This window comes from Vigna umbellata, chromosome 6 (genome assembly GCF_029865625.1).
Source record: "Vigna umbellata cultivar VRB3 chromosome 6, Vumbellata_1.0, whole genome shotgun sequence".
Classification (NCBI taxonomy): domain Eukaryota; kingdom Viridiplantae; phylum Streptophyta; class Magnoliopsida; order Fabales; family Fabaceae; genus Vigna; species Vigna umbellata.
The window spans coordinates 18772230-18844318 of NC_142170.1; the positions used below are offsets into that span (position 1 = coordinate 18772230).

The 72089-nt window shown below is 38.5% G+C and overlaps 2 protein-coding genes and 1 long non-coding RNA gene across 4 annotated transcripts; 1 reads left to right on the forward strand and 2 right to left on the reverse strand.

Annotated features, from left to right (window-relative positions):
- Nucleotides 1-34258: 34258 nt before the first annotated feature.
- On the reverse strand, nucleotides 34259-34693 carry LOC148196888 (uncharacterized). Its single transcript, XM_088093535.1, has one exon. The coding sequence runs from the start codon at nucleotides 34691-34693 to the stop codon at nucleotides 34259-34261; it is 435 nt and encodes a 144-aa protein (XP_087949661.1).
- A 5553-nt stretch (nucleotides 34694-40246) lies between these two features.
- On the reverse strand, nucleotides 40247-44819 carry LOC124834947 ((-)-germacrene D synthase-like). The gene is made up of 7 exons (XM_088093004.1): nucleotides 44582-44819; nucleotides 44172-44457; nucleotides 42490-42865; nucleotides 42164-42379; nucleotides 41955-42093; nucleotides 41253-41492; nucleotides 40247-40765 (listed from the first exon to the last, which is right to left on the reverse strand). The coding sequence occupies exons 1-7, from the start codon at nucleotides 44726-44728 to the stop codon at nucleotides 40472-40474; spliced, it is 1698 nt and encodes a 565-aa protein (XP_087949130.1). The 5' UTR covers nucleotides 44729-44819; the 3' UTR covers nucleotides 40247-40471.
- Nucleotides 44820-48771: 3952 nt separating this feature from the next.
- Nucleotides 48772-50169, forward strand: LOC148196889 (uncharacterized). 2 transcript variants are annotated; one of them, XR_015780459.1, is made up of 4 exons: nucleotides 48772-49040; nucleotides 49387-49530; nucleotides 49862-49908; nucleotides 49992-50169. It is a non-coding gene; the product is annotated as an uncharacterized LOC148196889 (long non-coding RNA). The 2 variants fall into 2 exon arrangements; XR_015780457.1 differs by having other exon boundaries at nucleotides 49862-50169.
- Nucleotides 50170-72089: the final 21920 nt, after the last annotated feature.

Here is a 72089-nt window from a genome sequence, read left to right on the forward strand (position 1 = left end):
ACCCTTACTAAGTCAGGGTACCAATCACCCTTCATCTGGACAAGTGTAGAAAGACCTTGAGTTTCAATCCATTCTTGGAAGTGAAATCCCTCCTTTTTAAATAAGTCGAGGTTCAGATATTTGTGAGGAACAATATGCTTAAACTTCGTCCACCTCAAAAACTCTAGACGAGTCTCCTCATCACTGATCCACCCGAAGAGATCAGCATTTCTTGCAACCACAACAACCTTTCCTCTGTCTGTTGAAGGATGTGATGAAGAAGCCATTTGAATTTGGATACCAGATAATTTTCCCCAGTATTAGGGTTTACCAATATAGAAACAACTTAATGTACATAAGATTTTCAAATTCAGTGTATATAAGGGTGCACAACGTCATGCGTTCAACGTCAAATAAAATAACAGGCAACGTAAAATAAATTCAGTGAAAAAGTAAAAAAATCTCTGGTGCTTCTGACGAAAAAAACGTCAAAGATCTACAAAGCTTGGATGTTAAAGTGAGAGTTTAAAAGGAAAAAGAAAAAGTAATAAAAAATGGAGTGAATTTTGGCTTTTGGATGAAGATTAAAACGTCATATACCAGCTAAATTTGACATAACATTTTGTTCACACAATTAATGGTCCCAACCACTCCAATGCCCTTCACGTCGATAAATAAGTAGACCCTTTGAAAACCTATCCTACATAACTTCGGTAATCAAATTCATGTTAACTTTTTTCAACTGTTTCAGTTCTTTTCCTTCACTAAACAAAGACATTTCTTTGTTAACCATGAAAGAATGGGGGAAAACATAGAAAAAGTTAACACTAATGAATTTCAAGTAGACCCTTTCAAAACCTATCCTAAATTACTTCCGCAACCAAATTCAAGTTATCTTTCTCCCTTGTTTTTTTTTTTACTTCTTGGTTTTGGTTGTAATGTCTTCCATCATCTTTGGTCTTCATTTTAGATTAAGTGTTTTGTAAGAGGAGATTTCCTTTTGAAATCCTCTAAGTTATAGGATGTCGGTGATCCAAAATAGTAGACGTCAATACCCAGGCCTTTGCGTCCTAGCACCCCATATTCAACGTCAACTTCATAAATTTAAATTGCGTGGGAGTTGTTTCCACAATAGGAAATCAAATAGCTCTGAAATCTAATGGTAGAAGACAACTCCAAGACAATTTAAAAAAAATATTCATATATTGTTGAATGATGAAGTTGAACATCTTCTTTATATAATTATTTTAGATCGTAAAATTGTTTCACCATTAAACATGTTGTGAACCATTATTCTTTTTCCTAAGCGTTTCCCTTTCAGTAAGATAACTTAATCATTTTTGTACTATAAAAAGCATTTTGTTGACTTGAATTTCAAAGGCCACCTTCATATGAACTACAACCTGAATGCGGCACTTTGAAATTCAAGTTAGCAGATTGCAATTTGAGGAACAGAAATGCTTCAAAATCTAAGGAAAAGAAAACACAAAGGATATAAAAACCATGAGTCCTAATATGTTCAACATAGAAACAAGATGGCATGGATTACACGAAATTTAAGCTATATTTATAGATTAAATGACGACGTCAAGGAGTCGGACGTGAAAAACATTGTTGGAAACATGATCCCACTACTCCACCATAGAGTCGAACATGCTATTGAATGATTAAAAGTTAAAAAAAAATATTAAAAATTAGATGATCCGCTGACGAATATTAAATCATTATAAAAATAGTACATCGTGTAATTATGACTAGAAACTGCCACATCGTATGCACGTCGAAGCCCCGCATAACAAGACGTTCAAACATCATTGACCAAAAAAGTAAAAACATCTCTTTGGATTCGATATTATCTCCTTACTGACGAACACATTCTACGATAAATAATGATATATGACGTCATTGATCACAAATATTTGACCCAATATCCAGACCATTGCATAGTTTGCATTCTATACTCAACGTCAATTGTATAAATTTAATTTATATTTTAGTTGTTTCCACCATAAGAACATATTGACATCCCGCCCCCAACAAAAGACGTTAATAATATCATTGGAAAATGCACACCATTAATGTCCCACTGCTCCACTGAGTCGGACGTGCCACTGAATGATTAAAAATTAAAAAGAAAGAAATACTAAAAATTAGATGAGTCGCGTAGCAAAATTACATCATTTTAAAAGCATTACACAGGATTAATACCCTGCACGTCGAACCCCCGCACAATTCGACGTTCAAACATCACTGAAAAAGTAAAAGATCTCTTTGGATTCTTAAGACTCCTTGATGACTAAACGTAGACATTACTCTGATGAATAATGATATAGGACGTCCTCGATCACAATACGCTCAAACATTATTCACTGAAAAAGTAAAAAATCTCTTTGAATTCTTAAGAACTCCTTGCTGACTAAACGTAGATATTTCTATGATAAATAATGATATAGGATGTCATCGAGAACAAATATTTGACATTAACTTTTTGAACGTCGAAGCCCCTCCGAATTTGACGTTCAATCGTCATTAATTGAATAAGTAAAAAATCTCTTTGGATTCTTCTGAACTCCTTGCTGACTAAACGTAGACATGTCATTCGACGTTAATTTAAAAAATGATTCATACATAGTTAAATGTTCAAGTTGAACATCTTCTTTATATAATTATTTTAGATCATAAAATTGTTTCAGCATCAAACATATTGTGAACCATATTTCTTTTTCCCAAGCAGTTTCCTTTCAGTAGGATAACTTAATAATTTATTTACTGTAAAAAGCATTTTGTTCACTTGAATATCAAAGGCCACCTTCATATGAATTGAGATATGAATGAGGCACTTTGACATTCAACCGAGCAATTTGCAATTTAAAGAACAAACATGTTTAGATATCTAAGGAAAAGAAAATGCACAGGAGATAAAAAACATGAATCCTAATATGTCAAATACGGAAACAGGATGTGAACAATGAATAAACTCCAAGTCTTTGCATCCTGGGTACTCAACATTCGACGTCAACTGTGTAAATTGATTCCAAATTAAAATTGCCCATAAGTTGCATCCTCTCTTAGAAAAAAGATAGCTCTGAAATCTAATAGAGGAATGTAACTGATGGACAATTTAAAAAAGAATCATACAATTTTAAATGATGAAGTTGAACAACATTTTTTTCTAATTATTTTAGATATCAAAATTGTTTCAGCATCAAACATATTGTGAATCATATGTCTTTTTCCTAAGAACTTCCCTTTCAGTAAGATATGTAACCATTTCTGTACTACAACAACATTTTGTTAAGTTGAACTTGAAAGGGCTCCTTCATATGAAATGATGATGAACGAACCACTTTCAAGTTCAAGTTATCAAATTACAATATAAAGAACAAAAATGCTTAGATATCTAAGGAAAAGAAAATGAAAAGGAGAAAAATACATGAATCCTAATATGTTGAATACCGAAACAGGAGGCAAGGATTATGTGAAATGCAAGCTATATTTATAGATGAGTGGACGACGTACATCGTCTAATTATGATTAGTAACTGCCACACTGCACTTTCTTATATGAACGTCGAAGCCCCTCCGAATTCGACGTTCACACATCATTCAGTAAACAATGAATAAATTTCGTTGGATTCATTTAAACAAATACAATTTTATTCTCTTTAAATTTCACCAACAAAAGGGCGGGACGCTGATTAAAAAAACCTCGAATATTGGTAACGTTGCAATTCTAATGGGGGAGGTTATCTTAAAATGTAAATATTATATTGAAATATAATGGTAATGGGAGTTCATGAGCAGTTCTATAAAGGAAAAAGAAAAGTAGGAGGGGGAGGATGAAAAAGAAAACGTCAAATATCCATAACCGTGACGTCTTTTCCTAACTCTTTGTCTTCTGGATGACAATTATGACGTCATTACACTCTATAATTCGACGTCTCCTCACACTTATCAAATTAAGAAGTCGATATTGTGAAAGACGTTCCTAGAATTCTATTCAAAAATGGCTTCTCCATCGTCATCATCAAGAGGAAAAGAGAAGGTTGCTCGGGTTACAAGAAACGCAATCTCATCTGGATGGATAAATGATCGAGACACACGAATAAAGTTTTTATACTGGTCACATATAAAAAATGTAGTTCCTCGCAAGTATTTGGACATGCAATTGTTCAAGAACGAAGGGTTCCTTTTTCAAGAATGGATTGCGTATCAAGGGCTTACTGATTTTGTGTAGATGAAAGGACATTGCTATCCAGATTTGGTAAAGGTTTTCTACACAAACCTAAGGGTTGTAAATGGGGTCATTCACTCAAGGGTCAAAGGTGTTAACATTACTATTGACGATAATGTTTGGTCACATATTGGTGGACTGAAAGCTGAAGGTTTGGATTCTCATGTCCGTGATTCTGAGTCAAACAAATTTTTAACAAAGAGAGCCATATATATAAACTGCTTAAGATATCCAGGAAGGTACAGGGAGGATAAGCAGTACCTACATGATGGCTTAAACAAGGAGGTGAAAATGATTGCTTATGTACTGACTTTCGTACTGTTGCCTGGAAGATTGAACGAGGACAAAATGTCAACAGAAGATGTATTTCTATTGAATGCTATCAAGACTATAATCCCAACCAACTGGATTGCGGTACTCAAGCACCACATGATTGCTGTAGGAGATGATTATGCACGCAAATTGCCATATGGAGTATTTATCAGGAAGGTGCTAGAAGAATTGTTTGCAAAAGATCAGAAGAAATTGGTATACCAAGTCTGTCATCTATTGGGCTGAAAAAGACTGTGAATGGATGGTTCTTCTTTGATGAGGAAACTGTTGGAAGTCCACCTACTCTTGATCAAGATCATACTGAAGATTCTGATGATGAAGATTCAATGGAATCTTCTTGATAATTAATTTAGAGCCTACTTTTCTATGTTTTTTGTTTTTAATTTTGTAATCAAGGATAGTAAGCCAACTATGGTTTCTGTATTTCTTTCGGTTTTAGATTTAAATGAAATGAATATTTTAGTTTAGTAAACGATCTTTGAATTGTGAATGTTGATTGTGATGTATACGGACTAACCCTCAATCTAGTTGAGAAAGAAGATTATGCTGTTCTGATATTGATCAAAAACTGATGACTGGTTTAAAGTGGAAATTTCAGTACACTACTTATTTGAATCAATTAAGGAAGAAGTAAAAAGAAAAAATTCCATGTCTGATTTTAAAGAAGAAAGAATCTTTAGGAAAAACGTCGAAGCCCTATCTTAGAAGACGTTCTATTAATGTGAAGTTAAGTGGTCACCATAATGCTCCCACTATACTGCAATTCCCTTCACGTTTATCGCATATAATGGATGTTAACAATGAATAAACTTCAGGTCTTTGCATCAGAGGTACTCAACATTCGACGTCAACTATGTAAATAGATTCCAAATTTAATTTGTCCTTAAGTTGTCTCCTTCGTTAGAAAAAGATAGCTCTGAAATCTAACAGAGGAGTGCAACTTATGGACAGTTTAAAAAAGAATCATACAATTTTAAATGATGAAGATGAACAACATTTTTATACAATTATTTTAGATCTCAAAATTATTTCAACATTAAACATATTGTGAACCATATTTCTTTTTCCTAAGCGATTCCCTTTCAGTAAGACATGAATGAAATTTAAAGAACACACATGTTTCGAAATCTAAGGAAAGGAAAACGCCAAGGAGATAAAAAACATGAATCCTAATATGTTCAATACCAAAACAGGAGGCAGGGATTATGTGAAGTGCAAGCTATATTTATAGATGAACGGACGTACATCGTGTAATTATGATCAGTAACTGCCACACTGCACTTTCTTTTATGAACATCGAAGCCCCGCCGAATTCGACGTTCACACATCATTTAGTAAAAACTGAATGAATTTCGTTGTATTTATTTAAAAACAAATTGACGTCACGCTCCCCAGAAATTGTATACTTTTGAATCACCCGCGAAGAAGGGGATATTTGGAGGGCTCGAAGTTAAAAAGTTTGATGTGCCCCTCTATATTCATATAATTCCACTCTCAAAATTTCTAAGTTAATATAATCGATCCTACATAATAAAGAATCGATTGAAAGCGTTATAAATTAAGAAATGCAAATGAGTTTTTATAATGATTATTTACGGTCATATTAATGACAACGGCTTGATATTGATCACATGTTTGTTAAAATACTAAAAAACGAAGAAATAATGTATGAGAGGGGTCAAATTTTTTTTTCTAATAATGTTAATCATAGTATTTTTTAATATCATGATCATTTATACTAATAACTATTTATAATTATTAAATTATTCGAAATAATTTATTTCAATGTGGCCAATAAAAGTTCTTCTAATTTCGTTTGATCTTTGATCGTCGTCGATTTTTTAAATTCGAGTCTTTCATAAACGCTTATGTGGTAGTCGTGATCGGTCCGTTTCAAATATACAGATCCATCTCTTTCATTTCCTGACCCATCCATCTCGACTTTTTTATATTTTTTCTCGAGGTTCGTAAGACCAACATGGAAACACCACAATATATATAGGTATAAATGTTTAAGGCAACCTAATAAACCGTAAAATAAATATTTGCCACAAAGATGTTAATCTTTGACAAGAATCAGAGTTGAAGACCAAGAACCAAAAGAATCCTCCCTCAACATTGCAAATGCATATTTATGACTTCCAAAATGTCTACATATGTATTTGGTGTCCCTAATGTACAAATATAGGTATAAATTTTTAAGGCACCTAAAAAACCCTAAGAGAAAGATTCGCCACAAAGATGTTAATCTTTAATAAGAAAAATACAATTTATTTTATTTCCTATACTAATTATTATTCAGGAGATAGTCCTATATCCTACCTTTGGCTCGGGTCAGCCCATCCGTACCTTTGGCTCAGGGCGACCCCGTTTCGACCTTCAACTTATGTTAGTTTGTCTGGACCTTAAGTCTTACTCTCCGAACATTCATTTTGGGTCAAAGTCTCCACCGTCAAACTTAAGCTGCCTTAATCTTTGACCAAACCCTTTCTGTCTTAATTTTTGGTCTATATGTGTCGGACTATTCTCCATATATGCTTTCTCTTCTCGATCTTTGACTTGGTGTGATGCATCTCTATTGTTAACATGCCTAAATATTGTTTTTCTAAATGTGCTATCTCAATTTGTGTCCACGATATTCTATCTTAACCTTTAGTTTCACACTCAGCTTAATTTTTTCTTAAACTTAAAGTATTATAATTTAAAAATCAATCAAAGTCTTTTAGTATAATCATACCTTTCTTTATAGCCGAAAACATTCATTTCAATTTACTTTTTATAATATAAAAATATTTATTATGATTTTAATCATTGTGATTTATACAACTAAAACACAACTCTCATAAAATATTATTATTATTATTTTCCATATGAAATAAAATTAATATTTTAAAGAATCAAAATTTTATTCTCTTTAAATTTCACCGACAAATCGTTCACATATTTTATAATATGTAAGTATTATAAGATAAATTTAAACAAATTTATATAATATAAAATTAAAAATAATTGTAAATCTTATCTTAAAATATAAAGGTAATAATGGGTTACGGGAGGTTTATAAAGGAAAAAAATCATAGAAAAGGACGGGAGGCTGAAGAAGAAAACATCGAATATCCGTAACGTTGCATTTCTAATGGGAGCTTATCTTAAAATGTAAAGCTTATATTAAAATATAATGGTACTGGGAGGTTATATTATGAGAGGTTGTAAAAAGGTAAAAAGAGGCGCGAGGAATGAAGAGGAAAACGTCGTATATCTGCATAATAGGACGTAGCCTTTGTCTTTTGTGAAACTCTTTGTCTTCTGGCTGACCATTAGTATGTCAAAGCCTAGTAAAATTCGACGTAACCATTGGATATTTTAAGCTTTGAAGTTGAGAAGTTAAAAACTACTACATTGTGAAAGAGGTTCCAAGAATTCTATCCAGACATGCATTCTTCATCATCTAGAAGAAAAGAGAAGGTTGCCCGGGTTACAAGAAACACAAACCCATCTGGATGGATAAGTGATGAAGAGATTCGAGGAAAGTTTTTATACTGGAGAGTTATAAAATATGTAGTTCCCCACAAATATCTGGCCCTGCAATTGTGCAAGAAAGAAGGGTTCCTTTTTCAAGAATGGATTGCATATCAATGGCTTACTGATTTTGTGAAGATGAAAGGAGATTGCTATCCAGATTTGGTTGAGGTTTTCTACACAAACCTGAGGGTTGTAAATGGGGTCATTCACTCAAGGGTCAAAGGTGTTAACATTACTATTGACGATATGGTTTGGTTAGAGATTGGTGGACTGAAAGCTGAAGGTTTGGATTCTCATGTTCATGATTCTGAGTCAAACAGATGGCTAACAAAGAGAGTTATCTATATAAAGTGCTTAAGATACCCAGGAAGGTACAGGGTGGATAAGCAGTACCTACATGATGGGTTAAACAAGGAGGAGAAAATGATTGCTTATGTCCTGACTTGGCTACTGTTGCCTGGAAGATATGTCCAGGATAGAATGTCAACAAAAGATGTATTTATGTTGAATGCTATCAAGACTAGAATCTGAACCAACTGGGTTGCGGTACTCAAAGACCACATGATCGCTGCAGGAGATCAATATGAACACCAATTCCACATGGTGTATTTATCAGCCAGGTGCTGATACTCCAAGGAGTAGATGTATCTCAAGAAGTCAGACTTGTGTGCAACAAGTCACAAGAAATTGGTATACTAAGTCTATTTTCTATTGGGCTGGAAAGGACTATGAATGGATGGTTCTTCAAAGATGAGCTAACTGTTGGAAGTACACCTACTCCTGCTGCAGATCATACTGCCTTCATTCCACAAACTGATTTTGAGAAATATGTTGTTGATCAATTTAGGAAGAAGTCTGAAAGGAATGAGAGAGTTGAAGATACTCTTTTGAGATGGGAGAAGAAGGGAAACAAGAATTGCATTTGGCTTTGAAATTGAAGATTTTGATGATGAGTCAACTGATGAAGATTGAATGGAATATTCTTCGTAAGAATAGGGGACTACTTTTCTATGTCCATTTTATTTTTTATATTTTGTAATCGTGCCATTGAGTGACCTCTGGTTTTAGGTACTACTTCGGTGTTATTTTAAAATGAAATGAAGATTTATTTTAGTAAACGATATGTGAATTGTGAATGAAGATTGCATTGTATGTGGACTAACCCTCAATCTAGTTGAGAAGAGAAGACTATGCAGTTATGATATTGATCAAAAACTGATCACTGGTTTAAAAGTGTAAATTTCATTACTCTGCTAACTTGAATCGATTAAGGAAGAAGAAAAAAAAATTTATGTCTGATTTTTAAGAAAAAAATGTCAAATCCCCATCGAATACGCCGTTCTATTAAGCACACAATTAATGCTGCCAAGTACTTCAATTCCCTTCACGTCCCAACCCAGTAGCCTACGACGTTCTATTGCAAGGCAAAAAAGAAAAAAGATTCGGAAGTATGGCACAAAACGTCCATTCAAACAAAACTAACATTGTATTAATGCTCACTTTTTAAAACAATAAACTAAAAAGAATTAATAGGGTAGAAACTTTAAATTTTGGCTTCCAGTACTACGTCCAAGCCCCTAGAAATTCGACGTAACCTTTGCAAATTATAGGAAAAAATTTAATAAAAAGACATGCTGTTTTAAGATAAAACGTCGACTGGTTTGGGAATTCGACGTTGTTTTTTAAACATAACGTCAAACTTTTTTGTCTTCGACGTCAAATTGTACTAGAGAATGTAAAAACAAAACACAATTTCATTGTTTGTTCGTGCTTCCATTTCTGCTTGAACTTTCTTCTTGGTGGACGACTGCAATAAAGAAAGAAGGTCCTTCTAAGTCATTTATGTATTTGTAATGTCATTTGGTTCTCATTTCTAAGGTTGACGGATTGTTTTTCGTTTATCTTTAGGCTGTTTTTTGTACTGGGACAGCGAAGTTCATCATCTTCTCAAGTGACACCATTTGAAGTATGTTTTTTTTTCTTAAAATACTCTTACGTATCATGTATGTGCTCGTGTTTGTGTTGTGTTTTTGGATTCTGGACGTATGATATCTATATGTATAATGATACTATGATAGTTTTTTTTCCTTTAACGTATGATATTTGTGTAAGTTCGTTGTCAGCGAACTTCCTCATCTTCTCCAATGACACTATTTCAAGTTTCAATTTTTTTTCCTTCAATATCTCTTACGTATGATATATGTGTTTGTGTTTGTCGATTCTGGATGAAAGATATATGTATAACGATAGATATATTGTGTTAGTGTACGTATACTATCATAGTTTATTTTTTTTCCTTCAACGTATGATAGGTATTTATTTTTGTTTCTCTATGTAAGTTAGTTTTTTTTTTCCGTGGATTCTTTTTGTTTGGTTTAGTAGTATGGATCGAAGCTGGATTCATAAGCATCATATTAGTGAAGAGTATGACAGAGGGGTTTTTGAGTTCATACAATATGTTAAAGAACACACAAAACCAGTCAACAGGGCATATTTTTGCCCTTGTGTTCGTTGTCTCAATCAAGTATATGAAGACTTGGACAACATCCATGATCATCTGTTCATCTATGGAATAATGAGAAGTTATACAGTTTGGACTTGGCATGGGGAAGTATTATATAACCCAACAACTTTAAAAGGTTCAGATTATGTGGACGAATGGATGGTGATCATTTAGACGAAATGGTACGTGACGTTGGCGAAGAAAATTTTGGAAGAGCTCATTTATACGATAGTCTTAAGAACAATTCAGAGCAAGAGTTGTATCCAGGATGCATCAATTTTACAAGGTTATCGGTTACTTTGAAATTGTTTTGTTTGAAAGTAAGAAACGGATGAACTGATAAAAGTTTCATGAAATTCTTAGAGTTGCTGAAGGAGATGCTACCAGGAAATAATATGTTACCTAGATCAAAAGTGTTGCTCAAACCTACCTGGTCCTCCAATCCTTCATTAGTCTCCTCAGGTGCAAGAGTAGGGACTTCTGAAGGTGGGAAAGTAGGTGGCGCAGTAGTAAGCTCATGACTTTGCTCCCCATCTCCTATGTGGATGACACTAACATCATCAGGAATCTTAACAATCTGAAATGGTAATTCCTCTAAATCTTGAGACTGTTCCTGATTAAGTTGAGTGGCCATCTGCCCTATCTCATCAGTCAAACTCTGAACGGATGCTCTAGTCTCTTGCATGAACTCAATGTTTTGCATGGCCATCTGCCTTAGTAACTCCTCCAATGTAGGCTCAGAAGTATAAGGCTGAGGAGCTATTTTGGCAGGAGCATCATGTTGCTGACTCTGATATTGCTGGACTGGTGGAGGCATAAAAGCATTTTGATATGGTGCTTCCTGATATTTCTGTGGAGCATCATACCATCCCAAACTAGTATCATTCCATCCAAAATCGTTGTTGTAACCATAGTGCACAGGGGCGAATTTGCTCAGAAATTGATGCTCAAGCTCTTCTCATCTGGTAACGGATCCTGGAGGAGGACAATCTTTCCAATCCTTTGCTGCTCCTTCTAGTGAGTGCGAAAATGCCCTTAAGAAAACGTGATTATCCGGGACATTTAGAGGTTTCATTAAAGAGAAAATTCGATAGAACCTCTTCAAATGTTCATGTGGGCATTCATCTGCAAAACCATGAAACTTGGGCAGCAAATTTATCAGTCCAGTGTTGAGAACGCAATGAACATCATCCCCAGTACGTGGAACCGGCTCGCGAGGAGCACTCTCAGAAGTTGGAGGATGAGCCATATTGTTCTCAGAATAAAAATCAACAGAATATGAATTATAATTAGAGTAACATACAGAAAAAGAATCATAGTCAGAGGCATTGGCAGAAGAATCAGTATTTACAAAATCAAAATAGGTAGACATGGAAAAAGAAAAAATAGAAAGAAAATGCTAAAAATTACGAAACAAATAAAACACGACACAATTAAACATGTGAAACGCGTACACAAAACAGAACATCATAACACAAGACACAACACAAACTATCACAAGAAAAACCTAAGACCGAACCGTTGGTCCCCGGCAACGGCGCCAAAATTTGATGCGGCTGTCGTGGCTCATAAAATTTGATGTGCATTAAAGAATGCAGTATAGTGCTAGGAAGAGACTCCTAGGTCGCCTCTCAAGGACCAAAATGTGGTTCAAGTAATGGGTCGAACACTTTGTGGGGGGGTTTGTGAAGATTTTGTGAATGCAAGTGAACTAAATTAAAACACGAACATAAACACAGATGTGAACACAAGATTAAAATAGTTGGTCACTTAAGCTAACATCATCACTAAAATATCACAACCAAGAAAAATAGAGAACATTAGAATGAAAAGTGCTTTAACCAAATTAAAAGTGCAACATTGAGCTAAACAATTGAATGCAAACCGAGAATGGAGGCCAATTGAAATAAATGCGTAAAGAACAATTAAAAGTAAGTGCATGAAGAAGTAAAAAATATGAATGCATTTCTTAAATTAAAATACCACGTTTCTAAAGAAAAACAAACCGAGAAGAATGGAGGTGAGTTGTTGCACCATCTTTCTTTTAAGCTCCGTTCCTATTCTAAGAAACAAAAGGAATTGAAAACATTGCTGCTGAAAATAAAATAAACCAAGAGCTCCCTTCCTAAATAAATCACGCGTGCTGCACCTCCAAAACAAATCAACCTTTTCTCCTCTCTGCTTATAGTCCGTCGCATGGGTGTGAGCACTCCAAAGCTCTAAATGAATGCACCGTGTTCTGGAAATAAATAAATAAAAAAAAAGAGTTGCTTCCTAAGACGTCACATGTGCCTGCTGCTACCCATGAATCAAAACTGAAAAATGAAGTTACTTCCCTAGGTGGTGGGTGCTCTAAGCTCTCAATGCGCTACATTTTTTAAAGTAAAAAAAATTGCTTCATAGGTGGCGGCTGGAGCCTTCTCTCATCCAGGCCGAGACACTTCCCCCCCCACACGCGCTTTCATTCCCTCCAAGAGGAAAACCCTCCAATTCCACATGTGCTGCTGGAACGCTTCTCATGGGTCGTGTGCTGCCAATTGTTGGACGCGTGCAACCCTCCCTTGTGCACCTCTCTTCTAGTGTTGGGCCGCGTGTGCACCTGTCCAAGCATACATTCAGCTCTAGCCAAGGGGTGTTGCTCCCTCCACCACCACAAAAGCTCCCTGCACCTCCCCAAATTTCCCCAAAATTTTTTTAATTACAAAAGTACCCATTTTTACTTTAATCATATTTATTTACCTTTTTCTAAAATTCTAAATCTCTGATTCATTTTCACAGTCTCACCCCCCCCTCTCATTTTTCCAAACCCGTTTGTCTGCACTGATCAATCAAATCCACTCATCAATGCTTTACAAGATTAGTTTGGAAAAATAAAAATGCAAAAAACACATTAGCAAGAAGATCCACTTTTCTTAAATGGATTTCAACGTCCGTAAACGGATGTTGACATTCGTTTGTACTTCAACGAATGTTGATATCCATTTAAAAATGCATATTCACATTTTTTCAATCCACATCCGTTTAAATATTATTAAAGGGTAAAAAAGAGATGGGGAGGTGGAGGGAGCACTTTGTAGTGGTGGAGGGAGTAACACCCCCAGCCGAGACACCACTTGCTACCAACGTGGGCACTTTCAGATATCACTCTTCCTACACACTCTCAAGTACTCTCCAAAGAGTTCTCTTCACTTTTCCCTTCTTCCCCGTTCACAAAACCTCTCTTCCACTCACTTTTGCACCAAGTTTTTATCCAAGTTTTGGGTTTGGTGAGAGCATTATTGTTGGGGGCTGATTTCTTCACATTCTTAGAGCATTTTTCACTCATCTAGCATCTTCACCCAAGTAAGTACTAGAATTTTACATTCTAGGGTTTTTGAACACATGAATTGACATGAACATGGTTGTCTAAACATGATTCTTTAAGGATTTTGATTTTTATGCATGATTAGATGAATTAATTGTTGTTTGAACCGATTAAAATGCTTGATTTAGGTTTGGAACTAGGAAGATTGTATGTGGGTGGAGATGAGAACAAGTTTTAGGCACTTTTAAAGAATCCACAGAATTGCCGCTCAATAGAAATTTCCCCTGAGCGCGATTCCTACAGAGTGGTTTTTAAGCTTGTTTTGGTTGTTGGCTTGATGCACAGGTTGCGTTGAGGGGTTCTGTTTGCCCTTAGCGGTGATAGGTATGGTTTTAGGGTGTTGTTTGTGGTTTACTAGTGCTTAACAATGTGTCTTATGGTTTTGTGAATTGTGTTTGATGTAGGGATGGCCTCCTCATCGGGCAAGAGGATCAAGACTTTGGGATCAAAAAGGAAGGATAAGGAACCATACCGCTCTTACTCCAACAAGTTCCTTTCCTGCAAGCATGAGCATATATTCAATGTTGTCCAAGATAGGAGATTATTAATGGATAGAAAGGATGGACTGATACCTAATTTTGCTCTAATATTTGGAGAGAAATTGGAGAACACGAATTGGGGGAGGCTAGCCACTTACCCTGCACTAGCTAACATAGTAGTGGTGAAACAATTCTACATCAACGCAAGGAGGTTGGGTGACCATCCTACTGAGGATTATTTGAGCTATGTTAGAGGACACACCATTCGGTATGACCCTGATTCCATTCATAGAGTTTTAAATACTGAATGGGCTGGTGAACAATATCAGTTTTCTCTAAATATGGAAGAAGGAGCGGACTTTGGTGATGTGGACAGTGTGCTGTGTGTCTGGTGGACACTTTCAGAGAAACAGGAATGGTGCAGTTGTGAACATCAGGAGAGCTGATCTAACTCCTCTAGCAAAGTATTGGATGGCATTTTATCATGCCAACATCCAGTCGTGCTCACATGTCTCGGATATTACTGTCAGCAGGGCGCTTCTTTTGTATTGTGTGCTCAGAGGGATGAGCATTAACATTGTCCAAGTCATAGCCAATGAGATACAGGTGTGTGCCAACACTATGAACAACAAAGCACCCTTGGGGCATCCCTCTTTGATTACACACCTATGTGAGCTAGCTGGGGTGAATATCTCTACACCACCATTTGAGAGGCCTACGAAAGCTATTGATGAGTCCTATTACAAACAGTATTGTGGAGGTGATGAGGCAACTCAACCAGTACTAGCACGCCGTCCTTGTAGAGGGAGAGGACCACCATAGGGCCAAGCATCTACATAGCCTCATGGGGCTGAGCCATTTCAGATGAGGGACATGTATATGTTTCTTATAGATGCTAGGATGTAATCCATTCACAGAGGGCAGGTGGCCACAGCTGAGATGATTATTGGGATGTATGATACACCCCCAGCACATAGGTGGACCATGGATGAGTTTGATAATGTGGTGGTGTGGCTAGAGGAGCAAGCCTAGGGTAGTGGAGTTGGAGCAGTTAGAGCTTCAGCTATGGATGATGATGATGATGATGAGGATGAGTTTGAAGATGTTGAAGATGATGGAGAGGAGGAAGATTCAGATGATAGCATGGGTTGATGAGGAGTTGAGATAGCATTTACTGATGGATGCTATCATCCCTAAAGCAGGGTTTTTTATCTTTTGTTTTGCACTGTTGAACTTATTTACTTAAGTTATTAGAATAAGTTGGTATGTACTTAGTTTGAAACTTTATCTGCTATGATGGTTTACCTGTGATTAATGCATGTGAGTAGTGCTTGATGATGCTTGGATATTGATTGATGTTGAGATTGTGCACTATATGCTGATATACAGGTGGTTGTTCACAATCTTTGTGAACAAATGCATGATGTTGTGATGGAAACTTATCCATGCTTGAATGACCTGACCTTGCAGACAGAGCTTCAAAAAAAAAACCGAGAACAATATTGGTGCAGTGGATGAAAAACAGCAGTGTGGATGCAGCGGAAATTGAGTGAGATTGATTGATGATTGGTGTATTTGAGTGGAATGAGTATGTGTGGGAACCTCACAGCTCAGAAGGCCTTCCTATAATGGAAGGAAGCTAGAGGAAAGGGAAGAGAAAGTAGAGAGAATAAATGACTCAAGAGCAATAGGGCTGGCAGTGAATTTCAGCAGTAATTTACTAAGCTCAAAAGTGAATCAATACAAGGAAAAGGCCCTCTTATTTATAGGTGAAGAGGAGCCTAATTTCTAATTCTAATTCCCTCCTAAATTCAGATGATTCAGATTTATTTTGATCAAGCAAAGTCCATGCCTCTTTCCAGCTCATCCAGCAAGGTGTGTGCTTCCTTCCACATCCGCCAATTCACGTGGAAAATGCTGGTGCATGCCGTAAGCACCTCCTTTACTTTTTTTTTTGGCTCCTTTGCTTGGTTCTTCTTGGATGGCTCAATCATAGTCTCCATGATTTATTAATTCCTACAAAACAAAATATAAGTGCTTTAGTTAAGAGAAGAAGGATTTTTATAAGTAACCTTCCATAGAAGTAAAATGTTAGATGATCCTTCTTCTTCTTGAATCTTCCTAGCCATTGCTCTAGTAAGAGGTCCAATGTGATTTCTTGATGATTTTCCATCAGACCCTCCCTCTTGAAAAAGATCTGTCCTCAGATCTGCTTCATCCTATTGATCATCTCCTGTGAAAGGAATTAAATCGCAGATGTTAAAAGTAGGACTGACACCATAACTTTCAGGAAGGTCTAATATGTATGCATTATCATTTATCTTTTTGACCACCTTGAATGGACCATCTCCTCTTGGACTAAGTTTGGATTTCCTTTGAGAGGGAAATCTTTCCTTTCTCAAATGAAGCCAAACTAGGTCTCCTTTTTCAAAAACTATTTTCTTTCTCCCTTTGTTGTTGTATTCTGCATATTTTTGAGTTTGTTTTTCAATTTGGATTTTAACTTTCTCATGTAACTTCTTGATAAACTCCGCTTTAGAAGCACCTTCTTTATGAAGAAAAGAAGATGATTCTGGAAGAGGTAGTAAATCAAGAGGTGTGATAGGGTTAAAACCATAAACAACCTCAAAAGGAGAAAGATTAGTAGTCTTGTGGACTACTCTATTATAAGCAAATTCAATATGAGGTAGATGTTCATCCCAAGATTTGTTATTTCCTCTTAATATTACCCTTAATAATGTAGATAAAGATCTATTTACTACTTCAGTTTGCCCATCAGTTTGTGGGTGACATGTAGTAGAAAATAGAAGTTTAGTTCCAAGCTTTTCCCATAAAGTTTTCCAAAAATGGCTTAGAAACTTCACATCTCTATCAGACACTATAGTTTTGGGTAAGCCATGCAATCTCACTATTTCTTTAAAGAAGAGTCTAGAGATATAGCTAGCATCATCTACTTTGTGGCAGGGTATAAAATGAGCCATTTTACTAAAACGATCTACTACCACAAATATAGAATCATACCCCCTTTGAGTTCTTGGCAATCCTAAGACAAAGTCCATGCTTATGTCCTCCCAAGGGGTATTAGCTATAGGAAGAGGTGTATAGAGTCCATGAGGCATAATTTTGGACTTAGCTTGTAAACAAGCTATACATTTAGAACAATGCCTTTGAACATCTATTCTCATGTGTGGCCAATAAAATTTACTTTTCAAAATTTTTAGAGTTTTATCAACTCCATGATGGCCCATGAGTCCTCCTCCATGACTCTCTTTGATAAGAAGTTTTCTAATGGATCCTTGGGGTATACAAAGTTTTCCTTTATTAAAAAGATACCCCTCAGAAAGATAGAATCCATCAAAAGGCTTCTTAAGACATGATGAATAAGTGGATGCAAATGTTTCATCATTTTCATATAACTCTTTTATGTCATCAAATCCTAATATTTGGGATCCTAGGGTTACTAATAATGCATGTCTTCTAGATAAAGCATCCGCAACAACATTAGTACTCCCCTTTTTGTGTTTGATGACATAGGGAAATTGCTCAAGATATTCCACCCACTTTGCATGTCTTTTGTTTAGCTTTGCTTGCCCTTTAATGTACTTGAGAGATTCATTGTCAGTGTGTATGATGAATTCTTTATTTACCAAGTAATGCTCCCAAGTTTTTAAAGCTCTAATGAGGGCATACAACTCTTTGTCATAGGTAGGATAGTTTAAGGTAGGCCCCCTAAGTTTTTCACTAAAGTAAGCTACGGGATGTCCTCCTTGTATTAAAACAGCTCCTATTCCTACCCCAGATGCATCACATTCTAGTTCAAAGGCTTTGGAAAAATCAGGCAAAACTAGAATAGGTGCATGTGTTAACTTGTGTTTCAAAGTCTCAAAAGACAACTCTTGCTTATCACCCCAAATAAAAGGCATATCTTTCTTGACTAGCTCATTTAAAGGAGCAGCTATGGTGGAGAAATCTTTCACAAATCTCCTGTAAAAACTTGCTAACCCATGAAAACTTCTCACCTCTCCTACATTTTTAGGGGTTGGCCATTCTTGTATAGCCTTGATCTTCTCTGGATCAACATGTACACCTTCTTTTCCCACTTTGAATCCAAGGAAAATCACACTTTCTTGACAAAAAGTACATTTGTCAAAGTTGGCAAAGAGATGATGTTCTCTAAGAAGAAGCAAGACTTTTCTGACATGGTTAAGATGTTCCTGAAGACCTTGACTATAGATTAAGATATCATCAAAGTAGACCATTACAAATCTGCCTATGCATTCCCTAAGCACATGATTCATTAATCTCATGAATGTACTTGGAGCATTGGTCAAGCCAAAGGGCATGACTAACCATTCATACAATCCAAACTTGGTCTTGAAAGTAGTTTTCCATTCATCTCCTTCATGAATTCTTATTTGATGGTATCCACTTTTAAGATCAATTTTGGTGAAGAGATTTGCTCCATGTAATTCATCCAACATGTCATCTAGCCTAGGAATGGGATGCCTATACTTGACAGTTATGTTGTTGATGGCCCTACAATCTGTACACATTCTCCAAGACCCATCCTTTTTAGGGACCAACAACACAGGCACAACACAGGGACTTAAACTCTTTTGGATCCACCCTTTGTTCAACAAGTCATTAACTTGTTTCTCTATTTCTTTTGTTTCCATAGGGTTGGTTCTATAGGCTGGCCTATTGGGTAGGCTTGCCCCAGGCACCAAATCTATTTGATGTTCTATTCCCCTCAAAGGTGGTAATCCACTTGGTACCTCTTTGGGAAATATATCATCAAATTCCTTTAAAAGTTTTTGCAACCCCTTTGGTAGAGAACCAAGTTCATGAGTGATTGAAACAAATGCCTCTTTGCAATAAAGAAGGAAATGAGGTTGTCCAAGAAAAAGATTTTTGGAAATATTCAAGGTTTGAGGTTGGACAACTTCATGGGCTGAGGCATGGGTTACCAAATTCTTTCTTTCTTTCTTATTTTCTTTTTTCTTTTCTCCATCCAACTTCTTCTTAAGAATTATTTGGTCCTCTCTTACTTGTAAAGGTGTAAGAGGACACAAAATAATTTTCTTTCCCTTGTGTTGAATGGTGATTTTGTTGGTGACTCCATCATGTAAAGCTTGTTTATCATATTGCCAAGGTCTTCCAAGTAATATGTGCCCAGCTTCCATTGGTACTATATCACAAACAATTTGATCTTCATATTTGCCAATGGAAATAGGTACACTTACTTGTTCTTTAACTACTATTCCATCATCCTCTTTGATCCATTGAAGTTTGTAAGGTTTAGGATGAGGAGTAGTTGTTAAGCCAAGCTTCTCTACCATTCTAGAACTACAACAGTTGCAACAAGAGCCACTATCCACTATCATTGAACATGTCTTTTCTAAAACTTTGCATCTTGTGTGGAATAGGTTCTCTCTTTGTGACTGTTCTAATTCTACATGTTTACTTTCCAGGAGTCTCCTTACCATAAGTAAGTCACCATCACAAGGTAAAGCTTCTTCTTCTTTAGAAGTGGATGTCTCAGACTCACTATATGAAGAACCCTCACTTTCACTCTCATGCTCAAGGATGTAAGTTGACTTTCTATTGCGGCACTATGATGCATAGTGCCCTTTTTCCCCACATCTAAAGCACTTAGTCTCCTTACTCTTATGATCTCTTGAAGGTTCTTTGACTTTTTCTTTTCCTCTCTCTCTCTCTGTCTTCATATCTTGGCTTGGTTTGACTACCCTCCCTCTTATACTCTTTCTTAAGGTAAGAACTATGAGGGTAATCTTTCTTGGTGGAGCTTTTCCTCTTTAGTTGTTGCTCAACCCTCACACAAAGTTGGACTAACTCATTGAGATCATTGTAGGGTATAAGTTCAACCCTATCTCTTATGTCATAGTTAAGTCCACTTTGAAACCTAGCTATTGTTATCCTAGGTTCTTCTCTTATCCCAGCTCTCAACATGAGTAACTCCATTTTTTGTCTATATTCCTCAACACTTATGTTCCTTTGTTGGAGTTTATGGAGTTTATCCATTATCTCCCTATCATAGTAGGCTGGTACATGCCTCCTCCTCAAGGCAGCTCTCATTTCATTCCAATACCTAATGGAAGGTAAGTGTCTTAGCCTATGGTCCTTGACTAAGGTTGTCCACCAAATTAAGGCATAACCTTGAAAGCTTAGAGAAGCCATGGTGACTCTCCTTTCATCATCTATTTGGTGGCACTCAAACAATTGCTCAACTTTCATTTCCCACTCTAGGTATTCTTCTACATCATCTTTTCCATGGAAGGAAGGAAGATCAATCTTAGGCTCTCTTGGGTAATGCTCTCTAACTCTATGTTGTCTTCTAGGAGTCATTTGGTAGTGGTCATCATTGTGATAACTACTATTTTGCTCAATTTCACTTGGAGAAGATGATGATTCTTCTCTTCTCCTATGGGAAGACCTCTCTTTCTTTTTATCTTGATTAATCAAAAGTTGACTAATCATATCTTTGAGCTCACTAATCTCTTTATCCCTTTGTTCAAATCTTTGCTCAAATTCTTCCCTTAAAGACATTTCACTATTGGGTTTCAAACTTCCTTGCACACTTGATTGACTCATTCTTGTCAAAGGAAAGTTTTTCAAAAGGTTTTCAAAATGTTTGACAAGTAATGAATGAAAAAGATTTTCACAAACTTTCTTTGTTTTTGGTGAAAATTTTCTAAGAGATTCTAGAAGTAAAAGATGTTTCTAAGTAGCTCCCAGGAAGAAGAGGTGAGTCACAAATGGACAAGCTTAGAAACCAAGTTCTTCCTTAGCCAGAGTTTCCTTAGAATGTTCTTTTACTTTAGTTTCTAAGTAGAAATTCTTCAAATTCTTTTTAAATGTTATGAACCTACAAACCAAAGAAAGGTTTACTATATGCTATGCTATCCTAAATACCACGGAGACCTAAACACAAAAGGATTACTCAAGACATTTAAGGAAAGCAATACAGATGCAAGAATGTAAATGCTAGACGGCCCTAAGTGAAAGTGCAAGTGACACTTTGAGCCCCTTGACACACTTCCACACTAAAGAAAACGAAATTGGACTATTACAATGTTCAATTGTGAACTTGGAATTGCTTCAAGAGCATTTTCCCAAGTCACTTAACTCAAAACAGCAAAAATAAACTGAAATACACTTTTCAAACATCAAATTTTGTGATATAGACTTGAAATGAGGCCAGGAATTTAATGAAAACTTTGTCTTCTTGCTGCTGCACAAAGCTAATTGAATTGGAGATGCAAGTTGCTGCTGTAACAGAGTTTACAGCTTGCTGGACAGTGATGTTTAGCTGCTGTTGAGTCTTCCTTCTTGCTCCACTTTCAATGCTCAAACCACTTCCTAGGAGGCTACCAAAGTAGGAGAAGGATTCTGGTACTGGATGCCCCAAACAGCTTGCGCATACACTCCAAAACTCAGCAAAATCACACCAATCAGTTTAAAAATCTGCACCAAACTATGCTGCTGTTTGCACCAAACTATGCTGCTGTTTTGAGACTTAGGATGCCAAAAAAATAGACACAACAATTTGGAACAGCACACCAATGAAAGGTACACAAAAGGAACTTATCAAGGCACTAGAATGGATGAAGAAAACAAGAAAAAAAACACAAGCACAGTTCAAAAATTCTTCCAATACAAACTGTTTGATAATTTCAAAAGTGTTTGATAAAATGCCTCACTGACTTTCAGCTTTGTTTTTCAAGACTTGTAATTTGGATTGGTTGGTTCTAACAGCTTTTTAACACTTGATTCTTCTTCTTTTGATCATGTATTTTCTTTTTTAAACATTGAACCAGCTTTTTCACAATCCAACAATGTAATTTAAACCAGAATTACCAAAACAGTTGCTGGAAAAAAATCAAAATCTGCACAAAAAAATGAACTAAAAATGGTGGTTTTGGAACCCAAAATGAGTAGCAGTGTTTCAGCAGCTTGGATGAATGTTTAAGCAACTTTTATTCATGATATTAAACATGTTTAAACTCTTAAACAGCTGAATTAATGCTTACTACTCAAATTCACTGGTCCACTTCCAATTTTAACTCAAAATTGATGGTTTCAAATGCAAATTTGCATATAAGTCATGTTTTGACCAAATGAACAGTACTAGCAACTTTGAACCATCAATTGAAACTTGCTCAAGCTATAAAACAGCAAGGAAATAGCATATTTTCGAAAATCCCTACTGCTGTACTACTTATGCAGTAAATGGCACCAAAATAACCAACCACTTTTAATTTTTCATGGATTCAAAACTGGACAGCAAAGGAAATGACTCTAAGAAGTGTAAAAACATAGATCTAAGTTAGATTTAATGTGCTTAGCATCACCAAACTCAGATTAGACAATTCAAGGAAACTTAGCACGGTGAAAAGCTTAGATTAAAACTGCAGCAGTGGAATGCTATTAATTGTGAGCAACCAAGTTATGCAAATTGCATTTCATTGCTTGTAATGATCTGCTACACTTTTAGCATCATTCAATATCATCAACCAAATTTGTATGAAGCACTAGAATTAAAAAAAAATCAACTGGAAAACAGATTCATGATTTAAAAACAGAATTGAAATTCTGCAGCAGAGTTCAACACAGATTTGAAATCAAAATGGATTTCTAGTGCTTTAGCTTGTATCACCAAGGCTAGAACAAATTCTCATTGCCTTTATTGGTTGATATATAGTTTATCTAGCACTTGAACTCAAGCAAAACGAATTAAACCAGCAGAAAAGAATACCAAAGCAGTGACAGAATTTAAAACTGCAATATTCACTTGCACATGACCAAGACAACACTGAAATTGAAAATTAAAGCTGGAAATGACTCAAACAAATAAAATTCACCGTTTAAAATGAAAGATGAACATAAGACACTGTAAGAACACAGAATTAAAGGCTGGAACAGAATTACAGAAGCAGAATTAAAAGAACAAAAACTGAAACAGAAACAGAAAACAGAAACAGAGATGAAATTCAGCAGAATTAAATTGCAGAATGAGAAGAAATGCTTAGCTCCTTGGTGCGTGGAGAACCTAAGCTCTGGATACCACTTGATGGAAACTTATCCATGCTTGAATGACCTGACCTTGCAGACAGAGCTTCAAAAAAAAAACCGAGAACAGTATTGGTGCAGTGGATGAAAAACAGCAGTGTGGATGCAGCGGAAATTGAGTGAGATTGATTGATGATTGGTGTATTTGAGTGGAATGAGTATGTGTGGGAACCTCACAGCTCAGAAGGCCTTCCTACAATGGAAGGAAGCTAGAGGAAAGGGAAGAGAAAGTAGAGAGAATAAATGACTCAAGAGCAATAGGGGTAGCAGTGAATTTCAGCAGCAATTTACTAAGCTCAAAAGTGAATCAATACAAGGAAAAGACCCTCTTATTTATAGGTGAAGAGGAGCCTAATTTCTAATTCTAATTCCCTCCTAAATTCAGATGATTCAGATTTATTTTGATCAAGCAAAGTCCATGCCTCTTTCCAGCTCATCCAGCAAGGTGTGTGCTTCCTTCCACATCAGCCAATTCACGTGGAAAATGCTGATGCATGCCGTAAGCACCTCCTTTGCTTTTTTTTTGGCTCCTTTGCTTGGTTCTTCTTGGATGGCTCAATCATAGTCTCCAAGATTTATTAATTCCTACAAAACAAAATATAAGTGCTTTAGTTAAGAGAAGAAGGATTTTTATAAGTAACCTTCCATAGAAGTAAAATGTTAGATGATCCTTCTTCTTCTTGAATCTTCCTAGCCATTGCTCTAGTAAGAGGTCCAATGTGATTTCTTGATGATTTTCCATCATGTTGTGATTGTGATTAAGATTCTAAGTAGGATGTGTATGTGGAATGATTGAATGAGCCTATATGTGAGGTTTTGAACTCCAGAGTTTTTATGAGTGAATGTTATTACACTGAAAGCATGAATGACTTTGCCCAAATTTTTATGATTAAATCACTTACTTGTATGTATCATATGATCAAGACCATTTGTTGGTAACCCTTCATTATCCAAATGCATGATGTTAGCCCAATAAAAGAGAGCATAATGTGTTCTATCCCTTGAACCCTTAGCTTTGAATATGATAGAAAACCCTTTTTAAAAAGCTTTACCTTGAGTTGAGTTGAAGATATCTTGTGGTATTGATAAATGTTCAAGTTTGAGGTTGTTGGGAAGTCTATAAAGGGAATATAAAAAGCATTGAGCTAAGCATATGGAAAGCAAAATAAAAAGGAAAGAAAAGAAAGAAAAAGAGAAAGGCTCAATGCAAAAGAAAGTTGGGAAGAAGGAAGAATGGTTGTGTTTAGATTATTCACTTAACTCAAGGATTTTGTGATCCAAAAAAAACAATTTTCTTGTTAGCCCAGCCACATTATAAGCCATAGAACAGTCCTTGTGATGATACTTGCTTTTGAATGTGTTTGATTGTGATTAAATGAAAGGCAAAGTTGATTATGTAACATTGTGATAGTAGAGTGAAGGAGTGACCTCTTATACACTTGTGTGTTTGAGTGAAACACTTTATCTAGTGAGGAAAGATTCCTTGAGCACATAATTACATCTATGCTTAGTTGATTGATCATTCACGAGAATAGCATTTGTTGGATATTATGTGATCATGTGAACACTAAAGCATGTGTGCATCTTGACTGAATTCTTTGTGTTGAGCTCATTTAAGTAATTACTTGTCTTGAAAGAAGGAGTTTTGAATGTGGTGAACCATTGTATGGATTGGTGGAAGATTGGGTTACATCTTGTTTGCTTGAGGACAAGCAGAGTTCTAAGTTTGGGTTTGTGATAAAAGTTGAAAAATTGCTATTTTAATACTTAATTTTGACCTTAAAGACAACCTTTATGACTTAGAAATTAGCTTGAAATCATGTTTTTACTTAAGTTTTGGAAATAAGAGAGTTGAATAGGTTTTATGCTTGGTTTTTCTTATTTTTGCAGGTTTTAAGATGAATTGAATGAAAGAAGTGAAGTACCCAGGAGTTGGACTCAAAAAAGGAAGAAAAAGTGCACAAAAGAAGGCCGCAAGTACCGCTCAGCACCACTTTTACCACTGATCGCCAAGCTGCTCCAAATCCGCTCCAGATCGCCAAGCCCAAATCACCAAGCCCAAATCTCCAAGCCGCTCCAGATTGCGAGCCCTCCGTTGTCGCCACCGCGGTGCTTGTCGTCAAACTCCTCACCGTGAGTCTCCGCTACCCTCTCACCCCTTAATGGAATGTCACCACCGCCCTAGATCGACAATCTTCCTCTAGCCGTTGAAACCCTCTATGATTTGAAACCCTAAGGGAGCTTCCTAGTTCGTTGCAGAAGGTGTCCATCTACTCTTGTTCATTTGCTTCTTCTTCATATCTTAATCAATAAAGATGAAGTTTAACCGTGTTAGATCTGTGAAATTTTGCAGATTTTGACATTGTTCTTGGGTTGTGCAAATGAAAAAGATTAGATAAATGAAGCGAAGCCTGACTTGCACATGTGTATAGGAAGCAGTTTTCTGGCAACCCGAGGCAATAGGGCTTTTTAATAAAGTTGTCAGACAAAAAGTCTGATTAGGGCATAGGTATAGGTCTCGGGTCCTCTTCTAACCGAGGCAATATCATCGTTCTGTCTCGGGTCAAGGTGTAATTGAGGTATATAGCCTTTTACGCTTCGGGTTTTGCGTAACCGAAGCATATATGGTACGTTAGATTCCACTTTTTTTACTAGTGTTTGACCCCTTTTAATCGAAAATATTTACTTCAATTGTTATATCTTGAAAAAAAAAAGCATTTTCATTGTCCAAAGTGATGTTTAATATTTCTAAAGGGAAATTATATTGACATAAATTTTCTTTTTTAACAAATCTTTTTTCATTGACCAGCTTGTCGAACAATCCAAAATGAATATGCAAGCAACATGGAGTTTCAAGGCGACCGTTACACAAAATGTTGATCACTAATTATTTCAGTATAAATGTTGAGACCGAGATATGAACCTCTTGAGTCGTCTCCACTTTTTCTATCGTGTCTTTATCTTCGTTTCCTTTGCTTTATCCACCAACTTCAGGGAGAATGGGAGGGTACCTGCAAAGGCACTCCGACGCTCAAGTCAGAAAAAGGGGAATTGTAGAACTCTCTCAGTTCAATAATAGTAGTAGAAAATCATAAATCTCGCTCAGGGAAAACGTACCTTTTTTCCACCCCGCTTTTCATATTTAAAACAGTAAAAATGAACTGTTTACCTGAAAATCCAGTCAGTTATAGAAGTTGACCACTTGGAAATTGTAACTGTTAGTTCGTGCTTAATATCGGACAGTTAACTCCGTGATGCGCAGCGTTATAAGCGGATACACTCAAACCGTTCTCTCGAGATTAAGATGTCAGTTTAAGATGTCAATTTTGAATGAATTTGACTGACCGCCCCTTTTAGTTCGATCAATGGACGATCGTTAGATAACGATCGCTTACGAGCAATAGTCGATCGTAAGATAACGATCGCTTATGATGGTTGACGTCAAGGGTGGCGGAGGCCAGCCTAGCATGTTCCTAAACGGTCGCTCCTTTTATGAAGTGGACGATCGTTTAAGGACGACTGCATGCTGTCGATTGGTTCAGGTAACTTACCATACATAATGCCCCCGAGTCCGAGTAGACGAGCACTGTTGGGTTCTGTGAGTTTACTGTAGGACGATAATTGTACCGTTACGGGAGAAGCGCTATGCACCGTTTTGGTGTCAGTTTTTAGGGTTTCCCGCCTCTGGGGAAGTGAAAAGTCATGAAATCAAAGTCGTTAGATTGAAGTGATCCTACAGTGTAGAGCGGTCTGGCTCCCTGGCTTCTTTAAGACGAAAGAGAATGAGAGGAGTCTTCCATTCTTGGTTCAAAAATGAAAAGTAGATTGCGCCGGTGACTGTTCCCCTGTGGGTGGTGTTAGTGGAATCTGCTTTCCTTCATAATCAACGTTGTTGCCATACCAATCTGTCAGGTAAATTTTAATCCTTCCTCCGTATTAGTGTGGTTACTGCCAATAATGGAAGAAAAGGGGCAGAGCGCCGGTATTGATATACCGGGGCCGTCGTCAACGGCGGAATGCCCTGATGTCACCACTGTGCCTTGTGGTGAGAACGCGTTTTTTTATGGAAACGTGTGCAGTGAAGGCCCAGAAGAGCGTGTAACGTTTTCGGCTAGGGGTGGCGATTACAACTGGGCGGCGCGTGAAGTTAACGAATTTAGTAGTCTGTATAGGAGTAGGACAGTGTTAGCAGATTGGGTAGGAAATAGTTGTATTTTGAGAACCTTAGGGTATAAATCGTGTGTGAAGCTAGTGGCTTGTCGGGAGGATGAGAGAGTGTTCCACGGGAGGGAGAATAGTTCCAATGACTTCTTTTATTGTTACACTTCACCGTTCTATGATCTGTATCTGAGATTGCCCTTCACAACTTTCCAAATGGATGTGTTGAGGACCTTAAATGTCGTGCCCAGTCAATTGCATTCCAACGGTTGGGGGTACATGCAGGCGTTTGCAGTGCTATGTCGGGCCTTGGCGATTAGGCCGACTATGGCATTGTTTTTGTACTTTTTTAGGTGTCGACCGATTGCGAAGAAGGATTGGGTGTCGTTGATTTCCGAGCCGGGTAATGCTCTTTTAGAGCTTTATTTGCAGTCATATAGGGGTTTTAAAGATAAATTCTTTAAAGTGTCGATCCCCGATTCTGGGCGGAGGCACTTTTTTGATGGAGAGGGAAATCCCAAATTCCCATTGTACTGGACGCAGGATCCTCTAAGGTTCACCTCGTGGGCCGACGATAAAATGACGATCGAAGAGTTAGAAGCTCTGAATGTGTTTGACGGCTTTGCCCCGCCCCTTTTCTTCTCGTCGGCTCATAAACTGCCTAGAACACAATGACGCCGATTCGAGGGTATTTGGTATGTTTCTTTTCTTGTTATTTTTGTCTGTTGCCTTGTTGTTGTTGACTGTGCTGGAGTGACTTTTGTTTTGCAGAGATAATGGGAAGAAAAGGAAATGTCCGAAACTGGTTTCAATCCATCGACACCGAGAAGGCGGAAGATGATCGTCCAGGGTCTGCGTCTAAACCTGCGCAAGTCCAACCAACTGGTCCGGTCGTGTTATCGGTTTCGACTGATGAAGCAGCGGTCGCTGAAGAGCAGCCATTGGTGTGAAAAAGGAGAGGTAAAACGGTCGACGCAAGTGGAGCTATGTCGAAGAAGAGGAAGGAGACTGCTGATGAGGTAGAGCGTCCCCTCCCTAATGGTGTATGGGATCCCTCTTTCACCCTGAGTCATAAGGTCGAGTTTAATCTTGATAACTCGGAGAAGAGGGTGGTGGAAAACATGACCGAGCAACAAATGGCCGATGCCATGTTGGAAATGTCGAGTCGGACACAAATGCTAGCTTGGCACATTGCATATGCCTCTGATAGAGGTATGTTGCAGGTTGAGCTGGAGAAGGCGCGCACTCAGCTGAAGGAACTTACTGAGGCTCACGCCCTCTCCGATCTGAAGTAGAAAAGGTCAGAGCAATTACTGAAAAAGGCTGAAGTGCTGTTGACTGATGCCCGAACCGCCGGCCTGGCTTTTAAAAAGGAGCGCGATCAAGTGTCGTGCGAGCTGGAACAAGCAAAGAAGATGGTGGCAGCGTTGACCAAGGACAGGAATGACTTGTGGGCGGAGAAGGTCAAGGATAAGGATATAATGGAGGAAATAAAGGAAGCGATAGTGGTTGAACATACCTGGGGCTTTCAAAAGGCGTTGAGGCAGGTCGCGCATTTGCTTGAGGTGCCGACCGAGGGGGTGGTGTTCGACGTTCGGAAGGACGTGTATGAGGGGCAACTGGAGCCTCTATGTGAAATTCCGGAAGATGTCTTTCTAGAAGCCGAAGAGGATATAGATGAAGAGGTGGTCGTTGCTGGCGAGCCTAATGAGGTGATCGCCGTGGATGAACTGGCTGTGGACACGGTTGGAGACGCTACTGGCGGATCGCCTAACATTGTAATAGATTAGGAATTGGAACATGTATATGCTGTTGGACATATGTGTTGACTTGACTTTATGTATTTCAGACTTTATATTTGTATTTGTGTTGTATGATGGACATCGTTTTCTTGTGTTGTCGTGAGATAGGCGTTGATAGAGTTTATCAATGATCGTATAGGTCGAATGCGCTGGGTGTTCGAGGGTGAACATCTACCAGGGGAGTAATATCCCAAACTTAATTGGGTGTTCGAGAGAGAACATTTACTAGAGGGAGTGTATCCTAAATGTGACTGGGTGTTCTAGAGAGAACATCTACCAGAATGTAACTTGATTTTAACCAGGTGCTCGAGGGTGACCGCGTAACATGTAGAATATAGTTCGAAGGATGTAACCCTAGGACTTGACATGTGAGAAATAATAAATGAAATAATAACATAAATGTAATGTATCATTTATTTGGATTTGAGACGAACAACGTGCTATGAATATAAGTGAAGCATCAACTGAAATAATATTTGAGGTGAGTAGCGTTCCACGTGTTGGGGACAGGTTGTCCGTTGAGGAGTTGGAGGCGGTATGCCCCATTCGTCAGGCCCTCGACGATGCGGAATGGTCCCTCCCAGTTGGCTGCTAACTTGTCGTGTGCTCGGTTCTTCCTTGCTTCGCCCCGTTTCCGCCACACTAGATCACTGTTTTTGAACGCTCGGGGTTTGACCTTAGTGCTGTAACGGCAGGAGAGCATTCTCTTCTAAGGTTCTGCACGAATGGTGGCGACCTCTCGACGCTCAGGAAGGGTGTCGAGATTCATCCGTAACTGTTCCTCGTTAAGTGTCATATTGGTGATGTTTCGTCTTAGCGAGGGCTCGCCGACTTCGACCGGGAGCATGGCATCAGTGCCATAAGTTAAGTTGAATGGAGTGTCCCCGGTGGATCCGTGTGAAGTGCATCTATACGCCCATAAGACTTTGGGTAGTTCTTCTACCCACAAACCTTTGGCTTCGCCGTGTCGCTTCCTCAATTCAGTGAGCACGGCTTTGTTGGCGGCCTCGGCTTGTCCGTTCGTTTGTGGATGTTCCACCGAGATGGTGACGTGTTTAATGCCCAAACTGTGGAGGAATTCCTCCAATTTTCGTTCAACGAACTGGCGACCGTTGTCGGTGATGATTTTTTTGTGGTAGTCCAAACCGACAGATCAGACGCCAGATGAACTTCTGTACTCGTTGGGCGCTGATAACTGACAGCGGTTCGGCCTCTATCCATTTGGTGAAATAGTCGACCGCCACTAGGAGGAATTTGTTTTGTGCTTTGGCGAGGGGTAACGGTCCGAGTATGTCGAGTCCCCATTGAGCGAACGGCCATGGAGAGATGATGCCATGTAAATCTTCGGGAGGTACGCGGATATCATAGTCGTGGGCCTGGCAGGAGATACATTTTTTAACGAACGCCTCGCAATCTTGATCGATCGTTGGCCAGTAATATCCTGCGCGAAGTATGCGCGCTCTGAGTGTACGCTTACTTGAATGAAATCCGTAGATCCCGGTGTGAAGTTCGTGCAAGACGTAGTCAGCTTCTTCCCCTGATATGCATTTCAACAAAGGGGTGCTATGGCCGCGTCGATATAGGTCTTCACCTATGTACAGAAAACGCGCGATGCGTTTTGAATCACTCGGGGTAATTTTTTCTCCTTGTTCCTGTTTCACCATCAAATCCCTAATTTTTTGCCTCCAATCTGTTGCTGGTGATGGCACATCGGTGGCGAAAGTCTCCACGACGGGATGATCGAGCGTCATTTTGATGATTGACGACAGCTGCGCTCGCTCCTTGGAGTGAGTTAATTTGGATAGGAGGTCTGCTCTCGTGTTATGCTCCCGGGGTACGTGGATAATGTTAACCTCTACGAAATCTTGGAGGAGAGTGCTGGCTTTATGAAAGTAGCGCAGCAATTGATTATCTTTCACCTGGTACGTCCCGTTCATATGCCCGACCACCAACTGTGAATCCATCCGACACTCTAGACGAGCGATCGTGAGTTCCTTGGCCAAGGCTAGACCGACAATCAACACTTCATATTCGGCTTGGTTGTTGTTGGCTGGAAATCTGAATGTGATGGTCTGCTCCACAACTAGACCATTTGGTCCTTCCAGAACAATACCAACTCCTCCCCCTTTTGTCCGAGGATCCGTCCACGTTGAGGAGACACTTTGGTGTCGAATCGTCAAGTATGGGTGTAAGCTCGGCTGATAAATCTGCCAAGTGTTGACCCTTAATGGAGCCTCGAGGATCGTAACGGAGTCCAAATTCTGAGAGTTCTACTGACCAGGAAACCATTCGTCCTGCTAAGTCGGGTTTGCGGAGAATCTTGGCGATTGGGTGATTAGTACGGACGACCACCTGATGACTTTGAAAGTACGGCCGCAATCGACGCGAGGCTGTGAGCAAGGCCAGTGCTACCTTCTCAATTTGAGAGTATCGTTCCTCCGCTCCCTGCAACGTACGGCTGACAAAATATGTTAGCTTAAGGGAAGGGGTCTCCTGCACCAAAGCAGCACTGACGGCGTGATGAGATGCTACGATGTATAATTGCAGGTCGGATCGAGCGATCGGTCTCGCCATGATCGGGGGACTGGTCAGAATGTGTTTGACAGCGTTGAAGGCTGTTTCAATTTCATCGTCCCAGTGTTGGATTATGCCCTTCTTCATGTTTTTGAGGATGGGCCTGATGTGTTCAGCTAGCTTTAGAATGAAGTGGGATAAGGCTGTGATCCTGCCGACCAAACGTTGGACCTCCTTCAGGGTTTGAGGGCTTTTCATGTCGAGTATGGCTTTGCATTTGTCGGGGTTAGCCTCGATGCCTCTGCTCGTTAGCATGAACCCCAAGAACTTTCCAGCTGGTACTCCAAAGGTACACTTGGAAGGGTTGAGTCGCATGTTGCACCTCCTGACCTGGAGGAACACTTCTGCCAGATCTTTTAGATGTTGTTCCATAGACTGGCTTTGGATAACCATATCGTAGACGTAGACATCCATGCATTGTCCGATTTGATGATGAAAGATTTTATCCATGAGGCGCTGATATGTGGCACCTGCATTCTTCAGGCAGAACGGCATTACTTCGTAACAGTAATTAGCACGTTCGGTAATAAAAACTGTTTTGCTTTGATCTGGCTCGTACATGGGAATTTGGTTGTATCCCGAGTACGCATCAAGAAAATTGAGTACGACATGGCCGAAAGCTCTATCCACCAACCGATCGATGCTAGGTAAAGGGTATGAATCTTTAGGGCATGCCTTGTTGAGGTCGGTGAAGTCCACACACATTCGCCATTGACCGTTAGACTTCTTAACCATGACCATGTTCGACAACCACGTGGTATAGGTTATCTCTCTGATGAACTGGGCGCTCATCAGCTTCGTGACTTCAGCTAGGATGGCATTACGTTTGTCCTCCCCGAAGCGTCGTTTCTTTTGCACAACCGGGAGTGCTTCCCTGAAGATCGACAGCTTATGGGCCATGACGCCGGGGTGGATCCCCGGCATATCGGCGGCCGTCCATGCGAACAGGTCAGCGTTGGAGCCTAATATACGGGTCAGATCCTGTTCATCGTGCACAGCGAGGTTCCCACCGATGTTCGTGGTTTTGGACGTATCCACTCCAAGCGGGAAAGGTTTGACATCTCCTTGAGGGTTCGTGGTTCGGGGATCCAAATCGATCGCTGCTGTTTCAGCTCCTCTCGCCCTTCGAGCGGGCAAAAATGGTGTGACTTTGAGTCCTGCGACATAACATTGCCGAGCCGTTCGTTGATCGGCCCTGACGGTACAGATGGTGCCGTGCTCGGTGGGGAATTTCATAGTCAGGTGAGGGGTGGATACAATGGCTCCAAACGCGTTCAAACACGGTCGTCCTATTAAGGCATTGTATGAGGTATTGGCCTCTACCAATTGGAATCGTACTCTAAGCTTTGGGCGTCCCGGCATGTTCCGAGGCGAGTTCGTAGGTCGAGGTACCCCCGTGTGTCGACTCTTTCCCCCGAGAAGCCCACAATTTGTTCATTGAATGGGGCGATGATGTCCTCGGATAGATCCATCTTTTTGAAGGTGGACCAGTATAAGATGTTAACCGAACTGCCCTGATCGACGAGGACCTTGCTGACATCATACCGAGCTATTTCGACCATGACGACCATTGGGTCATCATGATCGGGGTCGGGCGCGTGGAAATCTGCATCGGTGAATGTGATATCGGGTATAGATCGAGGCTTCCGATCCACTATGTTTACTGACTGCAATTGTCTCAAATGTCGCTTCCTGGCGGAAGCTGATGTTCCTTCCCCGGTAAAACCACCAGATACAGTGTTGATTCTGCCCCAGACCGACCTCTCTCTCTCTCTGAACGCCGGGGTTTGCTGCGGGATCGCCTTCGGCGTCGGTCGTCTCGGGGAGGTGACCGTTCTGGACTTTGTCGGGAGGATTCCTTTCGGTGCGGAGTTGTCGCTCTGGTAGACGCCCTCTCCTTGACATAGTTTTGGAGGTAACCTGCTCGGACGAGTCTTTCCAACTCGTCTTTCACCATGTTACACTCTTCTCTATCGTGATCGTGGTTCATATGAAGGCGACATGCCTTACTATTGTCTGCATTTTTCGGAGTGGCTTTTCGTCGAATAGTAAGGAGTTCAGCGTGCAAGGCTTCTTCAAGCACCCTTGTCCGAGGTGCGTTGAGTGCTGTGTAGCGATCGTATTTAGATGTCCATCCGGACTCTTTCTAGGGTGGTCGATCTGTTTTATAGTCATTGGCTGACCGTTTTGGAGTTTTCTTAGCCTCTTGGTTTGGGCTATCCTATTGTTGTTTTTTCCTGGAATTTCTGAGGTCTTCGATTAGGATGAATTTCGCTATTGTGGATTGGAGTTCCTCCATAGACGTTGGCGGGTCAGCATACAACTGTTCCGCGAAATACCCCGGCCTTAAACACGAAGGTAGATTGCTAATAATGAAGGTATGGTTTATGTCCTTCACACGTCGGGCCGTCTCATTGTACCGTTGCATGAAAGCCTTTAGGGTTTCATCCTTCCCCTGTTTAGTATTTACGAGTTCAGCAGGAGTCATCTCCGGTCTTCTGTTGGTAGCGTACTGTTTTCGGAATAAAGTCTCAATTGTGGCGAAGCAATCTACTGAATTTGGAGGAAGAGTGTGGAACCATTCAAGTGCTTCGTCCTTAAGGAATAATGAGAAAGCCCTGCAAATGACAGGATCATTGTCCGTATAGAATGCCATGGCGTCTATAAAATTGTGGAGATGATTGTCGGGATCAACGGAGCCATCATAGCGTTCTAACGTTGGGGGGGCTTTTCCGGCATATGAGCTTGCATGATGGCCTCCGTGAATGGAAGCAAGTTGGTGAGACGCACAGAAGTGGGACCCTTCCTTGCCCCGCCAAAAGGTTCGGACGGTCCTCCATGGTGGCTCCCTTTATTATCATCTGTCAATTGGATGCGGACACTTCCGGTGGCGGACGTTGCGCCCTCAGTGCCGCCAGCTCCTCAGTTTGTTTGCGTTGAATTTCCTATTGCTCCTTTATAGTTTGTGCTTGCGCCTCGATCTGTGCCTGCAGTTGCTTAATCAAATCGCGAGTGTTAAAGTCTTCCATAGCTCCGGTGGTCGTCTTTGGGATATCAAACCTCGGCCCCGCGGTGGGCGCCAAAATATTGCAGTATAATTGTTGAGACCGAAATATGAACCTCTTGAGTCGTCTCCACTCCTTCTATCGTGTCTTTATCTTCGTTTCCTTTGCTTTATCCACCAACTTCATGGAGAATGGGAGGGTACCTGCAAAGGCACTCCGACGCTCAAGTCAGAAAAAGGGGAATTGTAGAACTCTCTCAGTTCAATAATAGTAGTAGAAAATCATAAATCTTGCTTAGGAAAACGTACCTTTTTTCCACCCCACTTTTCATATTTAAAACAGTAAAAATGAACTGTTTACCTGAAAATCCGGTCAATTATAAAAGTTGACCACTTGGAAATTGTAACCGTTAGTTCGTGCTTAATATCGGGCAGTTAACTCCGTGATGTGCGGCGTTATAAGCGGATACACTCAAACCGTTCTCTCGAGATTAAGATGTCAATTTAAAATGTCAATTTTGACTGAAATTGACTGATCGTCCGTTTTAGTTCGATCAATGGACGATCGTTAGATAACGATCGCTTACGAGCAATAGTCGATCGTAAGATAACGATCGCTTATGATGGTTGACGTCAAGGGTGGCAGAGGCTAGCCTATAGAGAAACGAAAATGTTTATTGATGATTATGTTATATTTCATAATTTATAGAAGCCCTATTTATCCACAGCAGTGAATAAAAACTAATTCCTATAAATCAAGAAACAATAAAACTGACAGAGAGAAATATTAGGTGGATAATAACTAGGACCTATAAATCAGGAAACAATAAACTATAGAGAGAAATATTAGGAACTGTATTTTATTTTATTGATTACAATCAGGAACAGACAGCAACGACGTGAGTACTCCAATACGCCCCCGCAAGATGGTGGAGGCACAGACAACACCAATCTTGGCCATGAGGTAGTTATGACGCGAGGGAGATAATGGTTTTGTGAGGAGATCCGCTAGTTGATGGCTGGATGGTAGGTGAAGAACATGAAGTTTCTTGGCAGCAACAAGTTCACGAATGAAATGGTAGGCAATGGCTAAGTGTTTCATGCGAGAGTGAAAAACATGATTAGCACATAGATAGGTGGCTCCAATATTATCAAAGTATATCGTTGGTTGCTTTGGAAGAGAGCAATGAAGTTCCATGAGTAGTTGCTGCAACCAAAGTAATTCATCAGCTGTAGTACCAATGGTGCGATATTCGGCCTCAGTGGAGGATTTGGCAACGGAAGACTGCTTCTTACACGACCAAGAGATGGCATTGGAGCCGTAATAGATGATGTAGGAAGCCGTGGAACGACGATCAACACTATCACCTGCCCAATCAGCATCACAGAAAGCAGTTAAATGAAGGTTGGAGTCACGCCGAAGTTGAAGACCATGGTCAATAGTGCCTTTGAGGTACCGAAGAATTCTTTTGACAGCTTGCATATGAATTTCAGTTGGAGCAGCCATATATTGAGAGAGCTTATTAACACTGAAGGAAACATCGGGACGTGTCAACGACAAATATTGTAAGGACCCAACAATCCGGTGATACTCGGAAACATTGCAGGTGGAAGCATCAGAGTCGGCAGAGAGATCACAGGAAGAACTCATGGGTGTTGTAACAGGTTTAGCATCAGTCATGGCAGTGGATTGAAGAAGTTCACGAATGTAGTGGTGCTGGGTTAGAAAAAGACCCGTCGATGTCGGAAGAATCTCAACCCCAAGAAAATTATGCGGAGTACCGAGATCTTTTAAAGTAAACTTAGCAGCCAAATCACGTTGAAATGTAGATAGGAACACCATATTGTTGCCGGTAAGCAGTAAGTCGTCAACATAGACAAGGAAATAGGCAACCGTGTCAGGCCGACGATAAACAAATAAGGAAGTGTCAGTCCTGGAATTAGTGAAGCCATAACTAAGCAGGAAATTACGAAGGGCATTGTACCAGGCTCGCGGGGCTTGTTTGAGGCCATAAATAGATTTATGAAGCTTGCACACGTAATTAGGGAATTGAGGATGCACAAAACCAGGAGGCTGAGACATGTACAGATCCTCGGAGATGGTACCGTGAAGAAAGGCATTATTGACATCCATTTGGCGTAAAGACCAGCCACGGGACAAGGCAATACACAACACCAGTTTTATTGTTTGTGGCTTCACCACAGGACTGAAGGTATCCGAATAATCAAGACCGGGTTGCTGGTGGAACCCTTTTGCAACTAATCGAGCTTTATACCGGGCAATGGACCCATCAGTGTTGCGTTTTAGGCGAAAAACCCATTTATTTCCAACCACATCGAAACATGGTTCACGGGGTACCAAATACCAAGTACCATTAGCAAGTAGGGCATTAAATTCTTCAGACATGGCAGATTTCCATTCTTGGTATTTAAGTGCCTGAGTTACACAGGAGGGTTCAATAGGATCTGGAAGAGGAAATTTAGAAGCAAGATGAACCTGTTTGTGCTTGTAGATGCCGTTCTTGGAGCGTGTGACCATGGGATGTGAAGGGAACGGGGGAGCAACGGTCGACGCTTCCATTCCAGCAGGCGGAACCAAGGAACCCGTGGACAAGTCAGGTGAGGATGAAGCTGTAGTGGGGTTTAGTGTGGGCACGGTTTCAGTGGGGAGGAGAATGAAGGGGGGAGAAGGTGATGGGGGCCTGGTGGGCTCATGCAGTGCATGAATTACAGCTAGAGGAAGATTGGGGTTGGGAGAGGGATGAGGCTGGCACGAAGTGGGAGGTTGGGAAGAGGAATAGGGGAAGACAGTTTCTACAAATTGGACATGACGTGATGTGTAGTATTTTTTAGAAGAAGGATTATAACAAATGTAGGCACTCTGTGTTGGACTATGACCAAGAAAGACACATGGTTGAGACTTTGGAAGTAATTTACTAGTGGTGTAGGGAACAAGCCAAGGAAAACAGAGACACCCAAAGGTACAGAGTTTATGATAGTTGGGGAGGCATTGGAATAGGATTTGAAGAGGAGTTTCATTTGGAGTCCAAGAGTGGGCATACGATTTATAAGATAAGTTGCAGTTTGAAAAGCATGACACCAAAAGGAAAGAGGTAAGGAAGCATGATGAAGAAGACACTTGGCAGTTTCAGTTAAATGACGGTGTTTACGTTTGGCAAGACCATTATGTTCTGGGGTGTGAGGAGGAGTTGTGAGATGGGAGATACCATTGGCTTGAAGAAAATTTCTTAATTTAAGGAATTCACCACCATTGTTAGAATAAAGAGTTTTAATTTTGAAATTCAATTTATTTTCAACAAGAGATTTAAAAGTAGGAAAAATCGTAGAGACATCAGATTTGTGTTTCATGGGGTAAAGCCAAACATATTTGGAGAATAAATCAATGAAAATAACATAATAAGAGAATCCTTTTATTGATGAGACAGACGCAGGACCCCAAACATCAGAATAAAGAATCTCGAGTGGTGTAGAACTAGATAAACTAGACTTATGAAACGGTAACCTATACTTTTATTTTGGAGACAATCTGAACATGATGACGGCAAAGAGGAGGTAGAGTGAGTAAGATGGTTGGCCTTGAAAGTGTGGTGAAGGATCCGGGAGGTTGGATGACCGAGACGATGATAGCCAAAGGTGTAGAGTGGGTTGTGGGCAAGCATGATTACTTTGTGGAGAAGAGGGCAATGACCTTAACTTGTACACGTTATCTTCATTCCGTCCGCGCAGCAGAATTGCCCCTGTTTGAAGATCCTTAACATCAAAGTGCCAGGGGAAAAATTCAACAGATACATCATTAGTTTGGCATAATTGAGAAACAGATAGAAGATTATGAGAAACAGTGGGGACATGCAAAATGTTGGAGAGCTTAAGCGAATGGGAATTAGTGGAAATGTGAGTAGAACCAAGATGGGTGATGGGTAGACCCTTACCATTGGCCACCATCAGTTGATCATTGCCTGCATATTCATTGGAGATGGAAAGAGAGCCCATGTCATTAGTGACATGATGGGAGGCGCCAGAGTCGACAAGCCACGCTGACTCATTGGACGGGACAACGGTCACGGAGTGTGCCTCTGGACGAGTGGGATAACCATGCAGACGGTAACAGGTTTTGGCTGTGTGGCCCTAACGATCACAGTATTGACAGGTGGGAACCATGTGAGAAGAAGAACGACGTGAGGGTGGAGGAGAGGAGGGGCGACGAAAAGGAGGATGAGCAGTTTTTGTTTGTGGGAAGGAATCACGAGGATACCGCTTTCCACGAATGGCAGACGAAGAAAACCTGTTAACGTGATTTGCAGTAAGTGGAGTAACCTGATGATGACGATCACGCTGAATAAAGGTGTCAAAATCAACTAATTTGTCAAATAACTCATCAAAGGACAATGGTGAGTCGCGTACACGGATGGAGGCATTGAACTCACGAAATGAAGGACCTAGACCGTTCAAGGTAGCAATGACTAAATCATGATCATCCACAGGGTGACCAATCAAGGCAAGTTCATCTGCGAGAAAACGAATGGACCGAAGATATTCACTGATAGAAGAGTTGCCTTTTGTAATGGAGGCAAGTCTCTCCTTTAGGGACATGATGTGGGTACGAGAACGATTGGCATAGGCCTTCATAAGCCTTGTCCATGCATCAGCAGAGGAGGTTGCAGAAGACATAACAACTTGAGCCTCTGGTCCGCAAGAGCCCAAAAGAGCGAGATAGACATAATGGTCCTATCGAATCCAATGGGAATGGTCAGGATTGGCGGTAACAGCATCGCCGGTGCCGATAATGGTAGAAGGACAGGGAGTCGTCCCTGTGACATAACCAATGGTGTCGTTAGCGACAAGGAGATGATGAATCTGTTTGAACCAGGTAGGATAATTGTCGGTGGTTAACTTGATTGGAAGGGTTGATGATGTGGGAAATTCGATTAGGGTTTTGGAAGCGGTGAGGGAGGCCATGGAAGAAGAGGGATCAAATGCAATTATGCAGAAGGCAAATCTGATACCATATAGAGAAACGAAAATGTTTATTGATGATTATGTTATATTTCATAATTTACAGAAGCCCTATTTATCCACAGCAGTGAATAAAAACTAATTCCTATAAATCAGGAAACAATAAAACTGACAGAGAGAAATATTAGGTGGATAATAACTAAGACCTATAAATCAGGAAACAATAAACTATAGAGAGAAATATTAGGAACTGTATTTTATTTTATTGATTACAATCAGGAACAGACATCAATGACGTGAGTACTCCAATACAGCCTAGGATGTTCCTAAACGGTCGCTCCTTTTATTAAGTGGACGATCCTTTAAGGACGACTGCATGTTGTCGATTGGTTCAGGTAACTTACCATACACTAATAATTAATAAACTAATCATTAACAAAGACCAAAGCTTGTAATTTATACATACATCTTTTTAACTAATAAAGTTTGAATGTGATCTTTCATTATCCCTCCTGCATTTGTATAGTTATCTTCGTCTTTGTAAAGCACGTCGATCACACGTGCAAAGTTGACCGCACGCATAAGAAATTTCATTGGTACTTGAGTAGGAGCTAAGCATGCATCGTTTATGTCCTTCCAAGCATTCTCAACTAACTTGCGTAGTTCTTCAATGGCACATTTCCTTGAGATTTTATGCTCTTTCATATAGCATTGAATGCTTGAAACAACATGTTGTCTCTCCTGTTCAAACTTTCGTAAACAAAACAAAACAGAATCCAAACAAAATCAATATATAATGGTCTTAGAAAAATTATTATTATGTCTTTCTCTTCCAAAATCTTAAGAGTTTTGCAATTTGCAATTTCCAATTCTTCATATAAAATAAAGAAAATGTTTCTTCTTATAAACTCAAATTACTTATAAGTGGGTTTATACACACAATAGTATAGAAAAATCTTCTTATATGAATTAAAAAATATATATACTAATTTTAAAACTAATATAAAAACAGAGATTAAAAAAATATTAATTTTAAAGTCGGTATAAAAAGTGTTATATTTTACTTTTTTATATCTGTTAAAGTTATAACCTAAGTGAGAAAGTACTTGGACAAGTACCATTCTATTATTACTATGCCTTCTCGACAATGTTTTATAGAACTAGGTGTAGTTCCATAGAAAACTGTCACATTCTCTTTTTAGTTAAATTAATAGAAATTAATTAGTGTGGGGTTCACCTCATCTCCAACAATGTCATCCGTGAGCCTAGCAATAACTGCAGAAGCTGTAATAATTACTGGTTCATTCGTTGCCCATATAAGGACCTCCTCTGTTTCCATTCCTAAGAAAGATGTGGTAATCAACAGATGGTAGCCAGCGGACGTTGTTCTTACTTGCATGTACTCCTCCACTGTGGGAGTGTGGTTGGAATGGCACCACCTTGCCTCAGACATGTGACTCTGGACTAGTCTTTTCATCTAGCATAAATTACAAATTTATAATATTGAGAAATATATTTCACACTATTCATTGAAAATAAGAAAAAAAAATGGTCAACACTATGTGTATCTCAAATTATAGGTTTTGGAATAGAAAACTTGTAAAGATTCACCTTTCAATCTCTCTGCACCTAACTTCTAATAAAATGTTTTGTCCAACGTTTATAATTCGAATATATATACATATATATATTGTCATAAAAGATCCAAATTCCTCGTTTGGTCATTAAATAGGATAAGTGATTTAGAAGAAAAATGATTTTTTTTACAATTGCACATGAAAATATCTATTTTTCTGTAGTCCCCACGATTCAATTTGTTAGAAAAAAGATATTCGGTTTATATATTTTAAGAAATAAGATAAAATATAAAAGAATATTTGATTTAATTAGTATAAGTTGAATAAGGAATAAGAAAAAAATAATGAAACTATAATTGTACCTCTTTCTTGACATACTTGATGCAATATACTTTTCCTTTCTTTCTCATCTCCAGCTCGATTTCATCAAATACATCCAATATTGCCTTATAGCATAATTGCATGTATTTTGGGAGATCAACCAAGCAACAAATATCCCACCTGTTAGCCTTGAGAAAGTTATCTTCAAGATGATATATTAGTAGAATTAAGCTACTGATATGCTACTAACCTCTCAACTGCATTGGTGAATAGCTCAAGTTCTTTTATGGTTCCATATGCATCGTACATGTCATCAATGACGGAAGCCAGAGCTGTTAATTTTGTTGTCATCCATCTAGAATATTGTGGCTCAAAGTACACCCCTAAATTCCAAAAACAACACTCTGTGATCCTATCTCTTGTAAAAGGTAAATTGGTTGAGACATCTAAATCCTTAGCCCACCATCTGAATCACAAAAAAACAACATTCATATTCGAAAGACAAAAAAAAATATTCTTTCACACATATTTAATGATTTATAAGACGAAAGGTAATATGTCTAAGGAAGAAATTACTTGGTTAGACTGCTGACTTCTTTCAAATGTAGTTCTTGTAGCTTGTTAAAATCTAATTTTGCAAATGTCAGCAATTTTTCATCATGAGATGGATATTCTTCGTGGAAAGACATAAAATATGTTGCCTCCAACCTAGGCAAACCTCGGGAAAGTGATTGTCTTAAGGTATGTTGCACTCGTGCCCCAAGAGAACAACTTATTTGGGTGGTTATAGACTTAGTTAATTGCTCCATACTGAAATTGTGTGCTTCTTCGAGTACTTCTTCTCCATGACATCTTAGTTGGGCTGTTTCATACAAGCTTAACATTCCTTCAATATCATCGGCTAAATTTTCCTTAAACTTTCCGGTTTGATCTTTGAATTTGCAAAATATACCTGTTTAACTTATTGATACGTGTTAATTTCAAGTTATACATTTAATTTTATAACTATTATAATGGATACCACCACACAATCTTAAAAGTTAAAATTGTTTTGATCAAATAGTAAACATTATATAATTTAAAAAAGAATAAACATTATTTAGGTCATAGTCGATTTTAATCAATATAATGTACTTTTGTGTACAAATTACCAGAACCAGAAGCTTCATAAAAAATTATAATATTTTGATAAGTCGTATTCCATCAACACAACTTCAACAATAAATTTTATTGAAGTCGTGAGCTCCGGAAATGACTTTGTATTTAAATTTTGAAATTCTGAAACTGTGTACCTTATGCACAACTTCAGTGTAAGAAGTTGTGTATACAATATACAAATTCTAAGTAAAATCCGAGAGCTACAAAAGGAATGCTTTGAGATGAGATTCTCCTTATTGTGGTTCATGTGATAAGTGTTGTTGTACATGACATACAGGACTTCTGATTTAAAATAAAAATTTGCAAATCATTTTCCATCCCACAACTTCAGATCATTAGATTTTACAAATAAGTCACGTGCTATACACCACTTCTAACTTCAAACAAAAAAAATTAAAATTAGTTCTCTCACAACTTCAATGGATAATCTCTTAGGATACACGGTTTCTATTACGAAATTTTAAATCAAAAGTCGTCTATAGAATTTACGACTTCTATAAAATTCATTGTTGAAGTCCGTATGTTGATGGAACACAATTTGTTCAGAAGTTGTAATTTTATCTGAACCTATATATTCTAGTTTGTGTATAAAAAAAAAAGCCATTTCAGAAAAAAAAAGCCATTTAAAATAAAAAACCATATATTTGTCGGAGGTTGAGGTTGAGGTTGTTAAGTTTTGATGACTCAGAAATTTGTACTGACCCAAACATGTATGTATTTTTAGAAGGAAAATGATACTTGAACAACCATTTTTTGACAACATTTAGACACGCGCACACGTGTCAAAATCTGAGTGGTCCAGTTGGAAAAATTAAATGAAAATGGACCACTCAGATTTTGACACGTGTCTAAATGTTGTCAAAAATGGTTGTTCAAGTGTCATTTTCCATTTTAGAATTGATTTCAGATATTCATTTTAGATATTTAGCTAATGATTCTCATCCTCTATCCTAAAATATCAAACCAAGGCAAACTTTATCTGCATTAACACGCCAATGTCATGTCGTAGTCTACTTTTTGTCTTTCTCTTAGCTATATATTCTTTGAAAAGTTAATGTTCTTTGAAAAGTAAATTTGGTTAAATGCTCAGGAAAACCTACTTGAAGAAATGCGGTATCCTTGTTGTCTAAGCAGCCGAAAGAGTAGAGCCGTGTGGTAAAGATCATCACAGTGAGCTATGATATCATTGTCCTTTGTTGAAATGTCATAAATTTTACATAAAGCATCGTCAATTTCATGTTCAAAATGGTAAGACACACCCAAACGTTGGACTGAATCAATGAGGATCAATTTGAGAGAGAAATTGTTATCATCAATCGGTGAGACAAGTCTCTTCCTCACGTCCTCTTTTAATAGTTTAGCTTCTTGAGTACGGCTATCACTTTCCTGCATCAAGTAGTAATGAAAAGTCCATCATATGAAACGTTTTATCTACATAGACTAAATGTTAAATATATGCAAATGTAATTAGTTAAAGAAATTGAAAAAGTTAAAGTGCAAATGCAAATACAGCGGAACAAGGAACAGAGGAAAGGAAGCGATCGCCCCAAACCGAGGGATGAAAATTTGCAGTGGGTCTAAAGGGAGGTTTTTCACCACTGGCGGAAATTTGAAGTGATAAGCCACCGTTAGACATGGTTTTTTGTGTAGTATGCATACAATATACGTTATGAAGTTCGAACACGCTTCTTAAATAGTGTTTCTCTGCCTATCATGTATCAGCTAGGAGACACACACTTATACAACACATGTAGATGAAGTTTTAAATTTAGAATATGAAATTTTTAGTCCGTCACATAATTATGACATGATATAAATAAATAAAAATGAATTTAATGTTTTTCAAAGGTTTCAAAAATATAAAATGTTCAATCATCTATCCATACTTTAATTTCACTCTTACATAATAAAATTAAAAACGGAAAAAAAATATTCATTCTTAACAAAAAATTAGAAATTGAAAAAGAATATAAATTTCATTCACCATTATAACAAATTGATCAAAACGTAAAAAAAGAAAAACATTTGCCTCACATATGCCAAGAATAAAATATTGAGTCGAAAATGGTGAGCCCTATAATTTAATTCTACAATACAACACAATAAGCATATAAGAAACGTGATGCTACATTAACATGTGTGGACTACAGAAAAACAAAACCCTAAAGGTGAGATGATAAGAAAATAGTGGTCGCAAAATCGGTAAGTCAATTCTTTGTATTTTAATTTTTTAAACACGTGATTATTGTTTATTAATAATTTTTATCTCTTTCTATTGGAAGATTAAACAAGTTACCTTTTTAGCTATATTCTTTTTTTAATGTATTGGATATTATTGGATATTGTAAGACCCTGAAAATTTACTCTGTAAATTACCTGTCATATCACCATTAATGCACACCACAATCCATGCTTATCTCATTTTAAACCCATCTCCAAATCTGATAAACTCTCTGACATACACTGAAACCGCGCCCATCATTCTCTGAAAACGCACATGGCTTCACATGCACACACGCCACGTGTTGCAGAAGAAGCTTCCAGTTCAGAATTTAGTGTGCAGGTGTCAGCTTGGGATACGTTCGCTCAAACGAACCTGAATTTAACAAAACGGAATTTTCTCGAATTCTCTCTCTTACCTGCATCACTCATCTTCTTCCTCACGAAACACACCCATTCATCTTCTCCAACTTCTCTCTAGAACTTCCAAGCTTCTCTCTACTGTAACCTCTCATTTTATTCTCCAAATTCCATTTCAGAACCATAGAAACGTTTCCAGAGACGTGGACGTTAGTTCGGACCGAACAGAATTAGATCTTAAGCTGGTAAGTTCTTTTCTCCAGTAGCTCTTCTATTAGGGTTTCATTCGAAACCATGTTCTCGGTTCATGCATGGACTGTATCTGAAAATTTTCTGGTTTTGATGTTTAGATCAAGTGAGAGTGTTGAGTGAAACTGAGGGTAGAAAACTGTAAGAGACGAACCCAACTTTTGCATTAGGGCGTACACTGCTAACCGGGTAAGGGAAGCTTATATGTTTAATTTATACTTGCATGTTGTGTAATCTGGAGTGCATGAATGATGTTTGAGCTGTATGGACGATCCCTGTTATGCAATATGATTTCTGATTTTTGATTGATCTGCATGTTGGTTTGATACGTATGAAAAATTGATGTTATGTTGTATGAAGTAAATCTGTATTTTGATGTTGAATATGAAGATACTGAAATGCATGTTATAAAGTTTATAAATTGAAAATCCTATGAAGCATAAAGTATAAGTTTAAAGGTTGAAATCTGGAGATTTGTTAAGTTTGAGAAATCTGAAACTTAAATCATCCCCTTTGATAAATGACGCTCGTCACAGTACGGTCTTAGACCGTTCGGTTTTCCTTAAAATCTCTTAGAATGGAAATCGTTCATTTGGAAAGAATTCTGCTCGAGAACGAGCGTCCCCATTTGAATGTCTGAGCGTTCGTTCAACTCAGCTGTTTTTAAATATTTAAAACTTTATAAATACGTAACGCTCGGTCTTTAATCGAAGCGTTCGCCTTTATAGCGTTCGGCCTTCTGTCGAACGTTCGCCCTTATAGCGTTCAGTCTTTTACGGAACGTTCGTCCTTAATATCGTTCGGTCTTATGTCGAACGATAGTTATAAATGACGCTCGGTCTTATACCGAAGCGTTCGTCCTAAACAGCGCTCGGCCTGATACCGAAGCGTTCGTCCTAAATAGCGCTCGGTCTGATACCGAAGCGTTCGTCCAAAATAGCGTTCGTTCCAACATTTGAATATTCATCCTCTTACGTTCGTTCAAATACTGGCATCAGTTCATTTAATTGGTCAAACAGAGAGTTACGTCCGTCCATCCAGTACTGTATTTGGACGTTCGTCCTATTTTCTTCAAAGGACTGAACGTTCGTCCTTTTGTACTCTTAAAGTTAAAGATGAGAATGATTATGAATTATGATAAATTACAGTGCGAACGTTATATTAAGTGATTTTATGATTATGGAATTTGAACGAGCGTTCCAAGGAGGAACGTCTCAGATGTGTTAAATATTAAATTGGTAAAGTATGACTGTGGTTAGCTAATGCTGGCTTGGTCCATCCTGATATTCCGTGATACTCATCTTCACGTAGAAGGGGGTAGTCATGTGTGGGAATGGCAGGAGGTTCTATTCCTTAGGGGTACTTTGGATAGGGCTAACCTCGAGTGGCAGCTGTTGAGTGTATCCCAGTTACTACATCACTCGGGTGCATGGACGCCTGTAGCTACATGGTTCATACAGTCCGGACAGTCGTCTATTATATACTTATAAATTACTATGGTGGATTATGTTCAATTGTATATTATGCGTGTGTATTTAAAATGTTGAATGTGTACGTTGGACGTGTGAATTAAATATTATAAGCTTACCCTTTCGTTTTTCCTTGTGTTGTCAATTGTCCATGTACGTTCGTCCTGTCTTGCAATGACCATCCGTTGTGGATGTGAGCAGATGGTGGTACGTCCCTTGAAGAAATGCTGGAAGAAGAAAATTTGGATGAAGCAAATCTGGTGGAGGTAGAAGTAAAGGCCGAGCCTTAGAGCGCTCGGTAGATCAGTTTGTAAATGTTTAGTTTATTTTTTTAGACGTTCGGTTATATGTTTTGATAAAACCGTTCGTTATTAGCGCTCGTTGTTTTGAGCTGTATATTGAAACTCTGCAACCTTAAGCCGTTCGGCTTTTGAATTTGGTTAATTGTAAAGACTGCTTATTTACTGTTAATTGTAATTAATTCTAAATTATGGTAATTACTATATTTTGGGATGTTACAGATATTCATGTCCAAAGTAAGTTTTGGGGTTTCTGAGGTGAATTTTTAAAGCAAAAAATAAATGTAGAATATTCTTATTGACTATACTTGTGCAAATATCACATACATTTAATTATGTAGTATAGGTTACACTTATATTAAAAACAGAACTTATAAAAACACAGTAACAGTTTTTAAATTATTAGTAAGTGTAGGTTACGGTTCAAATGAAACCGTAGCCTATTTTAACACATCATCTACGACACTACCAAATTACATCATAAAATTTGTGAATTTCAAAAACTTTTAATTTACAACTTTGATACAATCGTTTTAACCATAACAAGAAATTTAAAATTTTCTTCATTTCTCAAACTTATAATCCATTAAAATTTTCATAAATAAAATTCAATGTTTATGTGTAAGGCCAAAGAAAGTACATGTTTCAGAATTCACAGTTAATATTAACCTAGTAACTTCCGTGCAGAATTTTCTGTTGTATGACCTTCATTTCCAAGTACAGCAATGAGTGGACCGTCCAGCTCCTTTTTCTTTTTTATATAGCAGGTCTAATTTGACTGAGAGTGGGACAAAATGTTTCTGTTTTGGACTATGATATAGGTAGAGCTGTCAGTTTTTTTTAAAGCCCGAAGGCCGACCCTGGCCCTTTTATATTTAGCCCCATTTTTGTTGGCCCATACTTTAGGGGGCTTTTTCAAAGCCCCTGGCCCCCCAAACCCCATCCAGATGGGCTGTGAGTGAAGTAGGGCCGGGTTAGCCCCCTGCCCCAAAACTTGCGACTATTCCCATCTTCTTCTGAACATCACTTCACTAAGCTTGACGGCCTCCCTCCCCCTCACTCTCGCCGCCCCTCCCTCCACCTCCTCCCGTCGTCTTCCCCGCCATGCTGGACCCCGGAGGAAACCTCCGCCCTCATCGACGCCTACCGCGACAAGTGGTCCTCCCTCGGCCGCACCAACCTCAAAGCCAAGGTCGTCGATGCCGTCACTGCCCAGTGCCCCAACGCTTCCCCTACTGCCAAAACCGTCGTCTAGTGCCGCCACAAAATGGAAAAACTCCACAAACATTATCGCACCGAAATCCAACGCCTCCGCTCCCTCCGTCTCCCTCGCCTCATCAACAACTCCACCACCGCTTCACCCTCCTCCTGGGTCATTTCTAATACCCTAATAAATTGAATGTTTAAAGTTGTATACTTTCATGACTGTGTATGCTCCATGGATGGATTTTTCAATTGGGTTTTGATTAAGCTCTCTTTATGTGTTTGTGCATCATGTCACTTAGGGCGTTGTAGTTATATAACTGTGTTTCTGGATAAACTGATATATACAGAAGGAAACACTACACTAAACCAAACATACCCCATATAAATGAGCTTTGATGTTGTTTAGATGAGATTTATATTTTATCGCACTGTGGTAATTACGATTTTATGGGTAATTGAGCATTCAGCAACGACAGGTGTGTTTAGTCTCAATTAGTCTTCTTTCTTCACAGGCTGTAGTAAGCTGTGTGGCTAGCCTTCCCCCTGAGCTCCTTCGCAATGTTATTAATAGATTGGAAGCAAGCGAGAGTACATGGCCTGCTCGTAAGCATGTCGTGGTAAGCTGACATACCATATCTTCCTTTGCCTCAGTCCTGGTAAGCTTTTTTGTTGACACTAACATATATGAATTTATCTGATAATCTTGTTTTTTTCTTTCTTTAATTTGCTTTTACTGTGTAATTTTTGTGCTTATGGCCTCTGGTATTGATATATTTATTGACTTTTTCCTTTATCAATATGAGTCGTGGTCACCTTTGAACATAGAATTTATTGCTGTTTCTTTTAGTTTTGGTTCAGCTTAATTGCTTGTGATGTTCATTTCTATGTTTGGATTGGTGAAAAATGATGGAATGAGGTGGTTGTTTTTTAAATTTTACATTGCATATTTTGGCCTTTTTACTTACTGCTAACTTGCCAACATTGCAGGTGAAGAGCGGAAGGCTTGTGCCTCCACCTCAATACTGAGCAATAGGGTATGTTTTAATGCATCAACTATTATAGTTTTCATGTGATATCTTTTATCCTTTTGCTGCGAAGAATGAAATTTGAGTTTCAGGATTCGTATTGGTTCAATTTGGTGCACGTGCACCAGACCTGGTTGGAAGACTCAGCGCAAGGTGAATGGTTTCTTTAGATGGTTCCTATAGCTTATAAGATAAACATGTTGGATCAGTTGGGTACAGTTATCTTTTCCAAATTTATTTTCCCCCCTATCATGCTCTTTATGTTGCACTATAGTTGATGGAGCCAAATTCCAGAGGAATCCAGTGGCCTGAAGCTCCCAGATCAGAGGTGTGTAGGTGTGTTGGTGTGCAGCGGACTTGATGGAGTAAATGTTGATGGAGGTGTTTGAATGAAGCAAGGTAAAATGAGTGAAGTCTCTCAGCTCAGAAAGCCTTCATATAATGGAAGGAAGCTTGAGAGAAAATGAAGAAATTGCAAGCAATTTTGACTCAAGAGCAGAATGCAAGACTGGAATATATTTCTCAGCATTTGGGCATAGCTCTAAAGTACCATACAAGGAAGAAACCATCCTATTTATAAGTGAAGATGGGTCTCTTTTCTGAAATGAACTCCCGCCTAATTTCAAATGGGAAGCCTAACAGCAACACTAAAAACTTCCAGCAAATCCCATGCCTTGCTCCAGGTTAGCTCCTCACGTGTTTGAAGCATCTCCTCATCCAACGTTGGGCTATTTTGGGGTTTTGGCTGGGTGCATATTGTAAGACCCAAAAATAAATTAATATTATAAGATAATTTATTTTGCAACTAATATTTAGTTAGTAAGAATTTCTTATTTTGTGATGGTATTTGTGTATTTAAGTGTTTAAGATGTAATTCTATTATATTACTTACTTTGTTAAATTACCATGGTTATTGAATTAAATGGCTTTAGGATTCTGTAAAACTTGTCTTGTTTTTCTTAATTTAATTGCATGCGAGAACTTTGCCTATTTATGGTTGTCATAAAAGTTTGGAGTGTGATGGTTAGTCAGATGATCACGTGAAGTGTTAAGGATTTTGTGCCATATATGAATAAAGAGTGAATAAAAATAGCCACATCAACATACAAGTCCTTTCGGGGCACATTTAATTTTTTTAGTAAAAAGACATACTTGGATGAAATAATTCTTGATGCACCAAAAGTTTGTTCCGGCTTTTGTTTATTTTATTTTATTTTTTTTTTTTGACAAAGGTTGGAAACTTTTCATTCAATTCCTTTAAATTTTATATTTTTCCACTTATTTGAAAGTAGTCCATTTTGTCTGCCATGCGGATCATGGGTTAGATTACTTTATGTCTTTCAAATATGAAAGTTTGTTATTTCAAGAGTGGAACAAATTTCTTATGCAATAATTGTCTTAATACGTGAACCTGGTTTCATTTTTTTTTTTTTTTGTTTTTGTTGTTCTAAAAGCTTGAACTATGATGTATATACATTGGCCACCTGAAGAATTTATCTTCGTGCATACTGAGGGCCATATTGAGTAACATGAATTTTTTCTTCTTCAACCATGACCAATCTTTTCCCCCACTTCATCTGATAATTTTTTTTATTGTTGTTGCTTTCTCCACTCTTCACGGTTTTGGTCTATTTCCTTTACCTTGGGGTCACCTTTTGTGTAAGCATAGCACAATATCTTCTTAAGTGCACACATCAGACAAAACTTTCATCATGAAACGACTCTGTGGGAAACATTGAACGAAATTTTGACCTTAAGAACCAATATTATCGTTTTCTAGTGACCAACATGATTCCTCTTTGGAAATGGAGGGACCGGTCTGTTTGCTAATAAATCGTAGGATTTCATTAGGAAAAGAAAAAAAAAAAAATAATAACAAAAACTGAAAGAGTGAACGGGAGAGATATCTGAAATTGGAGTGTTGCCGGAGAGGTGGAGGAAACTAAGGAAGAAGGAGACTTAGATCATCTAAGGGCTGAAAATCTTAAGGAACCAACCAACCATTGCTGGAGAAAGAGGTAGGGGAGCTAAACCATTTCTTTTATTCATTGTAGAAATTGTATGATTACCTTGAATTGCATTCTGTTGCATCTTGTTTGATTGGTAGAGACAATATCGTATCTTGAAAGCTGGTCATGAATCTTTTTGCTGTAAGATATACTCGTTATCAACCCTGATAAATATGATACAATCATAAATCTAGTTGAACAAGTGTTGATTCACGGTTCTGCACAAAGTGTGTTTCCAGTCATATGATTGTTGTAAGACGATGTCTTTCTTTGCTGACTTTGGTTGGGAGGCATGAAACAGTTTGGTAATGGAGAATAACCGAATACTGTTGTTTCATATATATTAATATGAGTATATGAGATAATGAAGAATTTGGATGTGAATTATACTTTTATGAGGCGTGCACGTTGGTATTGTCGTAAGTCTTCTCTTTTGTCTAGTTATATATTTCTTTTTCTTTAGAGCCATGCTTCTTGTGTCAGACTTACCATACTTACATGTTTTTAAATTTATTCCTTTATACCATACCACGACTTTCCATTCATTTATTCGTTGTTGTCGGAAGCAAGTTTCTTTACTATTGGAATTCCAATTCCAGCCGTAATGGTCTATAGTAGTATAAAATTTTAGAATAGTTTAATTGCTATATTTTCCTTATAGAACATCTCTCACGGTACTAAATTCTCTTGGTATGTGTACCCTGACCATAGTGGCAGTAGCATATTGATTTCTAAACTATGGTAGAATAATAATTAAATAAGCTTACCACCTAATATCTTAAACCATATATATATATATATATATATATATATATATATATATATATATATATATATATATATATATATATATATATATACATCAACCTATTTATCCTCCTCTCTATACGTTTCCTTTCTTTACTAGCCATATTACTTTGATTGATAAAATCTTATTTTATGTTCAGGCCATGATTCTCGGTTTCCATTGTTTTGATAATATAACAAATTGTGTTGTTTATCCATCACTACCCATAAGAACATCATTTTTTTTAAAGTTGCACCGAACTTGAATAATAAGATAATATATTGATCATACTTTCTATGCTTGGTAGCTTTGAAAATTAAATACTATTCTTTAATTCTTACTTCTGAAAAACTAAGTACGTGAGGTACTATTGCTACAGAATTTTTTTGGACCTACCATCTTTGAACATAGGACCATATCTTAGTTGTCCAATTATAATCACTTCTCAAACTTCGTCCTGGAAATTAGATTTGGAACCAAGGCACCCTCTCATATTGTATTGTCTTAATTGGAGCAAAAGTTCAATTTTTTTCTTAACTTGTTATAAATCCACCGTGAGTCATGTACACCTGTCTAGGAAGCTCAGAAAATGCTGATTTTCATAATTTCACTGCAGTTAGTACAGTGGTCCAAAAATTTTAATTCCAGTGTCTAAAGAAAGCTTATTAAGTCTATTTTTCAACGCAAAAAGAACCATATTATTTGGAATTATGTGGAGAGAGTAATAAACAAAACAATCAAGAAAGGTCATAGCTGAAAATACAGAAAAACGAGACAAAAATGTTTATTTTAAACATTTTACTGCAGCTGATGCTTTAATCCAAAAATTACGAGTTAGCATTCATATGAAAGGTTTTTAAGTCTAGAATCCAATAAAACAAGAACCAACTCGTTCGGAGTTCTATAGAGAGAGTTACGGGTGAAGCAATAAGCGAATGCCGGAATTGACAGCAATTTGTCTTGAATGTGATTTCTGTATTTAATGTAAGTTGGCTTGTACTTTATTTTCGTGGGATCTAATTAGATAGCTTTTAAGAATTTTATAGTCTTATCGTGTATAATCAAAAATATTTTTATGCTTTATCTCGGTAGTTAAAAAGGATAATTTCCTTTTTGCCTATATAAGGCGATAGGTGGATACGAGTTCTGTCATTTTACCCTTTCGAGGGAAATACAGATATCTAGCCCGTAAAATTCTAACTCGTGCTGAGTATTGTGCTTGGTGAATGGATGTTACTCACCAATGTTTTTACTCGTAAGTCCTTGAAGAACCGGGAAGATATGTCTAAAGCGGTGTGTGGAGGACGACTCTTATCCGCGGTCCAATAGCTGCGTGTGAAGGACCAGTGTCCAATAGCTGCGTGTGAAGGACAAGAACCGAGATAGGTCCAATAGCTGCGTGTGAAGGACCAGAGTCCAATAGCTGCGTGTGAAGGACAAGAACCGAGATAGGTCCAATAGCTGCGTGTGAAGGACCAGTGTCCAATAGCTGCGTGTGAAGGACAAGAACCGAGATAGGTCCAATAGCTGCGTGTGAAGGACCAGTGTCCAATAGCTGCGTGTGAAGGACAAGAACCGAGTTAGGTCCAATAGCTGCGTGTGAAGGACCAACGTCCATTAGCTGCGTGTGAAGGACAAAATCAATATGTCTGATGACTTCGAGTCGTGTCCGAAGAAATTTCCTTGTTCTGGTTATCTAGCTTTACATTATGATATTAAGATCTTTCGGCAGAGGTGCTACGATCTTATTAATACGCTATTAATATTATTAGATATTTATAGTGTGTATGCTTATCTGTAAATTATTATTTTTATGGTTATGGTTAGCTCACCCTACTTGTGTGACTACGATGATCGTATAACGCTTATCGTTATACGGGAGTAGATGTTGTTCCAGGTGAAGCTGAAGAAGTTTAGAACGAGGAGCGTGTTGGGAAATTTACATGGAAATTTTAAAGTGCAAAAAAATAAATTGTTGTGAAGTATTGTACTTTAAGCAGACTTTTAATTTGTTATGGTTTGTAATTTTAAAACAACTTTTAATATTCGGTTTGTAATCTAATAATTACTCGCTAATACTTTGATGTATTTTTCAGTAATAATGTTAAATGTTGTGCCTTTAAATGTAAACAATTATTTTAAAAAAAAAAAAAAATTTCTGTGACATTCCGAGAAGGGGTGTTACACATATGACTTTGGCAGCAAGCTTATCCAACCATTCTTCCTTTCACGTGCCAAATGCCATGTTGGCAGCTGCTCCCTCCAATTTATTTAATCCTACAAAACAAAGTAAACATGCTTAATTAAGAGAAGAAGGTTTAAGATAATTCACCTTCCATAGAAGCAAAATATTAAGTGATCCTTCTTCCTCTTGAACTCTCTTAGCCATGGCTCTAGTAAGAGGTCCAATGTATGTCTTAGATGGCCTTCCATCAGACCCTCCCTCTTGAGAAGGATCTGTCCTCAGATCTGTTGCATCCTGTTGATCATCTCCTGTGAAAGGAATTAAGTCACAGACGTTAAAAGTATGACTGACACCATAACTTTCAGGAAGATCTAAGATGTATGCATTATCATTTATTCTTTTGACCACCTTGAATGGCCCATCTCCTCTTGGACTAAGTTTGGACTTCCTTTGAGAGGGAAATCTTTCCTTTCTCAAATGAAGCCAAACTAGGTCTCCTTTTTCAAAAACTATTTTCTTTCTCCCTTTGTTGTTGTATTCTGCATATTTTTGAGTTTGTTTTTCAATTTGGATTTTAACTTTCTCATGTAACTTCTTGATAAACTCCGCTCTAGAAGCACCTTCTTTATGAAGAAAAGAAGATGATTCTGGAAGAGGTAGTAAATCAAGAGGTGTGATAGGGTTAAAACCATAAACAACCTCAAAAGGAGAAAGATTAGTAGTCTTGTGGACTACTCTATTATAAGCAAATTCAATATGAGGTAGATGTTCATCCCAAGATTTGTTATTTCCTCTTAATATTACCCTTAATAATGTAGATAAAGATCTATTTACTACTTCAGTTTGCCCATCAGTTTGTGGGTGACATGTAGTAGAAAATAGAAGTTTAGTTCCAAGCTTTTCCCATAAAGTTTTCCAAAAATGGCTTAGAAACTTCACATCTCTATCAGACACTATAGTTTTGGGTAAGCCATGCAATCTCACTATTTCTTTAAAGAAGAGTCTAGAGATATAGCTAGCATCATCTACTTTGTGGCAGGGTATAAAATGAGCCATTTTACTAAAACGATCTACTACCACAAATATAGAATCATACCCCTTTTGAGTTCTTGGTAATCCTAAGACAAAATCCATGCTTATGTCCTCCCAAGGGGTATTAGCTATAGGAAGAGGTGTATAGAGTCCATGAGGCATAATTTTGGACTTAGCTCGCAAACAAGCTATACATTTAGAACAATGCCTTTGAACATCTATTCTCATGTGTGGCCAATAAAATTTACTTTTCAAAATGTTCAGAGTTTTATCAACTCCATGATGGCCCATGAGTCCTCCTCCATGACTCTCTTTGATAAGAAGTTTTCTAATGGATCCTTGGGGTATACAAAGTTTTCCTTTATTAAAAAGATACCCCTCAGAAAGATAGAATCCATCAAAAGGCTTCTTAAGACATGATGAATAAGTGGATGCAAATGTTTCATCATTTTCATATAACTCTTTTATGTCATCAAATCCTAATATTTGGGATCCTAGGGTTACTAATAATGCATGTCTTCTAGATAAAGCATCCGCAACAACATTAGTACTCCCCTTTTTGTGTTTGATGACATAGGGAAATTGCTCAAGATATTCCACCCACTTTGCATGTCTTTTGTTTAGCTTTGCTTGCCCTTTAATGTACTTGAGAGATTCATTGTCAGTGTGTATGATGAATTCTTTATTTACCAAGTAATGCTCCCAAGTTTTTAAAGCTCTAATGAGGGCATACAACTCTTTGTCATAGGTAGGATAGTTTAAGGTAGGCCCCCTAAGTTTTTCACTAAAGTAAGCTACGGGATGTCCTCCTTGTATTAAAACAGCTCCTATTCCTACCCCAGATGCATCACATTCTAGTTCAAAGGCTTTGGAAAAATCAGGCAAAACTAGAATAGGTGCATGTGTTAACTTGTGTTTCAAGGTCTCAAAAGACAACTCTTGCTTATCACCCCAAATAAAAGGCATATCTTTCTTGACTAGCTCATTTAAAGGAGCAGCTATGGTGGAGAAGTCTTTCACAAATCTTCTATAAAAACTTGCTAACCCATGAAAACTTCTCACCTCTCCTACATTTTTAGGGGTTGGCCATTCTTGTATAGCCTTGATCTTCTCTGGATCAACATGTACACCTTCTTTTCCCACTTTGAATCCAAGGAAAATCACACTTTCTTGACAAAAAGTACATTTGTCAAAGTTGGCAAAGAGATGATGTTCTCTAAGAAGAAGTAAGACTTTTCTGACATGGTTAAGATGTTCTTGAAGGCCTTGACTATAGATTAAGATATCATCAAAGTAGACCACTACAAATCTGCCTATGCATTCCCTAAGCACATGATTCATTAATCTCATGAATGTACTTGGAGCATTGGTCAAGCCAAAGGGCATGACTAACCATTCATACAAACCAAACTTGGTCTTGAAAGCAGTTTTCCATTCATCTCCTTCATGAATTCTTATTTGATGGTATCCACTTTTAAGATCAATTTTGGTGAAAAGATTTGCTCCATGTAATTCATCCAACATGTCATCTAACCTAGGAATGGGATGCCTATACTTGACAGTTATGTTGTTGATGGCCCTACAATCTGTACACATTCTCCAAGACCCATCCTTTTTAGGGACCAACAACACAGGCACAGCACAGGGACTTAAACTCTTTTGGATCCACCCTTTGTTCAACAAGTCATTAACTTGTTTCTCTATTTCTTTTGTTTCCATAGGGTTGGTTCTATAGGCTGGCCTATTAGGTAGGCTTGCCCCAGGTACCAAATCTATTTGATGTTCTATTCCCCTCAAAGGTGGTAATCCACTTGGTACCTCTTTGGGAAATATATCATCAAATTCCTTTAAAAGTTTTTGCAACCCCTTTGGTAGAGAACCAAGTTCATGAGTGATTGAAACAAATGCCTCTTTGCAATAAAGAAGAAAATGAGGTTGTCCAAGAAAAAGATTTTTGGAAATATTCAAGGTTTGAGGTTGGACAACTTCATGGCCTGAGGCATGGGTTACCAAATTCTTTCTTTCTTTCCTATTTTCTTTTTTCTTTTCTCCATCCAACTTCTTTTTAAGAATTATTTGGTCCTCTCTTACTTGTGAAGGTGTAAGAGGACACAAAATAATTTTCTTTCCCTTGTGTTGAATGGTGATTTTGTTGGTGACTCCATCATGTAAAGCTTGTTTATCATATTGCCAAGGTCTTCCAAGTAATATGTGCCCAGCTTCCATTGGTACTATATCACAAACAATTTGATCTTCATATTTGCCAATGGAAATGGGTACACTTACTTGTTCCTTAACTACTATTCCATCATCCTCTTTAATCCATTGAAGTTTGTAAGGTTTAGGATGAGGAGTAGTGGTTAAGCCAAGCTTCTCTACCATTCTAGAACTACAACAGTTGCAACAAGAGCCACTATCCACTATCATTGAACATGTCTTTTCTAAAACTTTGCATCTTGTGTGGAATAGGTTCTCTCTTTGTGACTGTTCTAATTCTACATGTTTACTTTCCAGGAGTCTCCTTACCATAAGTAAGTCACCATCACAAGGTAAAGCTTCTTCTTCTTCAGAAGTGGATGTCTCAGACTCACTATATGAAGAACCCTCACTTTCACTCTCATGCTCAAGGATGTAAGTTGACCTTCTATTGCGGCACTCAGATGCATAGTGCCCTTTTTCCCCACACCTAAAGCACTTAGTCTCCTTACTCTTATGATCTCTTGAAGGTTCTTTGACTTTTTCTTTTCCTCTCTCTCTCTCTCTTTCTTCATATCTTGGCTTGGTTTGACTACCCTCCCTCTTATACTCTTTCTTATGGTGAGAACTATGAGGGTAATCTTTCTTGGTGGAGCTTTTCCTCTTTAGTTGTTGCTCTACCCTCACACAAAGTTGGACTAACTCATTAAGATCATTGTAGGGTATAAGTTCAACCCTATCTCTTATGTCATAGTTAAGTCCACTTTGAAACCTAGCTATTGTTATCCTAGGTTCTTCTCTTATCCCAGCTCTCAACATGAGTAACTCCATTTTTTGTCTATATTCCTCAACACTCATGTTCCTTTGTTGGAGTTTATGGAGTTTATCCATTATCTCCCTATCATAATAGGCTGGTACATGCCTCCTCCTCAAGGCAGCTCTCATTTCATTCCAATACCTAATGGGAGGTAAGTGTCTTAGCCTATGGTCCTTGACTAAGGCTGTCCACCAGATTAAGGCATAACCTTGAAAGCTTAGAGAAGCCATGGTGACTCTCCTTTCATCATCTATTTGGTGGCACTCAAACAATTGCTCAACTTTCATTTCCCACTCTAGGTATTCTTCTACATCATCTTTTCCATGGAAGGAAGGAAGATCAATCTTAGGCTCTCTTGGATAATGCTCTCTAACTCTATGTTGTCTTCTAGGAGGCATTTGGTAGTGGTCATTATTGTGATGACTACTATTTTGCTCAATTTCACTTGGAGAAGATGATGATTCTTCTCTTCTCCTATGGGAAGACCTCTCTTTCTTTTTATCTTGATTAATCAAAAGTTGACTAATCATATCTTTGAGCTCACTAATCTCTTTATCCCTTTGTTCAAATCTTTGCTCAAATTCTTCCCTTAAAGACATTTCACTATTGGGTTTCAAACTTCCTTGCACACTTGATTGACTCATTCTTGTCAAAGGAAAAGGTTTTCACAAAGTTTTCAAAATATTTGACAAGTAATGAGTGAAAAGATTTTCACAAGCTTTCTTTGTTTTTGGTGAAAAATTTCTAAAGAGATTCTAGAAGTAAAAGATGTTTCTAAGTAGCTCCCAGGAAGAAGAGGTGAGTCACAAATGGACAAGCTTAGAAACCAAGTTCTTCCTTAGCCAGAGTTTCCTTAAAATGTTCTTTTACTTTAGTTTCTAAGTAGAAATTCTTCAAATTCTTTTTAAATGTTATGAACCTACAAACCAAAGAAAGGTTTACTATATGCTATGCTATCCTAAATACCACGGAGACCCTAAAACAAAAAGGATTACTCAAGACATTTAAGGAAAGCAATAAAGATGCAAGAATGTAAATGCTAGACGGCCCTAAGTGAAAGTGCAAGTGACACTTGGAGCCCCTTGACACACTTTCACACTAAAGAAAACGAAATTGGACTATTACAATGTTCAATTGTGAGCTTGGAATTGCTTCAAAAGCATTTTCCCAAGTCACTTGGCACAACAACAGAAATATAAAAAAAAACTACAAGATTCCGTGATATGAGTACTCAAACAAGCTCAATTAAATGTGTAAAAATAGTGTGGACTTCAATCTTCAGCTGCTGCCAAGTGTATCTCAAAAACAGTATGCAAGTTGTTCCAATTCTGGTGGCAAATTATGCTGCTGTAATGTATTCTGCAGCTGCTGGACAGCAGAGTTGCATCTACTCAAGAGCTCCTAATTGCTTTTCATTTCAGCTTTCCCCTCACTTCCTAGTATGCTACCATTATAAGTAAAGGTTTCTGCAACTGGATGCTTCACAACAGCTGTCACAGTACCTTAAATCCACTCAAACAAACCAAGCTAGATTTACCATTCTGCACCAGTTTTCCACACCAATTTCCAGCAATAATTGACAATTTTGGAAGCCAAAAATGTGGTAAACAAATGAACTAGGTATGGAAAAACAGCAAGTACACAAAAGGAACCTACCAAAGGTGCTAGAACAGATTAAGAAAGCAAAAAAAAAACACAAACACAGTTCAGAAATGATTCCAATTGCAAACTGTTTGATAATTTTCAAAACTGTTTGATAAAATGCCCCAATGACTTTCAGATTTTTGAAATTTGATTTTTCAGGGCCTGTAATCTGGATTGCACAGTTCCAACAGCTTTTTCTCACTTGATATTACTTCTTTGAGTCATCTATTTCATTTTTAATCATGGAACCAGCTTTTTCACAATCCAATAATGAATTTTTGCATCAAAATTACCAAACAGCAGCTGGAAAAACAGAACTGCACCAGAAAAATTAACTGAATTTTGGTGGTTTGAGATCCAAAACTATATGGAAGTGTTTCAATCTTTGTTTGGACAGTTTCAACAATTTTTAATGATGAATTTGAACATGTTCAGACCTTAAAACAACTTAGAAACTGCCTATAATTCGAAATCATTGTTTCACTTCCATTTTCACTCAAAACTTGATGGTTTCAAATGCAAATTTGCATATAAGTCATGTTTTGACCAAATGAACAGTACTAGCAACTTTGAACCATCAATTGAGACTTGTTTAAGCTATAAACCAGCAAAGAAACAGCAGATTTTCGAAAATCCCTACTGCTGTACCACTTATGCAGTAAATGGCACCAAAATAACCAACCAAATTCAGTTTTATGGAATCAAAGTTTGGATCAGCAAGGAAAAGACTCTAGGAAATGTGAATACACAGATCTAAGCTGGAATTAAAGATGCTTAGCATGACAAACTCAGATTAAACTATGCAATGAAAATTGGCACGGTGATAAACCAGATTTAAATCTGAAATAACAAATGACTAGTGTCTATGCACAACCAAGCTATGCAAATTGCATTTCATTGCTTGTTATGGTTGGCTACACTCTTAGCATCATTCAACAACACTAAACAATGTTGTATCAAGCTTTAGAATCAATCAAAACCAGCTGAAAACAGATTTGATGATTTAGAACAGCAAACAAAATTCTGCATCAGATTTTAACAGAATTTTACAACCAGTTTGGCTTATTGGATGCTTCAGCCTATATTACCAAGGCTAGATCAACTCATCACTGCCTCTAATGGTAACAAACAGCTTGTATAGCACTGGTAAGCACAGAACTCAATAGAAACAATTTCAAAACAGTGACAATGTTAAAACAGCAACAGTAGTTTGCACAAGACTTTAGACAAAACAGAATTTAAAGTTCAAAGCTGGAATTGACTCAAACAAGAAATGATTCACCGTTTAAAATGAAAAATGGACATAATGCACTGTAAGAACACAGAATTAAAGGCTGGAACAGAATTACAGAAGCAGAATTAAAACTGAAACAGAAATAGAAAACAGAAACAGAAACAGAAAACAGAAACAAAAAAACAGAAACAGAGATGGAATTCAGCAGAATTAAATTTCAGAATGAGAAGAAATCCTTAGCTCCTTGGTGCGTGGAGAACCTAAGCTCTGGATACCACTTGATGGAGCCAAATTCCAGAGGAATCCAGTGGCCTGAAGCTCCCAGATCAGAGGTGTGTAGGTGTGTTGGTGTGCAGCGGACTTGATGGAGTAAATGTTGATGGAGGTGTTTGAATGAAGCAAGGTAAAATGAGTGAAGTCTCTCAGCTCAGAAAGCCTTCATATAATGGAAGGAAGCTTGAGAGAAAATGAAGAAATTGCAAGCAATTTTGACTCAAGAGCAGAATGCAAGACTGGAATATATTTCTCAGCATTTGGGCATAGCTCTAAAGTACCATACAAGGAAGAAACCATCCTATTTATAAGTGAAGATGGGTCTCTTTTCTGAAATGAACTCCCGCCTAATTTCAAATGGGAAGCCTAACAGCAACACTAAAAACTTCCAGCAAATCCCATGCCTTGCTCCAGGTTAGCTCCTCACGTGTTTGAAGCATCTCCTCATCCAACGTTGGGCTATTTTGGGGTTTTGGCTGGGTGCATATGACTTTGGCAGCAAGCTTATCCAACCATTCTTCCTTTCACGTGCCAAATGCCATGTTGGCAGCTGCTCCCTCCAATTTATTTAATCCTACAAAACAAAGTAAACATGCTTAATTAAGAGAAGAAGGTTTAAGATAATTCACCTTCCATAGAAGCAAAATATTAAGTGATCCTTCTTCCTCTTGAACTCTCTTAGCCATGGCTCTAGTAAGAGGTCCAATGTATGTCTTAGATGGCCTTCCATCAATAGTTTACCAATTAAGCACTTTTTTCTATCTATGATGTTCTAAATAAAAATAATAATACTTGTTGAATTGAAAGTGTTGTCTGTTCTGTATTTTGGTTGATATTGCAGTTTCACATGGAATAAAGTTGTTGTATTGTATTCAATCTTGCTCCAGTTCTACCGTTTCCTGAAAATATGCAAAGGGTCCAACTTTTTTTGGCTCATGTCTCTATGCAAAAGATACCCTACTTGTCTCAAATGGCCTTTCTAGATCCAACCTAATATCAGTATAAGGGTCTAATAATTAGTTTCTATGCAATTATGCAAAATTTTGAATATAAGTGCAGTTTTGGTTTCATGCGTTGAATGCTGCAGGAACAATTTGAATCCTGTCAGCACGTTTAACTCCTAAGAAAAAAATGCCTACAGTTTTATCTACAATTCCAACAGACTAAGTCAAATTATTTCTGTTTATTCCTAGTAGTTGTGAAAAAAACTATTCTTTATGCAGATATATAGTGTAAAAAAAATGCAGCAACATGTGAGATATATATAAAATTTGTAAGTGATTTTGCTATTGAAGTAAAAATATTGCTGAAGTTTTTAAATTTGATGTGAGAAGACAACACCAACTACTAGTGAGTTAATTAAGGACAAAAAGGGTACACCATTACAGATGCATAATCACATGGTTGCAGTGATAAAATAGTATGATAATAAACATAGATAACCCTGTCACTTTTATCTAAAATACAGGTTCAAGTAGGCCACAAAAGGAAGCACCAATGATTGTGTCTTTATTGGGACTAACCAACAGTTATCTTTGTATTTACCAATTGTTTTATAAATTTTTTGTTTCTCTGTTTTTCATCTGTATCTTGATCATAATTTTTTTTTCTCTACATAAAATTTGGTAAAAAGGAAGGCCCATGGGCTGGCCTTGACCCACAGGGCTTTGGGGGTATTTAGTCCTGTGGGCTTTTTTAATAAAGGGTTTTTTTGGCCCTGTGGGCTTTTTTGGCCCCAACCCATGTGGGCTAGGGCCAAGTTTGATTATTGGGGCTTATTTGACAGCTCTAGATATAGGACAACTTTTTATAATTTTTTTATCAATATATCATGTGTGAGAACCTGATAAATTAATACACACTAAATCCATCCTCTGATCACACCATTAATGCACCTTGCCATGTCAAAACCCACTCACACTCCCACTGCATGCGTTTGCCAAGTGTCACGGTTAGAGCACTTTGAGAATGTTAGTGGAAGACAAGTGGCGTGTGGAGGATGGGAGTTCGTTTCTGTGTAGGAAGGAAGTGAATTTTCAGAAAAACTCTTCCCATTCTCTGCATGCAATCACCTTCTTCCTCACGAAACTCTAGCCTTTCTTCATCTCTGCCTTCTCTCTAAACTCTTTCATCTTCTCTCTAAGATCACTTACTACCAACATCTCTGCTTCCATTTCAGAAACCGTAGAATAATTCTCGGTGTTGTAAGCTTTCATTAGAACCGAACAAGTTAGAATTCTGTGGCTGGTAAGTTCTCTTCCCTTAACGTTCTCTTCTTCTGTTTCTGCAAACCAAATTCTGGTTGCATGAATGAATTATAGGTCTGAACTGTATGTGATTTTGGTATCTTAGATTTAGTGGAAATCGTGGGGTGAATTTCTGGATAGAAAGCCGTGAGAGCACGAGAGAAACTCTAAGCATTTGGAAGTGCACTGCTAGACCAGGTAAGGGAAGCTTTAGTAATTTAATTTAATACCTGTTTGATTTGTATGACAGTAATGAAGTGTGTTGGATGTCTGAAATGTATGAAGTATATGAATTTTGAGTGTGCATGAATGAGCAGAGTTGCAATGGATGTATGTTATGAATGTTGTTTGAACTTATGCAGAGAATAAGATGTATGAGTTGTAATGTGATTGATTTTCTGTATGATTTGGAATGAAAATGATTTGAACTGTATGTTGATGATGATATGTTTGAACTGGAAAAAAATTCTGTATTGATGAGATTATAATATGAATTCTGTAATGTATGAGATTTATGGTGAAGATGAAATTTTTAAAGTTCAAATCATATGAAATCTGTGAAATTATCGTGTTTGAAAAATCTGGAAATTTTTATCTTCTCTGATTGATCATGTACGCTCGTTATCGAACGGTCTTATACCGTTCGGTTTCCCTGGAAAATCACTTAGAATAAGGGTTATTTCATTTGGAAAGGACTCTGATTAAGAACGAGCGTTATTGGTGTCAAGAGTTAGGTGTGAGCGTTCGGCTTAGCCTAGCTTGTCCCACGATTGAAAATAAATTGAAGTATAGTTAGGACGCTCGGTTTTGTTTACCAGCGTTCGTCATAAGCAACGCCTAGTATTATACTAAGCGTTCGTCCAAATGAACTCTCGATCTTAGATAGAGCGTTCGTCCTAGTTAGCGTTCGGTCTGATACCGAACGTTCGTTCAAATGCGCGTTCGTTCTATTTGGTGCTCGGTCATTGACCTAGCGTTCGTCCTAAGAAGGGTTCGGTTTCTACTGAACGCTCGTCCTTATCATTGCTTCGTGAGCGAACTTCACAGCGTTCGTTCAATTTATTAATTAACGTTCGGTCTTTGACTGGCAGTATTCGTTTCCGAATTTATTAATGCTCTGATTATTTATTTGAATTCATTTAAACTGTGATGGTCCTTTTCATTTAACCTCAAGTCTTTATACTTAGAATTTTCCTAAGTATTATTCGGATCTTTTAGACTCAATCTCAATTAAATTACTCATTTGTCTTAACGTCTGTGAATGGATAAGGGTTCGTTTCTTTTGTTCAGAAACGAGATTGCAGTGTACTGAAATACATTCATCTTGATCTATTAAAGGATAAGCTTTTGTTTAAATTAAGAGAGTGGAACACATAATGAAAATCTGAATAAGAGGAATGGTTAATAATGTGCGAATGATGTTTTGAATGAATTTGATTGGAATGGATTGTGAATGAGCGTTCCAAGGAGGGACGTCTCCATGATGTGAATATGATAAGTAAATGTAGTATGACCATGGTAAAATCGCTGATGGCTGTTCATCCTGATATTCCGTGAGTGCTCATCCTCATGTAGAGGAGAGCAGGTCATGCGTGGGAATGGCAGGAGGCACTAGTCCTACTGAGTACTTTGGGCTGATAAGGGTTAACCTCGGGTGGCAGCTGTTGAGTGCATCCCAGTTACTACACCACCCGGGTGCAGGAACGCCTGCGGTTACATGGATCATACAGTCCGGACAGTCTTTAATTATGAGAATTTTGAATAAGTTACTGTATGCGAAAAAATATATCTAATGTTGTATGAAATGCATGATTGATTTACTATGTTAAAATATGTTGATTGTATAAATTAAATTACCTAAGCTTACCCTTGCAATTTTTCCTTGTGTTGTCTACTGTTTCTGTATGTCCGTCTTGTCAATGCAATGATCATCCGTTGTGGATGTGAGCAGATGGTGAGGCACCCCTGGAAACAATGCTGGAAGAAGAAAATTTGGAGGATGCCAACTTGGTAGAGGTTGAAGTTAAATCTGAGCAGTAGGGGCTCGTTCCGTAGTGGCTGTTAGATTTTCTATACTGAATTTTGGAAGTTCTGTATATAGTTTTGCAGAACTGTTTCATCCAGAATTGATTTTGTATTTTTTTTGATAGATTCTGAACGCTGTAATTGTAGTACGTTCAGTTTAATTTTTTTTTGTTTAGCAGCTGTTGTAAATATTAAGACTGCACTGTATTTTCTGTAAATGTGATTAGTTCGGATTAATGGTAATTACTATTTATTGGGATGTTACATTTATTGGTATCAGAGCAGTTTTGTTCTTTTAAGGACATGTAGGGTTATGAGTACACTATACTTTCGTTGTGTGCTTATTGTGTGTTGATGAGTTATTATTTTTAACTCTTGAACATAGCTAACGTACGTTTTCTCTGATCCAGAAAACGAATGGCGCCTAGACTTCCTCCCCCACCTCAGCCAAACGAGGCTGACAATTCTAACAATACCAGAATGTTGGAGACGGTCATTGACAGGCTTCAACAACAGAACACCACTTTGATAGAACAGAACGCTGCCTTAATGAGGCAAAACCAGGAAGCACTGAATAGTTTGGAGGCCTCACGTATCAGCTCTGAAGCAACTCAGAGGCAGTTGATGGACCTGCTGACCTCTACTAGAGGCACACCAGGAGCCTCTTCTTCTAATGCTGCACCTCATGCCGAATGGAGTTTGGAAAGCTTCTTGCAGCACCACCCTGCCAAGTTCAATGGGAAAGGGCTTCCGGATGAAGCGGATCAGTGGCTAAGAGATATGGAAAGGATTTATGATGCCAAGAGGTGTCCAAATGAAAACCGTTTGGCATTCACAGAGTATTTGTTGACGGGTGAAGCTTGCCATTGGTGGTCCAGTGTGAAGATGTTGTTGACAGAATCCCAAATTCCAATTTCTTGGGAAGTTTTCAGAACTAAATTTTATGAAGAGTACTTTCCTGACAGTGTGCGGTTTGCTAAGGAAGTGGAGTTCCTTCAATTGGTGCAAGGCAGTATGTCTGTCTCGGAATACACCAATAAATTCAAGCATCTTGTTCGTTTCAATACCATGGCTACAAGTGAAGAATGGCAATGCAGGAAGTTTGAGAATGGGCTTAGAAGTGATTTGAAAGTGTTGATATCCTGCCTGTGCATTCGGTCCTTCCCTGCCATGGTTGAGAGAGCTAAGGTTCTGGAGAAAAATGTTGCTGAGGCCGAGCAACAGAAGAAGCAGCAATTGAATAGGGGGCAGGTTACATCCAGAAACAATACGAACGTAAGAAGATTCCCATACGTTCGTCCCACTCAATCATCTGGCGGATCACAAGCCTTGGTCACTGTTGGCCAAACTGGACAGCAAAGGAGTTTGACGTGCTATCAGTGTGGAGGACCACATTTGAGATGGGCTTGTCCTCAACTTTCTGGAGGAAAACATTGCAACAAGTGTGGGAGGAACGGACACTCGGATCACGAGTGCAACATGGGAGGACGTGCGGTAATGAGACCGCTGAATGCTGGAAGAGCTCCTCAAGGGAGAGGTGGACGTGCACAAGCCACAGGAAGAGTTTATGCAATTACTGGTGCTGAGGCTGCTCGTTCAGGTACACTCATCACCAGCACTTGCTTATTGTTTGGGATACCTTGCTGTGTATTGTATGATTCGGGGGCAACTCATTCCTTCATCTCGAAGGCGTGCGTTGAGAAGTTGGGATTAGTGGAGAGTGAATTACAGTTCGACTTGGTGGTGTCAACCCCAGCGGCTGGTGGGATCAAGACGTCTACCGTTTGTGTAAGATGTCCTATAGAAGTTGAGGGGCGTAGATATAAGGTCAATCTCATTTGCTTACCCCTGCAAGATTTAGAAGTAATTTTGGGGATGGATTGGTTGGCTACCAATCGGATCCTCATTGATTGTGGGAAGAAGGAGTTAGTCTTTCCAGATGAAGAAGAGGAAGAACTGTCAATCACTCTTGGGCAGTTTAAGGAGGACATCATGGAGGGAGCAAGCTGTTTCCTTATCATGACGTATGAAGGCAATGAGATAGAGCGTTCATCCAATGTTGATAACAGTGGAGGACGAACAGTAGTGGGTGAATTTCCAGATGTCTTTCCGGATGAAGTACCTGGTCTACCTCCCATCCGTGAGGTAGAATTCACAATTGATTTGGTAACCACTGCTGCACCCATCTCGGTTCAACCATACAGAATGGCACCAGCTGAGTTGGCCGAACTCAAGAAACAGATTGAAGAATTGATGGACAAGAGGTTTATCCGTCCAAGTGCTTCACCATGGGGAGCACCTGTGTTGTTGGTTAAGAAGAAGGATGGCAGCTCACGGCTATGCATTGATTATAGGCAACTTAATAAGCTGACCATCAAGAACAAGTATCCACTGCCAAGGATAGACGATCTTCTAGATCAGTTGCATGGTGCGTGTGTGTTTTCTAAGATTGACTTACGTTCGGGCTATCATCAAATTAGAGTGAAAGAGGAGGATATTCAGAAGACTGCATTCCGGTCTCGATATGGTCATTATGAGTATGTGGTGATGCCCTTTGGAGTGACAAACGCACCTGCAATCTTCATGGATTACATGAACATAATTTTTAGACCGTACTTGGATAAGTTTGTTGTGGTGTTTATTGATGACATCCTCATTTATTCCAAGAGCTTTGAAGAGCATGAAGACCATTTGAGAATTGTCTTGGGCGTGTTGAGGGAGAAAGAGCTGTATGCCAAGCGTTCAAAGTGTGAATTCTGGATGAAGGAGATCCAATTTTTGGGGCACGTTGTTTCTGCTGGTGGTATTGCAGTAGATCCAACCAAGGTGAAGGCAGTGCTGGATTGGGAGAGTCCACGTTCTGTCACGGAGATTAGGAGCTTTGTGGGACTCGCGGGCTACTACAGGCGGTTTATTGAAGGATTTTCTAAGATAGTAGCCCCTCTGACTTACCTCACCAGGAAGGATCAACCGTTTGCTTGGACAGATAGATGTGAGGAGAGCTTCCAGGAATTAAAGAGGAAATTAACGAGTGCTCCTGTGTTGGTCATTCCAGACACGGCTAAACCTTTTGAAGTATATTGTGATGCATCCTATCAAGGTTTGGGCTGTGTACTGATGCAGGAAAGAAGGGCAGTGGCATACGCTTCCAGGCAGTTAAAAATCCATGAGAAGAATTACCCCACACACGACTTGGAGCTAGCAGCAGTCGTGTTTGCATTAAAAATCTGGAGGCATTATCTGTATGGTGCAACGTTTCAAGTGTTTAGTGATCACAAGAGTCTCAAGTACCTCTTTGATCAAAAGGAATTGAATATGAGGCAAAGGAGGTGGCTTGAATTCTTGAAGGATTATGAATTCGAACTGTTGTATCATCCTGGAAAAGCTAATGTGGTGGCTGATGCCTTGAGTAGGAAGGCCGTAAGAGTTTCTGCAATGATGGTGAAGGAGCTGAACTTGGTGGAGAGTTTTAGAGATCTAAGATTACAATTTGATTTAGGAGCGAACGTTATAAAGTGCTGTAATCTTAGAATTTCCAGTGATGTGTTTGACAGAATTTGGGTGAAGCAACGTGAAGATGAAGAATTTGTGAAAATATTGAGCGTGCTCGGTACAGATCAGGCAAGGGGGTTCAATGCTGGAACGGACGGTCTACTGCGATATATGGGGAGAACGTGCGTTCCAAATGACAGTGAGCTGAAGAGGATTATAATGGAGGAGGGACATCACAGCCGTCTTAGCATGCATCCTGGCATGACTAAGATGTATCAAGACCTTCGTTTATCCTTCTGGTGGCCGGGTATGAAGAGTGACATTGCACGTTTTGTGTCCTCTTGCTTAACGTGTCAAAGAGCCAAAGCTGAACATCAAAGACCAGGAGGATTGCTGCAGCCATTGGAAATTCCAGAATGGAAGTGGGATAGCATCTCTATGGATTTCGTGACTCATCTTCCACGTACAGTCCGAAACCATGATTCAATTTGGGTGATTGTGGATAGATTAACTAAGAGCGCCCACTTCCTGGCCGTTAATTTGAAGATGTCCATGACAAACTTGGCCAAGCTGTACGTTAAAGAGATTGTTCGGTTGCATGGAGTTCCCTCAAGTATTATTTCAGACCGAGACACGAGATTCACATCTCGTTTTTGGCAGTCATTGCAAGGAGAATTGGGAAGCAAACTGTAAATGAGTTCTGCTTATCACCCTCAGACGGATGGCCAATCTGAACGAACCATCCAGACTCTTGAAGACTTGTTGAGGACGTGTGTTATAGATCATATGGGAGTATGGGATGAAGTTCTGCCGCTTGTTGAATTCACATACAATAACAGCTTTCAAGCAAGCATAGGAATGGCACCGTTTGAAGCTCTTTATGGAAGAAAGTGTAGAACTCCATTGTGTTGGTTCCAAGAAGGCGAGACTGCATTAACCGGACCTGAATTAATCCAGCAAACAACCGAGAAGGTGAAGCTGATTCAAGAACGATTGAAGACGTCTCAAAGCAGGCAGAAATCGTATGCTGATAAGAGAAGAAGACCCTTAGAGTTTGCTGCTGGAGATCATGTTTTTCTAAGGCTGAATCCAATCACTGGAGTGGGAAGAATCCTTCATCCAAAGAAGCTTTCACCCAAGTTCGTAGGGCCATATCAGATTCTGAAGAAGATTGGATCAGTGGCGTATGAGCTACCATTACCTCCTCAACTGTCCAACCTCCACCCAGTCTTTCATGTTTCTCAACTCCGAAAATATATAGCTGATCCATCACACGTACTGGAGTTAGAAGACATCCAAATTCGCCCAGACCGGACACTGGAGATGCAACCTGTTTGTGTGGAAGACAGCCGCACCAGACTCTACAAAGGAAAGGATGTTCGTCTCGTGAAAGTGGTGTGGAATGCAAAGACTGGTGACTCAACATGGGAGGTGGAAGAGGCTGTGAAGGAATTGTACCCGCACCTATTCCCTGGTAAGCTTTAGAATTTTCGAGGACGAAAATTTTTGTAGTTAGGGGGAATGTGAGAACCTGATAAATTAATACACACTAAATCCATCCTCTGATCACACCATTAATGCACCTTGCCATGTCAAAACCCACTCACACTCCCACTGCATGCGTTTGCCAAGTGTCACGGTTAGAGCACTTTGAGAATGTTAGTGGAAGACAAGTGGCGTGTGGAGGATGGGAGTTCGTTTCTGTGTAGGAAGGAAGTGAATTTTCAGAAAAACTCTTCCCATTCTCTGCATGCAATCACCTTCTTCCTCACGAAACTCTAGCCTTTCTTCATCTCTGCCTTCTCTCTAAACTCTTTCATCTTCTCTCTAAGATCACTTACTACCAACATCTCTGCTTCCATTTCAGAAACCGTAGAATAATTCTCGGTGTTGTAAGCTTTCATTAGAACCGAACAAGTTAGAATTCTGTGGCTGGTAAGTTCTCTTCCCTTAACGTTCTCTTCTTCTGTTTCTGCAAACCAAATTCTGGTTGCATGAATGAATTATAGGTCTGAACTGTATGTGATTTTGGTATCTTAGATTTAGTGGAAATCGTGGGGTGAATTTCTGGATAGAAAGCCGTGAGAGCACGAGAGAAACTCTAAGCATTTGGAAGTGCACTGCTAGACCAGGTAAGGGAAGCTTTAGTAATTTAATTTAATACCTGTTTGATTTGTATGACAGTAATGAAGTGTGTTGGATGTCTGAAATGTATGAAGTATATGAATTTTGAGTGTGCATGAATGAGCA

Coding starts and splice junctions, on each gene's coding strand:
- LOC148196888 (XM_088093535.1), bottom strand. CDS start 34,693: ATGGCATTCTATACGGACAATGATCCTGTCATTTGCAGGGCTTTCTCA.
- LOC124834947 (XM_088093004.1), bottom strand. CDS start 44,728: ATGCATACTACACAAAAAACCATGTCTAACGGTGGCTTATCACTTCAA. Junction 44,458..44,581: donor CCTCTGTTCCTTGTTCCGCT/GTATTTGCATTT, acceptor TACTTGATGCAG/GAAAGTGATAGCCGTACTCA. Junction 42,380..42,489: donor GAAGTCAGCAGTCTAACCAA/GTAATTTCTTCC, acceptor TTTGTGATTCAG/ATGGTGGGCTAAGGATTTAG.